Genomic DNA, 70,997 nt, shown 5'->3' on the forward strand with positions numbered 1-70,997 from the left:
TTTTGGGGACCCCCTTCCCCAATCCAGGTATACAGCAGATCCTGTTTGGTCCCTGCTGGAGTTGTTTGTGTCTCTTGGCCAGAAAGTGGGGTGACTCTGGCCTCCCTGATTGCTGTACGCCCACCCAACACCCAGGTAGCCCCTTTTATCTGGGTGGGGGTCCCAAAAGACTGCGATGTTGCCTGGGTCCTCTGTACCCTGGAATGCTGGACTGGGGATGGGGGGACCTAAATTGTTGCGGCGAGACAGGATGAGGCTGGGCTGAGCCCGCAGCCGGGCACGAATTTGCCATTTTTTGCCTTAAAACTTCAGCGAGACCACCTGGCCCTTTAAGAGGTCTCCTACTTCCAGCCGAATGGGGGCGCTGCTCCCCCGCCCGCTCCGGTCCTCCGCCGTCCCGGCATGCACTGCGCCCCCTAACCCTAACCACCCCACCACCCCCCGTCTTTCCCCATCATTTCCCGCCATTGTGCCTAGGCGCGCGCGGTGCCGCGTGACCGGGCGGGGGGAGCGCGAGGCGGCGGGCCCGGTCCTAGAGACGCGCGGCCGGGGTCGTTGAGTAGACATGGTGGGATAGAGCGTACCCCCGCCCCGCCGGCGGCCGCCCCGAGTCCGCCAGGGCCGCCCCGAGCCCGCCGGGCCCGGACAAAGCGCCGCCGCCTCCCGCCCCGCCCCGCCCCGCCTGCAGCCCCGCCGCGGAGCCATGTCGGCTAGCAGCCTTCTGGAGCAGGTAGGAGTCCCCCCCGCCGATACCGGGATGGCCCTGCTGGGCGAGGCCGCGCCTCTCGGCCTGACAGGGGTTGCGCCCCGGGCCGGGCCGGGCCGGGCGGCGGCTGCGGCCTCATTCCTCTCCCGTCCCAGGGCCGCCATCCATTGTGATGCGGCCGGGCCGGGCCTGTCCCCGCAGGGCTCGACCCTGCCAGGCCGGATCTCTACCCAGCCCGTGCCGGGTCTATCCCTGCTGGGCCTTGGCTTCCCCCGCCGCGACGGGTCTGTTTACCCACCCCAGCTCTGTCTTACCCTCATTGGGCCGGGTCTGTTCCTCTGACTCACCGCTTTCCCGTTTTCTTTCCCCACGACGCTGCTGTCGCGCCAGAGACCCAAGGGCCAAGGCAACAAAGGTGAGATCCCGGGGTAGGCCTGGCTGGGAGCGGGAGGATCCCTCCGCCGGGAGAGGGAGGGTCTCTCTAAAACCTGCCGGGAGGGAAATAAACCCTGTCCCACCAGGCCTGGCTGCTGGGCTATGGATAGTTTGCAGGTGATGCCTATGCGGTGGGAAAGTGAAATGTCTGTGTTGTGGGCTGAGCGTGGTGTATTAGAATTGGCAGAAGTTCATTATATTCTAGGGTTTGGCTTTAAATACTTTAAGCTGATAATAATGGGAGTTTATTGCATGGATTTTTCTAACATTACCCATCTCTTCTCAGTGCAAAACGGCTCTGTCCATCAGAAAGATGGGTTGAATGATGATGACTTTGAACCCTACCTGAGTCCCCAGGCCCGCCCGGTGAGTACTTGCTGCAGGCGGGAGCACCAAGAGCAGCAAGGCTTCCTTCTGTTCCAAGGGAGGGAAGTTTGGCCTCCTTGTATGTTCCCCATCTCCATTGATTGCATTTTGATGTTTGCTAGCTGCCTTTACTTATATTCTATCCTATACCTGCATTTCTGCTGGTCTACCAGCATTGACTGCCCTTAGATTGTGGTGGGTGAGGTAGGAAGGTTTTTAGCAACTTTCTGAGGCTGTGAGAACTTCCTAGAGTTGGTGTCCAGCTCTTTTTTTCAATGTGATTGTCTCAAAGTCACCATTTCTGCTCTTTTAGTGTTGTGCCTGTGTTGTTTTCTGGTTCTTTACACCAGAGAAATGTGCTGAGTTGGGTGGTGAAGTTGTTTCACAGAAGACTACTGCTGACATTTGGAGGATCAGATCAATCTTATCTCAGCACTAAGTCAACTGATGATTCAGGGGGATTTCTCTGTTTTTCACCAAAAAAACCAAACCAAAACAAAAAACCCACAAACCCAGAGCCCACATGTGATACGATTGTTGAGACTTTCTGAGAACTTTGGTTACAAATTGAGCCATAGAGTTTTTGAGTTTGTGACCAGATCCTGAAGTCAAACTTGCAGCTACTTTTTCTCTTCACTTTCTCTTAAAACAACACCACTGTTAACTGGTGTTTGTTTGTTTTCCTTAATGGGCTGCAGGGAATGACACAGAACAGATGGAGTTCAGCTGATTGGGTGTACAGGTGTTTATAGATAAATATCTGTAATAGCACTGGAGCAGTCAGATTATTCTGGCTTCTCTTTCCAGTTATGATCAGTAAAAATAAGCTGTTCTGGTTTCCCCTTACTGTATTTTTGCATATTTTTGCTAGTCACTACATTATTTTTTTCATGTAAACATGATGCATATTTTATTGGAACACAGAAACAGATTACTCTCAGTGAAATTTCAGCAAGCATTTTCCTAGTTTGTGCTAAAGATCTGAGGATAAGTATTCATTGTCTGTCAACTGTTCATAACCTTCAGAATTCAGCCTGTCCATCAAGACAACTCACTGCATTCAACCCCCTGAAAAATTACAAGCCTAAATTCAGCCTTCATAGGGTGAGAGAACATTATTGCTTTCTGAAGTCTTGACTAAAAGCAGCTACTTTCCTCGTAGCTGTCGTTTAATGCTGATTTTTTCTGTCTCAGCTAACATCCCTAATTCCCAGCTTCTTTCTGAATATGGACATATTTCATACAAACTGCAGTTTTATTTAAGTTTCCTAAACACAAAATGTTTACTATAATTTTGAAGCAACGCAATATTTTACTCTATTTTACATGTTTTGATGAAGTATTTCTGGATCTTTAATTTCTTTCAGTGTGTCTGAGGCTGGTAAAATTTCATTTTAAAAATAAGGAAGTAGTTGAAATATGCTCCAGGAGGCAGAAACTGAGCTGGAGCAAGGTAAACCACCAAGTTAACTTGGAGTGGAACCTTTGAGTGACTTTCAGTGCCTTGTTGTGCTGTGTAGAGTCCAAAACCTCAAGAGGTCGGTCTGGAGGGAGGCAAAAATACATAGGTATCCAAGGGTACACCTCTTTGTTGGAGATGGGAAAGGGAGTAAGATAAACTGCTCTGAATAATTGAATTAAATGTGTTTTGGAGTTGCTTCCTGAGCTCTCCACATAGCTGTGGGGTAACCATGTTGTAAAGTTTCACTGCTCCTTATTCCCCACCTGCTCTTTCCGGCATGACTCTTAACAGTTCCCACGAGGTTACTGTTTATTTTAAAGCTCAGATACACAGTAAATTATTTTTTTAACCCTTTAAAAATCAAAAGCTCAGTTCTCTTACTGAGAATCTTGGTCTGAGGTGAAGAGGAACAGTGAATTTGAGGAAATAACTGTGTGAAGAGTCTTAGTCATGGAGAGAATGAGAAGCTGGTAGAGTTTTATTTGCATGGTAATCAGCAAGTGTGTCAGTTGTGCGAGGGCAGGGGAGCAATGTTGGAGATGTTCATGTGGAGAACAGCAGTGATTGTGTCCTAAGTCTGCTCTGAGCTTCCTGTGCTCAACTCTTGAACTGTTCTGCTTCCTTCTTATTACATGTATACAGGTGCTTAGTATTTTGCAGGTCATAGCTTAATGCACCTTGTGGTAGATATCTCAAAGTTGAACATAATTGACAAGTGGGAAAATATTTTGAGGTGACAAGAAGAAAGATTTTTTTTTTTTATCTGACAGTGACGTGCTTTGAGTGTTCCTGTGGAGAGAAAATGGCTCTGCCTCAGATTTAGGGATAGGCCAGCATGTTCCTGTTTCTTTAAAACTGAGTCCAGGAGAGAAAATATTACTCTTACCATTGAGGTGATAAGCTTATTAAGTGACTTTGCTGGCTCAAAATAATAATAGGAAGTTTTAAGTTTCATGTGCCTTACAAGTTAGTGTTGGTGTTGCTGCTTTTGGATATATTGAGTCTTGGGTTTAGCAGGATTGAGTTCCTCAGTTAGTAAAAACCTGAATGAGAATGAATTTTTTTTACTGATTTGCTTTTGGGAGACTTGTGAAATCGAAGGTTGAAAAGAGCATCTCTGAGTTTTCAGGCAGTACCACAGAAATCTTGTCTTTGAACACATGGTGCTAAATAATTCCTATTAATTTCTGTGAAGTTGGAGCTTGGTCAGCCCCAAACCTGTTGCTCTCCTGTAAGTAGAAGGTAGAATGGCAAACCAGCTATTTCTGGAGAGTGCCAGAGCCATCTTGAGAGACTCTCTGGATTTCAGTGTGGCATAAAATCCTCTGGGAGCTGTGCTTGGCAAGTGAATATATGATTCAACAAAAATGGAGCAGAGCCTGCTGCAAGCCAAGCTTTTAGCTGGGAACTGCATGTACCTTTGATCTCATCTGTACCAGGCTAGTGTGTTAGGGGCTGGGCAGTGCGAGGCTGCTGCTCACAGATTCAAATTACTCAGGATGATGTCCATTAGCAGGACTGAAACCACTCCCAGAGGGGACCTGGGTTTGAATGGGAAATGACAGATGTTTTTCAAGTAAGCATATCTTGGGGATGTCTGAGACTTCCCTAATTGTCAAATCAGACATTTGTTTTTTGTAACCTAAAGGCTACTTGGATGCTAAAAGGGAGATCAAGGCATGGAGCTGGGTTTTTTTTTCCTCTCTGGATTTGAAACCTGTTTGTGCTGGTGCTGTCACTGTGCTGCAAAAGGCTTCTGTTGATTACTTCCCATTTTCAGTATGTGCCCCCAGCACTGGAGGAGTTTGTGTTTTGAGGAATAGGCCTTAAATCCCTGTTTGTTTGCAATTGCTTGGAATATTGTGAAGTGTGGAACTTTAAATAGTAGGAATAAATCTGTTTTCATGGCTAGTAAGTTTAAAGAAAGCAATCGGGGACACTAGTGATTTTCACAGTGTGTTTCCACTGAATCCATTTCTTTCTTATTCCCCATCTCTCTTGCACTCTTTCCCCAAATCCTCCCTAGAACACCCTAATAAGGATTAAGTATGTTACACAAGCAGGAAAAATCCTTGCTGGAAGTAGTTACTAGCAGAAGATGATATTTGGATGCAAGATACTGGATTTATAGCCTGAGCAGGAGCTCCAGGGCTTCCCAGTGTCCAGTGTATGTCACAAACACCACACACTCCCCTCTTGGCATGGGAAGCTTTGTCTTTAACCTTTCTTAGCCTTTGTCTTTAACCTTTCTGGCAAAGGAACAGATTTTAGAGCCCTTCTAACAAAGGAGGTGTTTAAGGCTGGGCCTATTTATCTGCTCAGCCCTAAAGGAGGGAGGAGTAGGGCATAGGAAGTCTAAGCTGCCTTTACTCCTGGTCTCTTAAAATTGGTTAAACTCCTTCTAACAATTCAGTGCTTATGTTTTTGTGGTTTTCTTTCAGAATAATGCATACACTGCAATGTCTGATTCCTACTTACCAAGCTACTTCAGTCCCTCCATTGGATTCTCCTACTCCTTAGGTGAAGCTGCCTGGTCCACAGGGGGAGACCCCCCCATGCCCTACCTGACCTCATATGGACAGCTGAGCAATGGGGAGCCTCACTTCCTCCCTGATGCCATGTTCGGGCAGCCAGGGGCCCTTGGCAGTACTCCATTCCTTGGGCAGCACGGCTTTAACTTCTTTCCAAGTGGGATTGACTTTTCAGCTTGGGGGAATAACAATTCTCAGGGACAATCCACTCAAAGCTCTGGCTACAGCAGCAGCTATGCCTATGCTCCCAGCTCACTGGGAGGGGCCATGATCGATGGGCAGTCAGCCTTTGCCAACGAGACTCTGAACAAGGCTCCTGGCATGAACACCATTGACCAGGGCATGGCAGCCCTCAAGCTGGGCAGCACAGACGTAGTGAGCAGTGTCCCAAAAGTCGTGGGCTCAGCCGTGGGGAGTGGCTCTGTCACCGGTAACATTGTGACATCAAACAGTTTGCCTCCAGCCACGATTGCACCGCCGAAGCCAACCTCCTGGGCTGACATTGCTAGCAAACCTGCCAAGCAGCAGCCCAAGCTGAAGACCAAGAATGGTGTTGCAGGGCCAAGTCTTCCGCCTCCTCCCATAAAACATAACATGGATATCGGAACTTGGGATAACAAAGGGTCAGTAGCAAAAGTCCCTTCACAGGCCTTGGTCCAGAATCTTGTTCAGCAGCCACCGCAGATGTCTCCGCAGCCTGTGGGCCAGCAGATCAGTAGTAGCCCACCGGTAACCCAGGTTCCGAGTGGGCAGCAGCCGCAGGCACTGCCACCACCAGCCCCACTGCCTGTACCACCAGCACAACCCACCCGCTGGGTCGCCCCTCGGAATCGTGGCAATGGCTTTGGCCAGAATGGAGTGGATGGTAATGGAGTGGGACAGGCTCAGGCCAGTTCTGGTTCTCCTTCTGAGCCACACCCAGTCTTGGAGAAGTTGAGATCTGTCAACAACTACAACCCCAAGGATTTTGACTGGAACCCAAAGCACGGGCGGGTTTTCATCATTAAGAGTTACTCTGAGGATGATATCCATCGTTCCATTAAATACAACATCTGGTGCAGTACAGAGCATGGCAACAAGAGACTGGATGCAGCCTATCGCTCCATGAATGGGAAGGGCCCTGTATACTTACTGTTCAGTGTCAATGGTAGTGGTCACTTCTGCGGCGTAGCAGAAATGAAATCTGCTGTGGACTATAACACCTGTGCAGGTGTGTGGTCCCAGGACAAATGGAAGGGACGTTTTGATGTCAGGTGGATTTTTGTGAAGGATGTTCCCAACAGCCAGCTGCGACACATCCGCCTAGAGAACAACGAGAATAAACCAGTGACCAACTCTAGGGACACTCAGGAGGTGCCTCTGGAAAAGGCTAAGCAGGTGTTGAAAATTATTGCCACCTACAAGCACACCACCTCCATCTTTGATGACTTCTCACACTATGAGAAACGCCAAGAGGAGGAGGAAAATGTTAAAAAGGTAATGTGTTTGTGTGTCTTGTCTGTGTTCTGCAGGGCAAGAGGTGGTGGGTGCTGCCTTGCACTGGACAAACTCTGGGGTGTCCCTAGAGTTGGTCACAAGGGGGAATGGCTTTAAATTGAGAGAATAGGTTTCGATTGGATAGTAGGAGAAAATTGTTTCCTGTGAGGGTAGTGAGGCCCTGGCATAGGTTGCCCAGAGAACCTGTGGCTGCCCCATCCCTGGAAGTGTCCAAGGCCAGGTTAGATGGGGCTTGGAGAAGGTCTAGCGAAGGTGTCCCTGCCCATGGCAGGGAGGTAGAATTAGATGATCTTTAACATCCCTTCCAATCCAAACTCTTCTATGGGTCTATGAAATAGGTGCCAGCACTTGGCAGAGCAGGGGGAGAAGCCTTGCCCAGTCCCTGCCTGTGATTGACTGTGTGTTGGTTATGCTGAATCTCAGCCTTTGCTGAGTGCTGTGACATAAACAAAATGTATTTCTCTGCCATTATCAGCTCCTGGACAGAGCAGTTTGAAGTTGGAGACCAGCAAGGCATTTGGGAAGTTGTTAGAAACCAGAGCTGGGTCTTAGAATGGCTGCTAATCCACCCCCTGGCTGCAGTGGGGCCAGCATGACATATGTCTCCCTCCACTTGTAAAACCTTCAGGAACACCAGTTCCTCTCGCTCTCCAGACAATCTATCCCTCTTCTTAATTATCGTTTTTGTAAGGAGGCTTTGTCTAATGCCCAGCCTAAATCTCCCTCACTGCGATTGAAGTCCTGAGGCTTTGTCTAATGCCCAGCCTAAATCTCCCTCACTGCGATTGAAGTCCTGTGCTTGTCCTGTGGACACAGTCACGATGTTTCTCCTTGCTCTGTCTGGGGCCATGGTGGGCTGTCAGCTGCAATGCACTGCCAGCAGCATGGTACATGAGCTGAGCTCCCAATTTACCTTGCAGCTGCTCTCAAATCTTCCTGTCATCATCTACTCCTTAACAATGTATTAATTGAAAATCCTGCCCCAAATTCAGGAATCAGTGGGCTTTGAATCTTACGTGGGTTCAGCTGTAGTAAAGTCACCAGAGGCTGCCCTTCCTCTAATGTGGGTCTGGTTTATGTTAGATCAAAATGATAATTATAAAAATTAGGATTAGCACAGCTGGCTGGGAGTTTGCCAAGTTTCCTGATGATCTCTTTAGTTTGAGTAATGGGGAATTTTTCACCCAAGACTTGAAGAATAGAATCAGGAGCTGCAGCTGTTCACTGTGACAGTGAATGCAGTTTTAAATTTTTAAAATATATTTTACATGGAGCATCATATAAATTATAACACTTAAGCACAAATGTGGTCACTTGCAGTCCTTGGAGAAAGTCTATAAGGGAGGAATAATAAATGGCAAGGTGTGAAGGTGTAAACTAGTATTTTGTGAGGACCTGATTGTTTTGTGTGATTTCACCTCCTAGAATTGTTTCACTTGTCCAGCCTGTGAGGGTGAGTAGGCTCTGGCACAGGTTGGCCCAGAGAAGCTGTGGCTACCCCGTCTGTGGAAGTGTTCAAGACCAGGTTGGATGGGGCTTGGGCAGCTGCCTGGTCTAGTGGAAGGTGTGCTTGCCCATGGCAAGGGCTGAGCAGGATCATCTCTACGGTGCTTTCCAGCTGAAATCATTATGGGATTCTGTGATACCCTCCAGACCTGACTTCAGGGAGCAATAGTTAGCATTGTTAGAGAGTCAGACCTTGGCACAGTGGGAGAATGCAGGGGAAGGGGGAAAATGCTCCTTAAGGACAGGTTAGGGATGGATGGTTGAAAAGAGTTAATACTGGGTATGGATGGGTAAGCAGAAGGAGGAGGAAAAAAGACTTTGGGAAAAGCAGACAGAATGATGAGCTCTTCTAGAAGGCTGCTATGTTTGCTGTGTAAAGTCTGAAAATCAGGAATATACTAGAAATAAGGCTTAGCAGTTTTCTGCAGTTTTCTTAAAGCTGTAAACTGTCTTTATTCGTCTTCCCAGTTGCATTTTGAAGTCTCCTCCTCTTTCTTCTTGAGACGTGGTGGCGAGGAGAGTTGAAAGTGGCAGTGATAGTCTGAGTACCAGTGCTGCCTTTCTGAACCATGTTCTAGGGGATGCAGCAGCAGTTGATTAGAAAAGTGCTCTTTCTCTGCAAAGGAACTTAGTCATAGGTCTTTGGAATTCACAGAGGAGAAGGGAGTAGTGTAAACACAGTTGGTGTTTGCTATTTACTCACCCTGTATAGGCTCTGGGCCCCTGTAACATCCAGTATGGAGGAGGTGACTCTCTGTGCCTTGGTCATTCTTACAGCAACAGTTTGACCTCCTCGATCACTCACTCACTGACACAGCTGGGAATATGATCAAGGTTTCTGTAACTTCTCTTTCATGGTTTCATTGAGGAACAGTTATTTTTGCAGAAGGAGGGTTTTCTTTTTTCTTGGAGTGATTCCTACCATGGGACTAGAGGTGCCAAAAAGCCCAAACCATGTTTTCTCTGCTTGAAGCATCTCAAGTAATCACCTGAATTAAAAAAAAATATATGAAGAACCAGAACTGAAGCTCTGGAAGGTTAGAATGCTGCTCTGGCAGCAGTACCCTGCCTGCTTTTTTATGCTGGGGAAATTCCATTGCTCCCAGCTCTTTTATTTCTCCTACAGTGTGAGATGTTGATGCTCTGCAGTTGTGTTCCTTGAAGCTTAAGTGTTTCAAGGTTTGGCTCGTTCCGAACTTCTCCCAAGCTGCAATTGTTTCACTTGGCTTCAACTTGCCCAAATCTTTGTCTCATTTGCAGTTTGATTCCGGCATGCTGCCTGAGCAGATGGATGATCTGTTGTGAAAGTCTGAAAAATCCTGAATATTCTTTTATGCTTCACACTGTTAGTCATTTTTTCAGAATCCCCTAAAGCAGGTCCAAGAAATTATATGAAAAATGTATAGTGTTTATGCGGTTTCCATTGTCCAGTGAAGGGAGCGGTGTGGGTAGTTAGTTCAGTGTTGAAAATACTGAAATAATCCTCTTTCTTTTCCTTTTCTGTTGCTTGTAGCCATCCTGTTCCTCTGAAACTAATCTCCATTCCTTTTCCATGTGTTACTTTGCTCTACTAATCAGTTTTTTAAAAGGTTTGAATATTCTCCTGACCCAAAATGGTGGAGCTGACTTGCAGTGCAATCCTGCCCAGAGCATTCTTGAAATCCAGAATGGCTGCTTTTATGGTAGAGCTTGGCACTGACTTCTTCCATGTAAGAATTATTTTATCTTTGCTTTAAACAACCAAAACAACAACACCAATCCCTGCCCCATGGTCATGCACTTGGATTTCTAGGAATGCTGTGGTGACCTTGGTGTAAAGGTCTACCATAATGATCTGCTTGGTGTGAAAGGTTGACAGCTTGTGTTTTGTGGAAACTCAATCAGTGGAAAACTCCAAGGGAAGTTTATTTTGATTCTTTCTGCCTGCCCAGGCTTGAGGTATTTGTCTGTCCCTGGTTCCAGGGATTTTAGGAAGGATATTTCATGAAAATCAGTGCTGTGTAGAGCACAGCACTTAGTGGTCAGGTTTGCAGCTGAAAAGAGACAGTTTGTGCTGGGACTTTGAGTGTTGAGTCAGACTGAGCTGTGCAGAATGGGGAGGGCTTTGCTGGGGTTTGTCATGATGAGGATCAGCCTCAAAGCACAGAGGTGGGATTGGTCAGATTGGCTCTGTTATTTCTGGAATTGTGCTGCTTTATGCCTCAGCTGATGGTGTCTGCTGGTTAAAGGAATACAGGCAAGTGTCACTGCCTCCTTGAAACATGTGATTTAGGGGAAAACTGAGGGGTGTTGTATGAGCCTGTTTGAAATGGGCAGGTTATTTCACAGTCACTGGAATGTGAATGCTTTCTGATGGATTTTACGAAGCTCTTTTTTTCTTCTTACCAGTTTGTAATCTCATAGGGGAGGAGAGAGAATATTCACTATAGGGTGGACCAGCACTCTTTCCTCCTGCTGTTAGAGTTGTCCTAGAGAATGCTGCATTTGCTTTGGCTTTACCATGTTCCACAGGACAGTATTTCTGACTCGAAGATTCAATTCCTGGATATTCCATATCATGGTAAAGCCAACTGTTCTCTCTGGCAGCAAGGGAACACTCCTTCCACTCACACAGTTCCTTTCATTTGGTGATCCCATGACTATTTGCTGTTTTCTGCTCCAAATCATGACCATAATGAATTTAATTGATTGATACACCAAGCCAGAATTTCTGCTGTGCTGTTCAGCAATGCACATGGTTTCAGTTTATTTCCAGGCTGTTTAAATCCTGTAGGATTGTGTCCATGCTTGTATGTTTGCCCAGGAGTAGAGGAAACAAACCATCCTGCTTATTCCAGTGTCTTGGCGCTGACTGTTTGTAAGGAGTATTTTGTGCTTACAATAATTTTAAGCCAGCCTTTAACAACACTTGCAGATACTTTTGCTTGTATTCTAGCTGTGTCTAAAGACAGGAGAAAACTGGAGGGAAGACTTAGATCTGTCTGATGCTCTAATGCTTGTTTTCTGCTGTGAGACAGGGAGCTGTGTTTCCTCATTCCTAAAAGAGGAGCAGCTGGGAGCCTTTTCACTGCAACTGAAATGGAATCAGAGCAGTGGAAGAGCAAACCACTTGCACTTGCCTTGTAGTCCTGTCTCTTACTACTAGTGTTGTGTTAGAAGTCTTTAAAATAATATTTTAATGTAATGTTAATATTATAAAAGAATATTTAAAGTTGACTTGTTGATGTTAGTTTAAGGGCCTGTTGACATGCACTGTTTAAATCCTTTCAGTTTTATTCCTGTTCATGGCGGAGGGTTGGAACTAGAATATTTATAAGGTTCTTTCCAATCCAGGCCATTCTAGGATTCAAGGACTGGGATTGGTGTTGGGCCAGACAGAGAGTGCAGGCCATCTGCAATGGGATTTTTCACCTCTTAAAGGTATGGCCTCAACCAGGGGGAGTTTATTCCACACCCTGTTCTTGTGAACTTGTTCCCAACCTACTTCTTGCCCTCTCACTGTGGGCAAAGCTTCATGTTCCCTCACTTCAGATTTTCTTGGCTGTTTGATTTCAGCTCTGAGCTGCAGAATACCCTGATTGTTGCGGTGTCCTGTGCAGGGCCAGGAGCTGGACTTGATGATCCTTATGAGTCCAGCTCAAGATTTTCTGATGGGGTGTTAGCCTTTTGGGGAATGATACTGGGAGTTTCAGTGCTCCAATGAAGGAATTGCCTGCTGTTTCCTCTGTGGGCAGGCACTGCTTTTTTGCTTGGAGGACTTTCTCAGACTGAACTGAGATTGTGCCTGGCCTGGTCTGCCCAAGGGCTTTTGTCATTTTGTCAGGTACAAACACTTGATCCTTTTGTTGTTGGCTCCCCTGCAGTGTGAATATATAAGGTGATATTCTATTGCTTAGTTACTGTTATCAGGACCTAGCTTGTGACATGGCTGCGGCCCCTAAGGACAGTAGTGATAGGACTGAAGTTGCTTTGAGTGGTATAGTCAGAGAGTGCTCCTGTTTGCATACGTGCTCTATGTGAGGTTGGTGTCAGTACAGGATTTGAACCATGGCACATATCAGCCATTTCCATGCCATGCTGCTCTTGCCCTTCCTGTTCCTGAGGGGTTTGATGGATGGGGATGAGTGTGAGCAGGTGTCCTTCTTGCTTCTCCCATTTGGATCAATAATGTATGACCCAAGTTTAATAAAAGTGCAGCCAAAGGGCATAAAACACTTCCTGATGGAATTCCTTTTGCTCTCCAGGGATTGTATCCCAGAGCAAAGCTCACTGTGCATGTACAGATGCTGCTTTGTCTTCTGGAGCTGTCACATAGCTGGGTGGGCTGTGACACACTGTTACATAGCCTGTGGATTTGGATGAGGATGAGCCAGGAAGGACAAATGTTTGCAATGCGGTTGAGCCTTGCTGTGTGTTCTGGTATATCTGGCTGGTAGTTGAATGCTCACTGTAACACCCCAAGGACAAGATGTCTTGGATCCCTCTGCTCCACTCAGATGACACCTTACATGCAGTGCTGCATCCAGCTCTGGGGTTTCCAGCATCAGAAGGATGTGGAGCTGCTGGAGAAAGTCCAGAGGAGGCCACAGAGATGCTTCGAGGGCTGGAGCCAGGCTGGGAGAGCTGTGGGTGTTCACCTGGAGAAGAGAAGGCTCTAGAGGGACCTCAGAGGCCCTCTTAATGCCCAAAGAGACTCCAAGACAGCTGAAGAGGGACTTTGGACAAGGAATGGAGGGACAGAACATAGGGATGGGATATTGGGAAGGGATTGTTCCCTCGGAGAGGGGTGAGGCTCTGGCACAGGGTGCCCAGAGAAACTGTGGCAGGCCCTATCCAGATTAGACAGGGCCTGGAAGAACCTGGTCTAGTGGGAAGTGTGCCTGCCCATGGCAAGATGAGATTTCAGCTCTCTTCTAATCCAAACCAGTTGGATTCTATGGTTTTGGATCAGGGATCCACCTCCTTCCATATCCAGCCACCTTTCCTCCATTCCTCTCTGTCTTGTTCCTTGAGGCAACCTCTTGACTGAAGGGGAATGGAGACCTTTGTGGATCCCCTTCCCCAGTCCTGGTTTACAGCAGGTCTGAAGCAAAGATGTTAGTTTTGGTCCCCTCTCTAGCTTGGTGACATGGGGGACATCCGCTCTAGCTTCTGTTCTGACTCATTAGTATTTAAGGGGGGATTTTCCCTGGGGTTGGCTCCTTATTAGCTGCACACAAGCTTTGGGAGTGCCATCATCTTCTCAGCAGGAAGAGGTGATTGCTTGGGGTCCAGCTGCTGGGGTGATGTGTGCAGCAGGAGCCTTGGCCACTGTCACAGCCCAGGACCTGGCCCTGGAGATGCCCAGGGCATGATTGAACATGGCAACCAGTTTATCCTGTGTCTGCGTTTGGGAAGTGGTGACATTAGCTTAGGCAGTTGCAGATGGTTCCTAAAGGGATGTGTGACATTGCCATCTGTCCCTGTGTAATGTAACATGCTGGCTGCTGAACCAGGAACAGGGCTTGGCACCTTCCTTTGGATTTGCAGCTCTCCCTGTGGTGCTTCTTGTGCTCTGTGTTCAGGCCTGGCTCTGCTTCCCACCTGGCAGTTGGATTTTGCTGTGATGTAGTGGTGTTTTGGCAATGAAAGCACCTGCAACAGACTTCGGCAGAGTTACAGGAAAAGGGGAAATACATTGACTTATTTGGGTAACTGTTCTTGATGAGAATATGTGCCTTCGTCTGATCCCTGTACCCAGAAGATAGCAGAGGATCATGCTGGCCTTGCTCTGCATCTTGCAGAGGAACTGGAGGTGAAGTTTCCTTGGGTTTGTGGCTGAGAGGCCAAAGCCAGTGGTAGTGTTCTGAGCTGGAGGCCAGACCTCCCTTTTTGGGAAGGTTTCTAAGGATAGATGGCTGCACATGCTGTTGTCCCAGGATTTAAGCTGTTTGGGGATGGGCTCTCCCTGCAATCAGCAGTGGCAAAGGAAGGGGTTTCCTGTAGCAGCCTGCTGCAACCTCTGCTTGTTGCAGAAAAACCTGCTGTACCTGTGGGTACCTGCTGCAGGTATGGCTTTAGTGAAAGTGGGATGGACTTGGCATCTCTCTGACTAGCTGGGTGGTGATGGACTCACTCTGCAGGAGCCAGAGCCCCAGAGTACACATCATGCCTAGACTACAAGGGATCTGCCTGTCTTCAGGGAAGAGGCAGAGCCAGGAAGAAGCATCAGCTCAGGGCCCTCTGGCTGCTTGACAGGTTTCATTACTGAGGTGGTGTCTTAGGATCTGGGAATGACACTTTAAACACCTCATAACCCTTTGGGGAAGCCTGGACCCCCTTCTGTGAGAGCTTCTCCGTTAAACCCAAACAGAACTCAGAAGAGATGGGCGCGGAGTGCTGAGAACAGCAGAGAGGGGTGGCAGCCTTTGGTGTCTGGGGGTATTTGGTGCTGTGCTGTCTCTTTGTTCTGGTGTTTGGACAGGGTGTTTCTGCACTGCTGGAGGAATACCTGGGGTGTTAGCAGCAGTTAGTAGGAACTTCCTGTCAAGTTCTTGTTTTTTGAGTGAGATACCATCAAGTTGTGTCAGGGGTATCTGGGAAGTTTTATGCTGGGGGCTGGGACTGTTTCAGTACCTGCAGACCAAGGCTGATGGCAGTGCTGCTGGGGTTTGAGCTCCAGCCTACTTTGATGCCTACATGAGAGTTCAGGTCATGTTTTTCCATAAAATCACAGAATGGTTTGGGTTGGAAAGGACCTTAAAGACCCTCATTCCAATGCAGATACACTTTCTTCTAGACTAGGCTGCTCCAAGCCCTGTCCAACCTGGCCTTGGACACTTAAAAGGATAAGGCAGCCACAGCTTCTTTGGTCACCCTGTGCCAGGGCCTCACAGGGAAGAATTTCTTCCCAAGATCCCACCTAACCCTGCCCTCTGGCAGTGGGAAGCCATTCCTTCATGTTCTGTCCCTCCAGGCTCTTGTCCAAAGTCCCTCTCTACCTTTCTTGAGCCCCATTAGGCACCAGAAAGGGCCTCAGAGGTCTCCTTGGATGAAGACGCCCAGCCTACCTCCACCAGAGCAGTGGGGTTCCAGCCCTCAGATTTCTGTTGCTGTGGTCTCCTCTGGACTTCCTCCAGCAGCTCCACATCCTTCTGATAGTGGAATCCCCAGAGCTGGATGTAGCTCTGCAGGCGGTGAATCACCTGAGATGAGAAAAAAAGGAGAATGAGGAGCTGTTTGACCTCAGAAATGTCACATCTCTGCAATGACTGGATGCAGTAGCAGCACTTCTTTTGACAAGACCAATAATGCTCTTTTCCTGACTTTGCTGGCTATGGGACAGGCTCCATGGGAGAGCCATATCTTGGAATGCTGATGTGTAACAGTGGTGAATAAAACTGCTCTCAGTTAATAAGATCTCTGTTTTTTTGTTTGTTTTTTTTTTACAGGAACGCCAAGGCCGTGTCAAGTAAAAGGCTATTCCTGTGGCACAGATTGCAACAGAGATTGCATCCCAGCTGTCTTTCAGAGAGAGAAAGGAGCAAGAGTATCCCAGAGAGAATTAGGACTTCTTTTTCTTAATTCCTTTGACTTCAAAAAGACTTTTGCAAACTTCCAATTAAAAAAAATTGGAATATCACAAGGACTAAAAAAACCAAAACCAAAAACAACAAAAAAAAAATCCCTTCTAGGTAGAGTAGAGGTAAAACCTGTCCCCTTTCTTTTGGTTTTGGTTGTGATTTCAGAGCATACGCTTTGGTTTTGTCTTTTTACTATGGTTTTGAATTTTCAAGTCCATAAGTGACATATGCATTTTTTTTCTCTAAGTTTTAAATTCCACTGTTTCTCCTCCTTCCACCCTGTTGGGCCTCCTTTTCCAGGTTTTGATATTTGCACTTGGAACACTGAATTGTAACATCCACCATGCAAAGTGGAGTAACTTTTTTTTTTTGTTTTCCCTGGACTGGAAGAGGAGGAATTCTGTGAGGAAGTTGGGGTTTTGGCCTAAGAAGAATTGAAAAGAGAAGTGTCCACGAGGTTATGTCTTAAAGGTGGTTCATTTTTCTCTGACCCTTTGTTACTTAAAAGTCATGTACTAGGAGTCCTGAGAAACGTTCTGTTCTTGTGCATTATACGGATTTAAAGATTAGGTCTGGATGAATTTGATTTTTTGAAAGCTGAGAACAGTGGTAAAAACTTGTCTTGTTTACAGGAAAATGAATTTTGGACAATAAAAAACCCAAAACAAACCAAGGAAGAAATATTGTAAAGTGTGTAGTGACTATGTTTCAGTTTCTTGTTAAGCGAATGAGGACTGGGCGTTGCCTTTCTTTTCACCATTAATCACTTCTCAATAATAAATGTGAGATCCTGTTGAGCATCATTGTTGTCTCCTGCTCCCTTCTCCATGCTGTCAGCTCCTTGGATAACAGCTATTGGAAAAATACCTGAAAATAAGGAGTGCAGAGGTGAATTTCTTCTTGAGTTTGAAGTAGGGTGCTCTCACCTTGGCATCCTCAGCTCAATCCTGGGGCTGTTCCAAGTCCTCTGGGATTGTTGTGACTCCCTAGTATCACCTGGCTCCAGATGTGAGGGGCAGCATCCACCTGGCCTTGCTCCCAGGATTCCTTCCCTTGTCATGGGTAAGTTGGGGATGATCCAAGCTCCTTCCAGGTGTGGGAAATGCAGACATGTCACAGCCCAAATCATCTTCCCTGGGAAAAACACTCATCATGAAGAAAAAAATAAAAAAACCTCCCACTCCTTCTCTAATCATGGACCCTGCTGCTCAAGTTTGGTGGACTCCACCTCTGTCCAGCAGCCCGTTGCTCCAGGAGCTGACCAGTCTGACAAGCATTGCTGTGGAACAATGTCAGGTGTCCTGAGGGTTCGGCCAGTGTCAGGGCCCCCAAGTGCCAACAGACTTGATGAAGGAACTGTTTACATGAGTGATGGAATAAACCCTTACTTGCCACCTTTCCCCTCCCTTTGCACTGGGAAAGGAGCTATGAGGGAGCCTGGGATAGGAGGTGATGCAGAGATGGTCATTTGGGGCAGCCTAATGCCACTGGGAGAGTGCAGATGCAGTGGAGGAGAAGGTGAGTAGATTTTAAGAGCGGTTTAGGTGGGGTCCTCCCAAAAAAGGGAGGTCACAGCCCTTTTGGGGCTGTAAACCCCAAATTTGCCTTGAAGTTTAGGAGGTGTTTGTGCAAAAAATACAAAAAACGGTAGCATTTCTTTTTATGTATGTAAAAATGATTGTTAAAATCGATTTCAAAATACAACCTTGTATCTACAGTATTATGTACAGGATCTTGGAGTATAAGAAATTCTAAATAGAAATATATAAGGTTTAAAAAAATGCAAGTACAACTTTTGTGTATATAAATTAAATAATAAAGGGCTTGAAAATGGAAGAAAATATCTCTATGAAGGCAATAGAAATAGCTCTGACTATTCAGAGGTTTTTTCTGTCTTGGTGTAAAACAGTCAGATCTTGGCTGGGACCGAAGTCACTGCTGCCACCCGGTGCTAAGTATCACGTATAGCAACTGCCCCTTACGGAAATGCCACACTCAAAATGGCATTTAAATTTTAATTTAAATTAGAGACCCCTGGAAAAGCAAAGGTGAGGTGGGATTACCTGGAACCTCAAGACACTGAGGTGAAGGGGATGTAGAAGCAGACAGCAAACAGATCCCACTGCTTCTCACTCCAGCAAGGGGAATTGCTCTAGAATTTCATGTCCAGTGTCACTTCCAAACCCCACAGGCGAACAAACACCCCAAGACTGATCTCCTTTGTACTTTAAAATAGCGCAGACCCAGCAGGAGGCCCTGCAATTCACTGATACGTGTCAGCAACTGTCTTCTCACTTGCTGCTCTCTCCACCTTTTCCCTGTCCAGTGGGATGCAGGTGCCACCACCCAGAGGCAGGAAAACTGCATTGCAGTCCAGTACAAAACGTGCCTGGCAAGCCCAGGACACCAGGAGCCAGCAGCCATATCTCCTGGATTTCCTGCTCACAGGCAGGCATTTTAAGCTTGCTTTGCCTCACAGGTGCTTTTCTGCCAAGGGCATTCCCATCTCTTTTTAGCTTCATTCAAGTTTTGGAGAGTTAAGTTTCATGAGAACTTTTTCATACTTTGTGACAGTTGGCAGCATCCATGCACTCTCACTCTTCCATTCAGGAGAAAGACAGCACAACCCTTAGACACCTAGTGTGTAATCCATCAATGGATAACCACCTCACTCTGGGAAGAAATGTAATGCCCAGTTTTGACCAAGACTGAAAAAATGCAAATAGCAGTACTGGAAACATTTCCAGGTATGGAGCCTTCCAGCTCCCAAAATGCAGCTCACAGACCTCTTTCCACAGAAACCACAAAAATGCCCCTGACTGGGCTCAGGGATAAAACCATGCCTGTTCCACCAGCCTGGCATAGAACATATTCCATGGACACCCCAGGAAGGTGTCCCTGACCGTGATAGATCCTTTCCAACCCAGACCATTCCAGGAATTTAAGGTCAATTTGGGCTACTTTTCATCTCACAATTCCTTCCCAAGCCTCATCCTTTAGGCTGTCTTTCCCATACCTTGCTGGAAAGGGAAGCAGTGACTCCTCTCCCTGATCATGCCCACTGCAAATTGCTGAGCCCTGCCCAAAAACCACCAGGTAACATAAATGAGTGATACACTGTCTTGTCTGTTTTCCATAATCCAATGCTTCAATGATGTCAGAATCAAACAATCAGGATCAGTCTCAGGTTATAGGTACAGTTACGATTAAATAATCCCCAACACTCACTGCCAAGTGCTGCTGGAGGAAAAAAAAAAAACTGCCCACTTCAGATGATATTTAGGAGGTCCCTATCTAGTTTCCCGGGATGTATGGGAAGCTGCTACTGACAGATTGGCACTCAGGAGCACTTAAGTAGTTTACTGAAAACTTCTAAAACAGGGACTTCTTCCCAACTCCAAGGCAGCTCAAATGCTATGGCTCCCCAGGCTTCCTAATGAAGTGCTGCATAAGTGTGTCTGTGTGTGGGAACCTTCCTTTAACCCAATTTCAGGGAAGAGTTGCCTAAAATTTCAGTTAAAATTTAAATCAGCTTGTAAGACATAAGACAGAATAAAAATACCCAGACGCTCCCTTTTCCCAGCTGAAATTTACTGGGATATTGAGAGCTTATTTGGAAAGAAACCCCTCTGAAGGATAGTATATCAAATATAATGGAAATTCTGAGGGATGGAAAAGCAAATACTTTCAGAGTCATTTCCAGCACAGTAATCACAAACATCCTCAGAGGTGTCATTTGGTAGCTCAAATCCTGTATGGCCAGACCTGACACTTTGGCTCATGTGGGAAACAAATGGGAAGTGGCAGAACAAAGTTCAGTCCTTCCTTAAAGCAATTCCCAGGGAGCTGATGACCCTCCAATGAAACTCTGGCTTGGGATAAGGCCTTTCTGCCTGTGTCATTGATATGGTTGAGCACAAGTGCTCTGGCTGGAAGTGACAGTGTCGCTGAAATTATGGGAAAAGCAAAAATTCTCCAACAATATTTTTTAGTGTTAAAGAATTAAGGAATCGCTTTATTTTGTCCAGGATGTTGTTCTGGCCAGGATGTGCAACAGAAATAATTTCTTTCATGTATTGCCTGGGTTGTGCAGAGAAAATCCTTTCATCACACATGATTTTTACTAGATTTTTCACATACAGTCAAAATTCAGATAAATTCATTGGTTCAATGTTCATTGGTCCCAAGTTACACAGTTCTTAGACTTTGGTTTCCTATTGGTTATTGATCCCTTTGCCTTTGATGCTAATTAGGTTTTCATTCTTTGTTCTCTTACCTACATTTTCTCTGATCAGGTGTCTCTAACAATGCCAGGGGTGAAGTTTGGAGTTGATGTTTGTTAATGGTCATTATCTTTTGTGTATCTTCTGTGCTTCTCCCAGTCTGCTGAGATGTTAAACTTGTCAGGCCTTGAGTGCTGAAATGGTCCTTTAAAAAGAAATTCAATTTCTTTTGTCCTGGGCAAAGATGAACAGAGCTCCAGACTGAAGCTATATTAAAAAAAAACTAAACTTTGTATAATTTCCAACAAATGGAATCCTGGAGGTTTGGTATGGCTGCAGCTTGTCGCAATTTCAGAGATAGACAAGCAACCAAAACACACTGATATCGTGCAGCAACAACCAAAGTTTATTGCTGGTCAGCCCCTTTTATAGAGGCTTCAAATTTCCCACACTTATCTGATTGGATAAGGGTCTCTACTCTGCCCAGCTCACTGGGTGCATTCATACTTCAAACGATTGGCCGGGCTCCCCTGTTGGAGTTTGAATCTGACCCATCAGTAACATGCCTGGGGACTTGTTTCCTTCTATTTTTCTAACAAGCTCGGCTGGTCGAGTAAGTGTCTGTCATGACCGAGATATCTGTGCAGCTATAGACCAGCCACAGTTGTCACAGTTTCCCCTTTTCTGTATAAAAATTTAAAGTATTCTTTGTCATCTTCTGCAGAGCTCCTTGCAGATCAAATCACAAAGACAGCTTGACGATACAGATGATTCTCCCTAGCTCAACAACCCTAGCTTCTCTCAGCTAGTGATGCATCCCATGTATCACTGAAGTTGTGACATTTATTCCCAGAAGCTGTCAGATGGGATTACCAACAATACAAGTTCTCAAAATGGCATGCCGCAGGCTCATTACTTGGAAGTTACAAACTTACAACTTAACTCTCTGAACAGGAAACATTTCAACTTTTAGAACCGTGGGAAAGCCAACCAACAGGGAAAAATCAATGTTTTTTACTTCAACAGTCTGCCTTAGTTCAGGTCTGTGATCCATACCTTTAAACAGATAAAAACTTCAAGTCCTCATATATTTAAATATATAAAATCCTTCTAATAATGTCAAGTGATTTAGGGTATAGATAGCACCAGGCATTCCCCCTTTTTCTGTTTAAAAAGAATACATTTTAAAGTGCCATGTAGAAGGTAGCAGTGGTGTAACACACTCCACAGCTGTAGGAACCATTCTGTGTTTAGTGATGTATACAACTGCTTTGGAAAGTAGCATTTATCAAACCAATTTGAAATTATTAAAGGAAACATCTTAGTTAGGTTTTACAGGTGACATCCTGGTATACGATTAAAAATGACACATCCTTGTGTTTGTATTGTAATTACATTCTTGTGTTAAAATGTAATTCTCAAGGTATTTTCTGGAAGTTAGAAGAATTGATATTGATTTAACACAATCTTTGCTATTTGCATAGGTGGTGAGCACATTGTTGGCTTAATTAAATAAGGACAATAATATCTGGTAGTTAAGGGTTTCCAATCTCAGTTTTGGTTTACCTTAATTGATGGTAACTCATTAGATAAGTGACTATGAAGTGTCCATTTTGGTTTGGGTCTCTGTTTCATCTTGAATGCTGCGGTACATAAGCTTGGCAAATCAGCACTTTCATGAGCATCCATTTTGCAAAAGTCAGTATTATGGATTAAACAAATTATATTCTTTTATATAAATTAATTCACATTTTGAAGAAAGGAGTTTTAAGAGTTATGTACAAAAGAATCCAACAAGCATTCTTGAAAGGAACTGTAAAATGTCATTGAAATGCAAAATATTTCTGCTAGTACTGCTGTTTGAACTACTTGTGAAGTATATTTAACACAACCTTTAAAACGTTTACAAGCCAAGTTTCGGAAAAATCAAATCACGTCAAAGAAAATTCTATAAAACAATGAAAAGCATATAAGGAAAAAGTTTGGAAATGTTAAGGTCAGGATGCCACTGTGGGCCAGTGCAAGTGGCCACAATTGGAGGCCATTTTCCATGGGAAAAAGAAGTAATTTCTCCAGGCTCTGGGTATCTGCTTAGAGGTGGTATTTGGGGATCTAAGATCACACAGGTTCCTAGTTGCTGACATCTGTAGTTTTGGAGAAATCCTGCGAAGTTTGGAAATGTTGAGGTCCGGACATGTCACGATCCACTTGTAGCAGTGTGTCATGATGGTTCGTTAACTGATCCCAAAAGTGCAAAAGACAAACAGTAGGGGACTATCAGTTTAATCACAACAAATGCACCTTTATTAGGGGCCAAAACAATAAATGTGGTAGTGGGGTCAGAAAAGAAATAGAAGGATAGAGAGTGAGAGGGAAAGAGGTGGATGGGAATAGCTACCAACACAGGTTAGATCCTCACTGGTCTGGACGATGGGGATCCGTCTTGTGTCAGGGAGAGTCTCCAAAGTCCTACCCAACCCAGGGGTCCAGTTATAGTCCACCAAGGAGAAAGAGGGGAGCATGCAGAACAATGAGAGTCTATTGAAAATTTCTGTGGGGGAACTGGTGAGTCAACTGAAACCACCAAGGCAGAACAAACACAATGAAGAATAAGTCCATTGAAGTTACTGGAGGAGAACAGGTCATGTCATTAGTGGTTACACCACCATTTCCCCCACTCCCTGTGGTAGGGGTCTCAGTCTCAGTCCTTGGAAGAGGGTTCTGGATCTCCGTCTGTCACGGTGGTAATGAGGCAGGTGAGGGGTCTTCAGTGAGAGACCACCAGGGTCACCCCAACAGTTCATTAGGCTTAAAGGTGGAGAATTAAGCAGGCATTGCAGCAGGCCGCCCCGTGCTGAGTCCATGCCAGGTCTTCACCAAGTCTTTGCCAAGTTCTTGTGAAGCCTTGTTCAGAACAGCTAGTGTAACGGTGCAGTGGCTGCGCCTGCACTGTTGCCTTCTCCAAGTCGGAACTGCAGGTGGGAAAGGGGTTCCTCCTCATGGCAATTGGAAGGCAAATGGGGAATGAGGGGGCTTCAGATGGCCTCTTAACAGCCCCTCCTCGTGCGGGATCTCCGGGGCTTTTCCTTCCCTGTCGTTTTCTTGTGCCTTGGCGCCGCTTAAAATGGCCTCTTCCAGAGGTTCTGCCACGGGGATTTGTCCTCTCCAGTCTCCATCCTCAGCTCCTGACTGTCTGGGGGAGAAAGGACAAGGAGAGGATGGGATTTGCCTCTGTGCCAGAGGGAAGGAGATCCCCCTAGTGCATCCCCGGCAGGATGGTGTCATCAGGGGGGTTATCCTGCAGCCGGGGGCCATGCTGGGCTGGGAGATGGAGCAGGAGAGAGGGGGGAAAGGGCAGTGACTTCCTTCTCACCTGCCTGGGTGTCCCGGGGCATCTTCCTCTTCCTTGAAGCCTCCAAGGGCTTGGGAATGGGAAATCCTGGTTTGGGGAAAAGAAGGGATGAGCACATTGACTTTGAAGGCCCCTCTGCCCAAGTCCATCTCTAGAAGTCACCGGCCATCTGGGGTCCACTAAACCTCCCCAATACCAAGATTCAGCCCTGGAAAAGCATCTCCTGAGTTCTCAGTTCCTGGTCCCTCCCCTTTGGTGTTTGGGTTTCCCCCCTACCCCAGCTGCTGGGGGTCACGCTTATACACAGGGTCCCCCTGCTCCCTGATCCCTGCCCTCCCCAGGCTGCTGGAAGTCCCAGGAATGTGAAAAGCTCCCCCCCTTGGGTCTCCCTGTTTATAGACGCCGGGAATTTTTGGGCTCCCGGCTTCCCTTCTCCCCTTCTTCTCTGCTTTGGGGCGCAGGGACTCCAAGGAGCCCCCCTTCCCTTCTCCAGGCTTTTGAGGGTTCCGCTACTGGCAGTGCTCTGCCCTCTCTGGGATCCCCATTTTTGGGCTCCTGAGGGACACTGGGATCTGCTCCTCTAGGCTGCCTCTGTGGGCAGCTGCCACCAGGCGCCATAGAAGCAGACTTGCCCACAAGGGCTGCAGTCAGGCCCGGGAGAGAGAGGGTTAATCAAGAGGTCACCCACAGGTGTCGTTCACACGCGGCGCCAACAGATGTCGCTATTGGACAAGAAATGAGTACACAGAAGCTTGGGACGTTCCAAAGAGAAAAAGAGCCTGTTTTCTTCCAACATCTGGTGAGGTATTTCGAGAATGCCAAAGGTGACCGTGGATTGGAGGATGGAATTACTACCTCTCCAACCACACTGCTCCAAAGACCAAGCAATCATTTCTCTCCACCCACAGAGAAAGATGTTAATGATTCTATTTCCACCTGAAATGCTGTGGGACCTCTGTCTCTCAAAGATTAAAACGTTCTCAGAAGGCTAAAGAAGTTTAATGAGAACTTGAAAACTTTCCAAAGAACTCTAAAAGAAAACTTAACACTTTTAAAAAACAGAGCAACAACTGGGCTCATACTTTGGGCTACTTGGAGCTACTAAGAGAAATTGGGATCATGCTGCAAGCCAATTGCAGGATCTGGGCATGACTGGATGCATGCTGGAGGCAACTGGGATATTCTGACCATGACTGGAGGATCATACCGGGAAAACTAACACCTTATGGGGCCACTGCTAGTGCCTGGAACTGATTACAGATGTGCTGGGGGATATTGGAATCTACTGGCAGTATCTGTAACCATACCGGGGAGACTGGAAGCATATTGGGAACGATTGGGACCATGCAGCAGAGAACTGGGACCGAACTGGAGGCAACTGGTAATGAGTGGGAACATGGTGAGAGGGACTGGGTTCCTTCCATTATTCCAGCCTCTCCTTAAAAGCAACTTTTTCCATAGGTGGAGCAAAGATGCTGAAAAGCAGCAAAGGTGAAGAGCCTGGCTCAGCTTCAGAAGTGTGCCATTCACAGAAGGTGAAGAACGAAGCAGCAGAGCACTGGCCTTCTGTGCACAGTGAAGGCAATTGCAAAAATCCAGCTGCAGCTCATTCCCAAGCACAGGAAGCTATCTATCTTCTTGCTTGTAAACAAACTCAGCGCAGCCCTTCTTTCCTGCAGCTGCCATCACGTTCTCTGCATCTCGGAGCCTCAGGGGACAAGCAAGACTTTCCAAGTAGGGTTGCATCAGGACTAAGTCAAAACCCAGGAAAGTTGTCCTGGAACACCTTCCTTCCATATGCATGCTACCAGTGAATTGAACAGGCACAAGAGTGGCAGCCACCATCGTCTAGCAGTCCAAAGGCTGCACACACAAGCCTGCTTCTTTGCAGCTTCATTCTTCACCTCTTACCTGCTACCACTCTCTCTGGCTCCCAGAGGCGAAGAAACGACTACTTCGTGCACAGCTCACTGGAGCGGCAGCCGTGTGCTGCAGAGCGCGGCTTCTGCTGGAAGCCGCTGGGGAGCGGCACTTCCCTTCAGACAGCTCTGGAGCCCCCTGTTCTGCATCTCTAGTCGGCTAAACCTCAGCGAATAGCTTTTCCACTACTTTTCAAAGGGAGAAACTGTACCAGCACTGCACACGTATCCTCATCTTGCCCCAGTTGTGTAGGCTCTTATGAGTTTGTCACTGATTAAATAATACATAATTCTTGCTGGAAACTTGCAGGATATATCTTATTGTCACTGTTAATTTTTGTTTTCTTGCTCTTTTTAGATCTTTCCCTGTGTTCCTACACACACTCTGGGTAAGCAATTTCTTATTTTCTTACCTATATGGCTTTTCCAATCTTTCTCTGAGTTGGATGTTTTTGAATTAAGTCCTGTGAAGTTAAAGAATTGTGACTGCAGGAGTGCTAAATTCAGAAATCTTAACTATTTGAGGGGTTTTACTCACTGAAGAGCTAAAAAATGTGTCTTCATATCTTCCTATGTGAAGAATATCTTGTGAATATCTCTAAAAATATCTCTGTGCAGGTAGTTTGCACACATGTAATGCTTCAGTCATTGCTTTGGCAAATTTTACAGAACTGCAGCATTGTGTGTTTTGCAACTTCTAGGGAGTTGTTTCTAGGCATTGAGAGTGGGTTTTTTTCGCCTAACTTTAGACATCTGCAATTCATCTAGCTCTCCTAAATAGTCAATAGAAATACAAATACATGCACAGATCAGGAGGTGAGATTCATCTTCCCACATGTCTTTCAAAGGGCTATCAATGTGCACAACAGCTTCTAGTCAGAATTGTGCTCAGTACACTCAATAAAGTTGAGAGAGTTGATAATTTTATTCTGTAGTATATATCCCCAGAGGCTGAGGGGCTCTCCATGCTCCAGTGCCTACCAGTCTTCTCAATTATTCAAATCCTTGAGTTGAATCCCAGCAGAAAACAGTTTTTTCCAGGTGACCTTTACCAAAAGAATCAATGTTAGGTGGAATAAATGAAGTCCTTTTCTGTCCATTTAATAGAAAGGGGTCTTACAGATTAAATGTATTTGCTCAGGTGAGAGAAATCATACTCTTTATCAATGGCATGGATTGCCTGGTATTGAAAGCAGAAAGAAGCAAAAAACCAAGCCAATAAATGTGCAATGCAGTCAGCAGAACATCGAGCAAACCAGTAAAAATATAATTGCTTGATATGTCAGATGAATCTGAGATCTACGTCTAGAATCCATAATAATGTTTTTCTTTCACATTTAAAATATGAAAGAGGATGAAATGATGATATAAAGAATTCATGGCTTTCAGTTACAGTATTTCTTTAGCGACATGTACACCTCTTAGCATTCCATCAGCAATTTTTTCGTTTTTAATAGCCTTTATAATTTTTAATATTTCTTGGGTCAATTTGGGTTTTTTTGGCTAGTATTTGCATAAACTTTTTTTTGGAAGACTGGGAAAAATTTTCAAAAGTGATTCAATTGGCGGCTCTGCCATTTAATATTAGAAAGCATTGTTTCTAGAAAGTGTTGTTTCTAGAAGACAAACACACTAAATCAAAGAGTATTTCCATTATACTTCACCACTATTTTTCCCACCATCTGTCACAGTGAGCTCATTGGCACTCTGTGCCGCCTTCCCCGGGACCCTGTGACTCTGATCAGATAACCCTGGACCCTCCTTCCTGCCCTAATGGGGTTGGGGAGAGCCAGGGAAGCCCACCCTGCCCAAAGTCTGCACAGACCCCTGACATTTCCTGTTCGTGCTCTTTTGTCCCGCTCTCCCCTTGGACACCACAGAATAAAGAGAGCTGAACCAACGTGTTCGGAAGGATGGATAAATAGAATTATTCATAAGTAATACAGCCAGGATGAGAACAGTCCTCCCTGCTAGCCGGACAATGCCCTTGCCTACGGATGGGTCCAGGGGTCAAATGGACTGTTCCATCTCACCCCCTAAAAGATGTACGGTTCACCCCACGCCTGTAACCCTCCCCTGAAACATCAAGTGCCTGTAACCCCATTGGCCCAAGCCTTGTTCCAGCCCACCTTGAAGCCCCCTGATGAGAGGCCCCCCGAGGGGGCAGACGCCCTCTTGGAACTTCCACTCCTCTTGGATATTTAGGGGGCTGTGTGAGGGGGGAACGTCAGTTGGCTCCCAACGTGTGCTGCCATAAGCCCACGCAGAAGCTGGAGACTCCATTTCAGAGGATCTCAATAGCTTTTTGGGACAGTCAACTGCCCTATTACTCTAGCTGCCTTTAAAGGCTTTGAGTGACTGGGAAAGGTCGGGGACCTCGCCTGAGTACCCCAGGTGAGCTGGCTGGAGAGGGACCCCAGGCGAGTTCACAGACGAACCCCGCAGCTCATAGGCTTGGTAAGTCCTCCGATCACATCACCCCGGGATCGCGCCTGGCTGGGAGGGTTATTACCACAGTGACTGCGGGAGCTGCTCGAGACGGTAAAGCCAGGAACCCTGCGCGGGAGAAATCCCCTGTCCCAGAGTTAGGGCAGGAGCCGCTCCAGCAGTGGCGGGACGAGAACCCGTCCCCCCGCCCGGATCCCGCGATACGGCAGGAATTCAAACAATTCTTACTGTGTTACAAAGTCTGGTGGAGAATAGACCAGCGATACGATTAAAATAATGGGTGCAAAAGTATCGGTGGAACAAAAGAGCACACTAAAAGACCTTAGCAACATTTTAAACAATGTATCGTTCTCAAATAAGCTCCTCCTGCATTTTGCATGCTGGCTATTAGCAGAAATACCAAATTTTACTGTGCAAGAACTGAATTCGCTTTCTTTTTGGGACCAAATTGGACAGATATTAACTTTAAAAGTCGAAAATGGTGAACATAAAGCTTCTCGATTTATTCCGATATTTTTACAAGCCTGAAAAAAGATTTTTTAGAAGCAGAAAAGAGCATACAAACACAGAATCACAGTCCGAATAACCCCTTTCCCCCCACCTACCCACCTCCTCAATATCCCAGCCCTGATATCCCTTCACCCACCCTGTATCCTCTTCTAACACCTGTTTCTTCTGAGAAATATAGTCCGTATTTCTCCGAAACTGAGGAATTCTCTTCCCAGCACCCAGCAATGCCGCTGAAACACACGCGGCACCATAATGGCAGTGACCACGTGCTCCAACCCCCTCCCCTTCACAATCCTTTCCTGCCCCCACGCACCCGCCCCTCGTTCAATCCCTTCCGATCTCCGACAGCCCCCCAACACCCTGCTTATCAGAGCCAGCCCCCGCGCTGCCCCGGGAACGGGAATGGGGCCGGGGCCGCCCCTGCACAGCTCCCAGCCCCGGCGCGGGGGGAAGTCAGGGCAGCCCAGAATTTCCACCGCAGCACCGGCACCCTGGCGCTGCCTCTTACCGGGACTCAGGGGGTGGCGGGGGTACACAACCCTGCCTCTACCGACATTAGAGATGAATCTATACCATCTCTAGCAACGGTTGTTTATTTAGGAAGGAGAAACGGTACCAGAACATACCAGCCACTGTAAGAGAAGGGTGACCTTTTTGTTCGATGCAGCTGCAGATAGTAATTTGTTTCAAGGAAGTTTGTTTTTTTACAGCGGTAATAGGCAACAGGCTGTGAATTGCTGATAACACGCATTCCTAAGCTTTTACAGCGGTAGTAGGCAATAGGCTTTGCATTGCTTAACTGATAACACGCATTTCTAAGATAACACGTATACTTGAGACTGTGAGAATCCCCAGATCAAAGGACACCTGTGAGGAAGACAACCAGTCTTCATCCCACGACCACCAGAAGGCAGAAAACGACCACCTAGCAACAGAATGCGATTGCGCAGAAGAAACGAGTGAACTAAGGAAGAAGATAAAAACAGTGAGCTAGGGGATCACAGGCGCGGCAGTTTGGCGGAGCGGTTGCTCCCCTCTGTCGCCGCAGCGCTGCTTTTTGCTTTGCTCTCATATACTCTATTAAATGAATTAAATAAATTCTGTTAATCGGATCAGATGGCCTCTTGTGCTCACTCATAACAGCCACTACCATATAGAGACAAAACAGAGATCTGTAAAATACAGAGAGAATTTGGGAGGTCCAGTGAGATTTTTAAAGGTATGATTAGGGCAACGTTTAATTCAAATGAAATGGTACCTAATGATATCACTGATTTATTTAAATGTTTACTAACACCTTCTGAATATGAGATATAGGAAAGTAAGTGGAAGTTAGCTTTGACAGTAGTTTTACAAGAAATACAACACACACCCAGTGAGGCCATTGACAGTGATGGCAATCCTATTACAATGCATCATTTATGTGGTACAGGAGACATACAATGCCCAGAAAAACAAACCAGACTGTTATCTAGGTCAGTTTTGGAAAAAATCTGTAATGCTGCAGAAAAAACATTGTATTAGTTACCAGTAACGGAGGCTAAAGGCAGCTATATTAACATTAAACATTAAAGTTTCCTTCCAAGAGTTTTTTACAGTTTGTGGGTTGTTTGAGAACCCAAGTTGAAAGATAGGTGCAACACCCCGGGGTACAAACAGAGCTGATTTAAAAAATGGCTCAGAGGAATGCAAATGAGACCTGTCATAGAATTATTCTCAGTCTTCCTCTCGACCCAGCACCTAGTCTTGCTCAGATGCTTGATGCCTGCGTCAGGAGAGCAGGGCTGCTCGATACCCCTGACAGCCATACAACATCTGCAGAACTACAGCCTGTTGCCACTGCTGCACCAAGTCCAAGGAGACAACCAATGTCATCACAACAGCTGCAGCACATCATCTGCCTGCGTTGCAAGAAACCAGGACACTTTGCCAGAAACTGTCCTCAAAACCAGAACCAGAGACAGATCAACAAACAAAAACTAAGTGTACAGTGCGTGCACACTGCTAAGACAGCTACACGCAAAGACATAAATATAGCAGAACCCACACAGGACAAGGCCTCTCTCTTAACGAATAAGGGGGAGGGTAGGACTCATGGTGGCGGGGGGGAGAGAAAAATAAAAATGTCAAATGTACAACTAACAAGGTCGAGCAGCTGCTAGGCAGACCTCGCCTAGGGACTGCCAAAGGATCTCATTTCAGATCCACTGATTGGGAAGTCATTATAGTGGACCTGTAAAACAGCTCACAAGACCTACAGGTGTACAATATGGAACTGGACAGTGAGTATTTTGTTACTGGGGACACAGCACACACACCTCCAGAGATTGAAATAGTTCCCATGACTATTAAGGGAAAAATATCCAGTCTTATGCTATTGGCATGCTGTTTACACCCTCCATTCTATCTAGAAAAGGGGCAAATTCTGGCACAAGCCATCCCCATCCCAGTAGAAATAACAGTAGAAGGAAAATCACCAGAGATCTACTGGGCAGAGGTAGTAGGAGAGGATAGACCCTCAATGGCATGCAAACTAACACATGGGTCAGAGCACCTTCAGGTTGAAGGGGTTCTGGACACAGGTGCAGACATCACGGTAATACCTAAAACCATGTGACCACCACACTAGGAATTGCAACCTGTGGCAGGCAAACTTCAGGGCATAGGAGGAACCACATTGGCAAAAATTTCAAAAAATGTTGTGCAAATTGAGGGACCTGATGGGAAATTGGCAAGTGTTTGCCCATTTGTGGCAGACTATAAGGCTCCTCTGTGGGGGAGAGACACCATGTCCCAGTGGGGAGTCCAGTTGAGCATTCCTGAAACACCCCAGGATTTTTGGAAGTAGCGACTGTGGGGTGCCCTGCCCACAAGTTAAAGTGGTTGGATAACACCCCAAGGTGGGTAGCTCAGTGGCCTTTGGGTAGTGAGAAACTTAAGGCGCTTGAGAAACTTGTGAAGGAGCAGTTAGCTCAAGGATACCTGCAAGAAACTGACAGCCCTTGGAATTTCCCAGTCTTTGTAATAAAGAAGCCCGGGAAGGACAAGTGGAGATTGCTCCACGATCTCAGAGAAATAAACAAAGTTGTAGAAGACATGGGACCTCCCCAACCCGGGATGTTGCCATCATGCTGGCATGGTAGTGTGGAGGAAGGTTTTAGAAAGGCCTTGGGAATGGTAAACTGAGGAAAGGGATACATTCATGTATGCCCCGTTGTTTTAGAAAGGCCTTGGGAATGGTAAACTGAGGTAAAAGATACATTTATGTATGCTCCACTGTTTCGGGAAAGTCCCGCTTCAGCATTCCTCTGTAGACCCCCTTCTCCCCACCCCTGAGCAGTTCCCATTGGACCCGGCCCCTGGGGTGGTTCTGATGTGCCTTAGCTGAACACTGTCTCTATTGTTTAGTCCTTATCTCTTAATTTTGCTGTATAAAACTGTATCTGGGCAGTGGCCCGGGGCCTTTGGTCCCTGCTATGGTTCAGGCAATACAATCTCTCTGGACAAGCATACCATTGGTCTCTCTTGGTCTCTTTATCTCGAATCCTAGCGGTGACTGAGGCAGCGCCGCAGCTCGGACCGTGCTAACCCAGACGGTGCCTGGTGAGCCCAGGGCAGCGGGACCACGGAAAACCCCGGCCCCGAGAGGGGACAGCTAGCCGGAGGGTCCCGGGGGGCCGGGGAGGGGTGGGGGAAAGCCGCAAGTGACCCCCGAAAGCCGCACCTGGATACCTAGTCCAGCTATGCTCCCCCAGAATTGGAAATTAGCTGTATTAGATATAAAGGACTGTTTCTTCCAAATTCCATTGCACCCTGAAGATGCCCCGAGGTTTGCATTCTCGGTTCCTACCATCAATCAGGAAGCCCCAATGAAACGCTATCACTGGAAAATTTTGCCCCAAGGTCCAAAATCCAGTCCTTTCATATGCCAATAGTACATAGCCTTGCTACTGTCTCCGGTACGTGCAGAGAGAAAGGATCCTTCACTACATGGATGATGTGCTTGTGTGTGCTCCCAATGACTCTATACTCCAATACACGCTTGACCTAGTGGTTGAAGTTTTAATGTCTGTTGGATTTCAATTGCAGAAAAACAAAGTTTAAAGAATGCCACCTTGGAGATACCTGGGCCTGGAAATCTCTGCAAGGACTATTGTCCTGCAGAAATTGGAGATCAATTGCAACCCCAGAACACTAGCAGACCTCCAGTCACTGTGTGGGTCTTTAAATTGGGTAAGGCCTTGGCTAGGCCTCACAAATGAGGACCTAGAACCTCTCTTCAATTTATTGAAGGGGGAGAGGGAGCTAGCCTCCCCAAGGGAGCTGACCCCAGAGGCAAAGACAGCAATTGAAAAGGTACAGAAGGCCTTGTCAGAAAGGCAGGCACACCGGTGTGACCCAAATGTGCATTTCCAGTTCATTGTTCTAGGAAAGCTGCCACACCTGCATGGGTTGATTTTCCAATGGATCGAGGGGCAGAAGGATCCACTCTTAATCATAGAATGGGTTTTCCAATTGCTCCAAAGATCCAAAACCATCACTAGGCCACAAGAGCTAATAGCAAAGCTGATTCAGAAGGCCAGGGTGAGGTTGTGCGAATTAGCAGGGTGTGACTTTGCATGTATCCACCTCCCAGTCAGGCTTTCTGAGGAGGGAAGGAACTCTCCTGAGAGATTGACCAAAGCATTTGCTCCAGATCAGTGCCAGTCTTCAGCTATCTCTGGACAGCTACAGGGGACAAATATCAGTCCATGCCTCATCTCACAAGTTGTTCAATGAGGAATTCCACCTTATTCCTCAAGAGAAAAGGAGCCGGAGGGTACTCAAGGCTCTCACAGTGTTCACGGATGTTTCTGGGGCTTCCTACAAGTCGGTGATGACATGGAGAAATCCACAGACTCAGCATTGGGAAGCTGATGTTGAGCTTATGGAGGGATCCCCCCCAGGTGGCTGAACAGGCTGCAGTGGTGAGAGCTTTTGAGAAGTTTTCTGAGCCAATCAACTTGGTGACAGACTCTGCCTTTGTAGCAGGAGTAGTGTCCAGGGCGGAGCAGGCTGTGCTCAAAGAAATAGAGAATGAACATCTCTTCAGATTGCTCTCAAGGCTGATTTATTTGATCTCTCACCGAGAGCATCCATTCTTTGTGATGCATGTGAGGTCACACACTGATTTTCCAGGTGACATTGCAGAGGGGAATCGCAAGGCAGACTCCCTTGCTGCACCAGTCAAAAAAGCACGTCTCCCTGATGTTTTCCAACAGGAAAAGCTGAGTCACCAGCACTACCATCAGAATGTGCCAGGTCTGATTCAACAGTTCCAGATAACATGGAGTCAGGCTCGAGCCATTGTGACCAACTGTCCTAATTGCCAGCTCCAGGCTGTGCCATCATTGGGCATGGGGGTAAACCCCAGAGGCCTTAGCAGCTGTGAGGTATGGCAGACAGACATCCCACACATTCAGAGTTTTGATCGCCTTGAATGCGTCCATGGAAGTGTGGACACATTCTCAGGTGCAGTGTATGCCTCTGCTCATATAGGACAAAAGGCTGCACGTGTCAAGCAACACCTAGTACAAGCATTTTCAGTATTGGGGGTTCCAAAAATGATCAAAACAGATAATGGCCCAGCATATATATCCAAGGAGTTTCTGAAATTTCTCCAACAGTGGGGAGTGGAACATAAAACTGGCATTGCCCACTCCCCCACAGGTCAAGCTGTAGTCGAGTGTGCCCACCAGATGCTCAAACAGGTATTGAAAAAACAAAACTGTTCAGCTCCGTGGATGTCTCCACAAGAAAGGCTCTGTAAAGACATGTTTACCATCAATTTTCTGAACTGCTCATTTGAAAACATGAGTCCACCTGTTGTATGTCACTTTAACAGTGGCAACCAGTTCAAATTGTCTCAGGATCCCCCGGTCTTTATTAGCGATCCAGAAACTTGGGAGACCAAGGGTCCCTATGAACTTGTAACCTGGGGTCGTGGCCATGTATGTGTAGCTACTCCCTCAGGCCCTCGGTGGATTCTCCAGAAGTGGGTGAAACCTTTTGTCCCCAAGAATCCAGGTCAGACAAAAGGGGACAGGAAGCAAGTAGCTGATGCTTCAAAGAGAAGACGCCACTGGATGGAAGAAGAAGAATGTTCCCAAGCATGAATTCCTTCTGGCAGAAACAGAAACTTTAATATTTTCTTAAAATGTTTGTTTTTCCTTTTTAGAGAAAACCTACCTCCCACGCAACCCTGTGATGAACCCCGTCCAAGTTGTCATCCTGTGAATGCTGAAAAGAATGTTTAAGGGCTGGGATTCACGGGGTGGTGGACATCTATTGTTAGATCAATTTTGTAACTCCTTATTTTGTTCCTTGTTACCTTGGCGTTTGGGATCCTGCATCACTTGATTTTCAAGGCTATCAAGGGTCTCATACCTTCTACCTCAGAAGTCAACCACATAGAGTTGGCAAACCTGAGGAGGCTTGAGTATGTCACCAACTGTAGGTGGTGGGAAACCCATACTCAGGGTTGAATCGAGCCCAGTGAATTCCTGTAACCTTGTTTAACAAATAAGGATGAGGTGTTACAGTGAGCTCATGGGCACTCTATTTCCCCTTCCCCAGGTCCCTGTGACTCTGATCAGATAACCCTGGACCCTCCTTTCTGCCCTAACGGGGTTGGTGGAGAGCCAGGGAAGCCCACCCTGTCCAAAGTCTGTACAGACCCCTGACATTTCCTGTCCGTTCTCTTTTGCCCCACTCTCCCCTTGGACACCACAGAATAAAGAGAGCTGAACCAACATATATTGGGGTAAGAGCCTCTTTTGGAAATCTTTGCCATCTCCTGATATTCCTCCCCTCACAGCCTTGGATCTCTGGGCTAGCCTGATATTCAGGGGGCTGTGTGAGGGGGGCAATGTCAGTCAATTAAAGATAATTTTATATTCTTTCCAGAATCCCAGAACACGCCCATAATTTATTAAACAGAGCTTTTCATCCAGCTTTTAAGAGCAACATGCTCCTATGTTTATTTCTGCCATCTTGCTTGAAGGGGACTTACCCCACTATTAGAATCTAGATTTGAAAGAAAAAAAAGCATCTCCTCTAGTTCTTTTTTTAGTGAATCTACCATCTAGTTCTTTTTCCTGGTGAATTAATTTGTTGTTTTGATATTGATTGTTGCAGGTTTTGGTTTCCAGTCTTGGTCAGGAAAGTCAAAATATTTAGGAAAAAAAAAAACAAACAACACATTCACAAAGCAATGCAAAGAATTCTGCTGGAAATAAATAGTTAGTCCCAAGTATCTAGAACCAAAGGTGTACAATTACTTGGTTCCATCTGAAGAGTTGTTTTATGTTGCATTCTAGGCATGAACTTCTATCAAAGCTGTTGTACATTTGATTTACTCCCCAAATCAAAACCTATCTCCTGATAGGGTTAATTAACATTCTACGTAAAAAATAGATCTTGTGTTAGAAACAATAGCAAACCAAGGGAAAAGCCCCCAAATCCACAAATCCCAAAAAACAAAACCTAAAAGCTCAAACTCATAAACAACTACCAAAGAAACAGTTTCTTTGGTTGCCACTTTTTCACTTCTCTTCCACAATGCAAAGATAGCTCTTGGCAGTTGAAGATGTAGAAAGTAGCCAAGTCTATTTGAAACCATGTTGCTTCTGAAAATATTTTGGCCTGAATATTGTTTCTAATATGATTTTTTTTTTCTAAGTCAGTAGCAGCGCTTTCTTCTATGAGTTATAATGGAAAACATTACTTGTCATTATTCCTATGGTTTTAAGCAACTTAAGATGGTTTGGTTACAGGAATAAAATACTCATTTTTATTGATGTGTACATATATGTGTCTGCACATGATTGTACAAATCAGGTCCACTTCTTTTCATTTGTTTAGTTTGTTTAATAGACTTTATCTACGCTCCAAATTTCACTGGTCTATTTTGACAATCACTTTTAAAACATATTGCTGAAGAAGCAATCCTCCCAATCAATTCCTAACCATTTACTTTTGAAAAGTAGACTTTCATAGAGTCTAAATACCCAAGATTAAAGAACCACATTTTCCCCCTGAAAGTCAAGTTTTCAAAGGGTAAAAGAAGGACATTCTGGAGAACAATATTTATTCTAGATCATTCATATTGGATGTTGTGATAGACTATTTGACTGTCTCTGATGAAAAGGATTTCAATTTTCCAAAGGAGAAGGGAAGAAGGATAGTGGGAAAACACATTTACTTTCCTTGAAGCAATTGATAGGCAAGTTCCTTTAGTCACTACTTGGTGCCTCTGCAGTCTGTAGCATAAGTTCTTCATATTGTAAAAGAAATATTTAGAAGAAATTGAAAGATCTGGAGAATGTAATTTCAAGACGTGTGCTCTTAGTCACTACTTAAATGAAGGTTCAAATGAGCTTCCAGATCAAATGATTTCTGCCAGATGAGAGCAAAGAATTGTAGGGATGTGCAGCAACTCAGCCTCTGTTCTGTTCTCTTCAGTTATCAGCCTTTTAAGAAATTGTCATTTCTAGCTGAATTTCTAGTGCACACTTTCCATAGATGTTGCATATGCTGTAGTTGCAGATTTAGAAGAATGGCTATTTTCTTCTTTTACAAGCTAAAAATGATGGACAAGACACCATATATGCTCAACATGTTCTTTCACACCAAATGACTTGAAATGATACTATGGTTCATCTATTTGAGAAACTTGCAAGTACTAATCCAGAAGTACCTTGCTAGGAACTTGGATACACTGCTGGTTCTTTAAGTGTTTCCTGTGAAAACTGCTGCAGTTCAACTAAGTGCAATGAAAGTGCACTTTCAGCTTTTCCAATAGTATTTTTACTTGGCAGAAGCACTGCAATAGGATATTTAAAAAATAGACGTGACCTAGTTGCACAATTACCTTTTAATTAATAACAGCTTGAAATTTCACTTATTGCTGATAGAATTTCTATTCTGATTGATGTCTTGCTTTTCCAGAGGGTGAATTTAGGACTTATCTGTTCAAAAGTATGTGTCTTTAATTGAATTCAGTGCCTTTTTATGACATACCTCTTACAAACAAAGCCTCTCTTTGACATTTGGATGGGTCTGAGTAATCAATAGTTTTTTCTTCACTGTATTTGTAGTGATTCTGTTTCCAGTTTCAACCTCCAGAAATTCAAGAAATTAAAAACCAATCCAGTTCTTTCTTCAGTTAACCTCTGTTTAATCAAGGAATGTTTTTCATTAATAACACTTTAGAATTTTCTCCATTGATCCAGTCAAGTCATGGAAGGTATTCAGTTGGTAGGTTTGGAATGGGTTTCTCACCACCGTGTTGCCTACATTCCACTTCTCACATTCCTCTTGTAAAGCAAATGAGCTTTGGTAAATTTTCAGAGTAGATTTCTTATCTTATTAGCAGTCTAAAAACTATTCTTATTGTCTTAAATTGAATTCTGTTTCTATAGGAATGATAGTTGTAAAAATATAGACTGTGATAAGAGAAAATATCTTTTCAAGGTGATACCTACAATTTCCCTCTACTGATTAGTATTATCTAGACAACCCAAATAGAATTGTGGTAGCTGATATTTGGAAAGCAAGGTGTTGCTTTTAATGAGAGTTTTTTTAATATTTGAAAAAATCCAGAGTTAAAGAATTGGAACAACTAAACGTGGAGAGATTTCTTGAAAAAGTCCTTTAATAAAAAAGGTATGTTGTAGATGTGTGCTAAACATGCCATAGATGTCTTCCTGTAAAACATGATCTGTTATCTAGGTATTTATTCCTTAATTGCCATAATACTTGGCAAAAAAAATTGCATGCAAGCAACCTAAGTTAGACTGAATGGTTTACATGAAGATGTAGTTAGGACAGTTTTTACCAAATATTTCATGACTTTTCTTACCTTCTAGGCAATAAATCCAGGTAATAGATCCAGGAAGAATAGGCCTTGACTTTGAAAACCAAAGCCTGTTGAACAGAAAAAAGATAGTTCCTTCTTTCAGACCCAAAATCACACATATGTTTGCAGGGGGAAAAGGTGTATCTGTGTGTGTGAATGGGAAGTATCCTCACCCACGAAACAGATCCAATATTTAGTAACCAACATCTAGTAAGTGTGGATGCCTAGAATTTTCTGCACTTTATTTCTCTTTTTTTTTTTTTTTTTTAAATTCTCATCAGTTGAAAAATTCTTCCGTGTTTGTGTGAGAATAGAAATGTCCATAAAGCTTAGCAAGGTAAGGGTTATCCTTTGTACTAAATGATGAAAATTTAGAAGATTGTCTTTTCATCCGCATCAATCCAATTTCTTCTTTTGGAACTAATTTTGTTAACTATAGTAGTAACTTCAAGATGTATTTTTAGAAGACGTAAAAATGGATATCATCATTTGTATCAGACAAATAGAAAGAAAATCCCTTCAAACCATCCATTCCACCATTTCAATGTTGTATTTTTTAATTTTCAATATCTAACCCTAATTCGTATCTTACAATTACTTTTGTATGCTCTTTCTTCAGAGAATTTTATTCTTCATTCATTTTTAAGTTTTAAAATTATATTTAGGGAAGAGTAATTTACTGTAACTACTTCACAGTTTGCAGGGAGAGAGGGAGGGAGGGAGGGAGGGAGGGAGGGAGGGAGGGAGGGAGGAAGGAAGGAAGGAAGGAAGGAAGGAAGGAAGGAAGGAAGGAAGGAAGGAAGGAAGGAAGGAAGGAAGGAAGGAAGGAAGGAAGGAAGGGCAGAATAGTACTTTTGTTCTTAAATAGTAAAAACTACTTCACTTCCATAGGGAAAAAAAAAAAAATCCCTAGGACTCATCTGTGCATTAACTGGTCTTAATAACTCAAGCTTTAAGTTCCCTGATGGTCCCTTCCAAACCTCTGAGAATCTATGCAATTATTTGCTTCTTTTCCTTCTTCCTTTGGCAGTTTTCTAGAGTTCAAAACCACATGTTGAGTAAGTGATGTTGAACAACAGAATTAACTAATTTAATTGCAATTCATTATTTCTTTTTCCTAAATTATGGAGAAAATATCACTATGTCAAAAATTGACAATTCAGTTTTAATTTTGGTATTTATTTTCCTATAAGACATTTTTGACATCACTATTATTGATGGAATTTAAAAATATAAATATTTATTTCTTGTGGGAATGCACAACAGATGCATGTATGAAAATATAGTGAGAAGCATAATAATAATTAATCATTATATTTCATAAATAACTGGCAGCTGGATGGAAAGTATGATAAAAATATCAGCTGTTCCCAATTAAACATTTAATATGGGTCAAATTTCTGTTGATTTATTTATTCTGTAATTCACTTTTTTTCTCAAAGTTTTGCAGTAACAGGAGCTGTAGTCCAACATGAGGAGCAAGGTCTGATTCTGCAATGCAAGGCTTCTTTTATGGCTCTGAACCAGGTAGACAGTATGGCTCATAATAGCTATCATCCTGATTAAATTTTAATCCTCCAGCCAGGATCATACCTGAGGGTTTGGAATCTTTTCATAGTGTAGAGATATATTTGGAGATTTGATAGCCTAAGGACTTTTTCCAAGTGGGTCATATTTTAGTGGCTGCTGAACCCCCAACATTTCAGAGAAAGTAATGCTGTAAATACATTCTTATTTAATTAAACAATTTAATTCGCCGTCTCTGCAAAACATTAGAAAAATTCTTGAAAGTATTTTTTTATTTTGATCTTTCTGGTGGTTTATTAGTTTGTTTTGGGGTTTGGTTTTTTTGTTTGTTTGTTTGGGTTTTTTGGTTTTGTTTTTGATTTTTAAGGTCAGTGAAAATACATAACTATCTATATAATTTAGAATTTAAAGTATCCCTGACTTAATTTTCAATGGAGTTAATGTACAAATCTTCTAGAACAAGTTAATTGCATATCTCTTGGGACTGAAAAATAATGTATGGGTATATCTTTGCAACTAAGGGAATGCTCAAAGTAACCTATAATGCTTGGTGGGAAACCATCTCCTTCCCCTCCCAAAAAAAGATAAACATCAAGTAGGAGAAGTTAAGAAATAAATAAAAGCAAGTAATGACAAGAATGAGATTCTGTATTTTAAGATTTATTTTGCAAATTAGGAAAACAAATTTTATTTTAGAATACAGAAAAATTAATTCTGCAGTTTTGTATCACATCTGTAATCCATTCAAATTCCTCACACAGGAATTAAATGAAATAAAAATTTAAAATTATTTTAAAAATGCATTTCTGGTGTATGTATACTATGTACAGTCAAGACTAGTTTAAAGCATTGTAAAAATGCTTGACATTAAGATTACCTTCCACGGCCTAACTTGGTTATAAAGCAAAACAGTTTTTTAATAACAATACCATCTTCTTGACTAAAATTCTAGAAGATTTTTATATTGGATTAATGCTAAATGTATAAGTATATTTCATTCATCAGCCAAGTTCCAGGCAGCTAATTCAACATTAGCTGTGTAATAGAATGTCACATACTGTTACTCTGCAGAGCCCTCTGCATTTCCAGTAGCGTAAATCATTTATACATGCTGGCAACACAGTTGGTCAACTAACCGAGGCCCAGGTTCTTATTTTCAGGTTATGTCCTGATGTCTTTTGTGTTTAAACATCAAGTTCTGAGCAGAGCATATGGTGAGAAACTACCGCCAGCTTGAGTTTCAACTGCTTAATTTATAAGTTTTGGTTTTCTATTCTTAATTATATTAATATCCCTTCAGAACTCTCGTCAAGAATAAAAATCCTGTGTGCTATCCAAGGTTCAGATATTTCGTGTGCTTGGTGGATAATGCTTCATGCATTTGAATTGAAATTAGAATAGTTTTGTGTTAAGTGCAACTTTTTCTGAATCCATTTCATCTTGTATGAAAATTACTGAATTTTATCTCCTTTTCTAAAGCACACTGAGGCCTATGAATAAAAACATTTTCCAAGCCTTATAATGACAGTTGTCATTCTTGGTAAAAAAGAGTGGAATGGATATAATCTAGGGATGAATGCAATGTGTCCATACTCACACACTTGCTCATTGGCAGAAAAGAGACAATTTTACCTTGCTCCTGGATTAATTTACAATCAAAAACACTGCATTTTTTCTAGATATAGAGCCTTCTCAGAGTATGTCAAGAGTTTTATTGTACATCCATCAGTAATGCTTCAGAAAATACTTCTGAAATAGTAAAAAAGTGGTTTTTACTTCCTAATAAAAACAAGGATGGCTATTTAGAACTGAAATGCTCTTCATATTTTGCAGTATTTGAACTTTGCGTCTTTCCAGCATGAGTATCTTCTTTCAGTGATATTTTCAAAGAGAGGCAATATTCTGTCTCATTTTTGTGGGATTCCTTAAAATCAGAGGGTTTTGGGCACGTTGCAAAAGGCAGGCCTCAGAGACGGCAGGATGGTGATTAGAACTAAGCAGTAGCTATAAGATTCATCAGCAGAAAAATTATACAAGTAGAAAGAAAGGACAAATAGAACAATGGTCTGTGCATTAACACTTGGGTAGAATAACTCCCTAAGTTGCAGAAAAATATCTCTAGTGAGATAGTAGGAAGTTCTAAGCTTAATAATGGAGCTCTGTGCATTGTATCTTAAGGCTTACAAGCAGGTATTGTATTTGAAATAAGCAAGCATTGTTTTAACCAAAGGCACGTGTATTTATAGTGATTGGATAGAACTACTGTCAATATGCTTTTGCTTTGTATGATTGGTCAAAAAGCTTATAAAGTAAGTTGTAACATTAAGTTCTTGGTCTGTTGCCTGGGATGTGATCTTCTGGCATCTTCCCATTGTCATCACCGTGTAATGAGATTGATGCTAAAAAATAAACAGCTCGAGACACGTTCCACAGCAGTCCCATCCCGTTCGTGACTTGTACATAGCCCCCAACCAGCGATACATTTTCTGGTGTCTTTTTGTTAGGGCATTGCTTCCCTAAAAAGCACTGAACCAGCACATCTATTGTCCTACAGCTCTAGGTCTGCTCCTCGCACTGTCAAGTCAGGCCACAGATCCTCACAGTTTAGTGAGTACTTTATTGCAACAGAACATAGCAGCTTTATCCAAGTCCTTTAATAATTCTGAATTCAGAATAGTATAAACTCCAGAAGATTTGTAGGCATGACAGGGTAGTCTTCAAGTATTTGATTTTTATGTAAGAAGATGATTTTCTCTGGAAGGGCATTTTAACTTTCCATGTCTAGCATAAGGTTCAGGAGCCCAGTAAATACAAAATTTCACATCTGATGAAATAGCTCTTTCTACCTGTCATGTCCACACACTTTTCCAGTGTATTTAAATCTTTAGATATTTAATTTTTTTCCCCCTTATTTACTATGTTCCTATTCCCAGTTTAAGGTCTTAAAGGTGACCTTTTTTCCAATAAATGGCTGATTCTTTAAGCCATTTTTAAAGTCTTTTTTTGAATGTAAACACAAAAAAAGACCAGGTATCCTCCCTTGCTTCCTGAATGGACAATTTCATTTGAAATGGATGTTTATATAGATGAGTGATACTGAACTGTAAATTTCAGGTTAAGTGACCATTTATTTTGTTTTTCCGTCTACTTCTATTCCTCCATCCATTAAATATAATGCAGCTGCACTTGTTACATATAATTTATAAATGCAGTTTTATTTGTTTGGTAGTGGCCTTGCTATGATATTGTCTCTTAGGAGTTTTCACTGCATTTGCAAACTGATTAAAAATTATAAGGAATATGAAGGTGCATGGATTTATTTTCTACTTAAAATTTAAATTTGGAAATAGAGAAGATGTTTTTCATGCTTTGCTAAGAAAATAGTCTAAAAGCTACTTAAACCCTTGTCCATATTTGTTGTCAACCAAAATGTACCAATCAAAATTGTATTTTTACCCTAAATACATATACAGGTTTAAGCTAAGCAAAAACTAATACAAGCATAGAAACAACCTATTTAAGGAAGAAATAGGATACAAATATTTTTTTCTTCTAGTTGTTTTGCTAAATTAAAAAAAAATGAACTATATTTTATACAAAGTGTATTCAAGTACCAATTAGTTCACTCCTAGACTGAAATAATGTTTGTCAAAAAACTGTTTCATTCAAGAAATTGCAATTGGCTTTTTTTTTTAATCAATAGTGATGCCTTAATGCACAAGCAGCTCATTGACTGCACTGTCATTTTTTGTGGAATAAGACATTCTAATACAAAGCTTCAGGCTGAGCCAAAATTTCTCACAATAAAAAAAGCTTTTATAGTCATTACAGAGTGTCAAGAAATTCAGTCAATGACTAAGTGATAGACCATCAAGGAGTAATAACATTAAATTGGAGGGCTTATCAAGTACCTATTTTTAACTTCATTTTTTATTACAATAAAAACTATTGCTTTGCTCTGGTTGTCTCATGGTGTCACATACTATCTCTGATTCTCTTGCATTTCAAGCAAGGAGATCAGAAAGGACTTTTTGGACAGATGGTGATGTTGTCTCTGAGCTGTGATTCATATGCAGTCTCTGTCTAGAATTACATTTGTGCTGAATGTACTGACTTTTAGTTCCCCTTTGGAAATGGTTTTAAGAACAGGAACAGCAAGATCTCAAAATATGTAATTTCTCTTCCCCTATGCTTATACTAAATGCACTTCTGCAAGGTGCTAATGGACAAGGTGTCTCAAGCCTCACATCACATCTCCATAAGGGTGAGACCAGCCTCAGCTGCTGAGGACAGGTTTCCTAGAATAACTAGTTTTGCAAAAGATGGAAATTAATTTATAGTGAAACATTAAGTTGAAATTAATTATTTAAACTTCAGCAATAGTTTGGAGTCAGAAACACTGTATCAATTGTCTTCCAAAAACTCTGTCCCCTCTCAAAAATAGAATTGAACAGAAGGAGGAACACTTTCCTATTTATAAGCAGTAATATAAGACTGCTTTCTGTACCTTTAAGTAACATGGAATGTGGTAGTCCTGCTTATAGCAACTCATTATAAACAAAAATACAGAAGGGAAATAGGCAAAATACTATATTCAAATAGTGCATGTGTAGTGCAGTTTACATTGAAAGGGTAAAGGGTAGGGTTCTAGTATAACAGCAAAACCAACCAAAGGTAGGGCAGAAAAGTTAAATTCGTTATTGTAAAGATAAAAACAGGCTACAGAATACAAGGCATTTACTAAATGATGTAATCAGGAAGAAGGTTCTTTTGTGCAGATAATGTCAATGTTTGATTAAGATGATGTTTCAGTTTCTGTGAAGCTCAACTGAAGAAGTAAAACCAGGCAGACAAGACTATCAGGTGAGACCTAACCTTACCCATATTTCCAAAATAGCACCAGTAGTTTAGAAGCAAGGTGCCATTTGTTAAATTTCTTTAATTTTTTTTAATTTAAAAGATTTAAAAATGTAATGGTTTATGGGTCCAGTCCTTGATCCTTAAAAGAGGATTAGACTGTTCAATGGTGACAGCTTTACAGGTCATTCAAGGATTTCCCTGCTGCACATAAGCTTCACATGTTAAAACTTAACTGCTCTCTTTTTCACCACCTTTTTTTCAATAATGTCTCTCATAGCAGAAATATGGTTATAGCATCTCAGGGAGAATTAGCCAAGAATAATCTGTTGGAATTTATTGTTGCACAAAATACCTTATTCATTTTCCAGTCAGAAAATTGCAATGCTATATTTTTTACTGTTAGGAGAGTTGAAATTAAATTACCTGAGAGACACCCTTAGGTGTCTGCTTTGAAAGTCCTAAGTTTTACTCTCTTCTAGAGCAAAAAAGATCATGCATTGGAGGACAGACAATTTGATCAGTGTCCAGATAGTTCTATATTATGCAACCTATTATCTGGTAGATCTAGACACAGGAAAATGTTAAGTCTTTTCTTTGGGCTTCCAGTAACATGCCAATGCACTGTAAGCTGCAAAAGATACCAAAAGGTTGTGACAGAATGTTAATGTTTTCTTGATAATTCATCCTGTGCATTTGGAGACCTTTAGCAGACTTCCAATACCAAAAAGGGATATACAGGAAGGGCATGCAGAGATAGGACAAGGGGAAATGGCTTCCAATGGAAAGAGGGTAGATTTAGATTAGATATTAAGAATAAATTAATTATTGTGAAGGTGGCGAGGCACAGAAAGAGGTTGTCCAGAAAAACTCTAAGTGTTTCAGGCCAGGCTGAATGGAGCTCTGAGCAACCTAGCCTAGTGGAAGGTGTCTCTGTCCCTGTCAGAAAAGCTGGAATTAGGTGATCTTCACAATTCCTCCCAACCTAAACCATTTTGATTTTCAAAAGGAAGAAAATGTGTATATTAATCTGAAGTTTAGTGCAGTATTATGTACTTGAGACAATGATTTAAAGCTTCTAGAAGAAAAATAAGTGTGTTAAGCACAAACAGATTAATATTAAATAATGCTTTCCTGTCTTAAAAAAAGAAAAAAAAATAACTTATTTTTGTCTTTTCTTTCCCCCACACATGGATTTTAATTGCCTCTGAAAACAGCAGATCAATATAAAGGAGAATACCATTTCCTTTCTTTGAATATTGTAGGGTTGAACAATGCTATTTGCAATGTCTTTTATGATGCTTTCTATCACTTCAAAACATAAAACAATTTAATTATCATGTGATAAAACATCAGGGCCTATATCATCCTGGATTCATCTAGCAACATTTTTTTCTGGTATTCAGATTAAATGTTTCTTTCAAGGTCTTGTTGAACAGAAACTTTTCTATATGCATAGCAGGAGAAAAAGAAATGAAACTCATATAAATAAATAATCTCTATTTATGTGATAGGAAATATATCCCATAAAAACTGCCAGACTATAGTTTATACTATATGTTTTTTTCCTTGAGTGCAGTGAGAAAGCTGAAACCTCTGTGTGCTAAATACCTTTTGGGTGGCAAGGGCATTCAATAAACCAATGGGAAGTCTCTAATAAGCACAAATGGTAAAGTTTTATCAGATTTTGAATCCTATTACAGCAATTTCCTTTATTGCATTTTAATAATGATCAGGATCTCTGAGGATTGGCATTTTTTTTTTTCATTTATGGTCACATGTTTTTTGGGGGTTATATATTTATTATATATTTGTTTTTCTTATTTGTTTGTGGGGTTTTTGCACAAAACCCAGCACTAAGGACCTAATCTCACCCTGGCTAGTCTAATTGAATCTGATTTTCTCTCTCATTGAGTTGATCTGTTTGAACTATTGCCAAGCCAACTTGATCTTTACTTATTCTGGATAGCAATGCTAGCATTATCCTGATTAGGCATTTTGGGAGGAGAGATTGTATGTATATGTTATATTTAAATTACTTAAAATAAATGAAAACAAATATTTGCAAAGTCCATGGCATTTACAATAAACTTAATAACAAAAGATGACTGGCTGGAAGTAATGTCATATTGCTTTATCCCTTATTTGTTTCTTTCTTTATTGATTTTGGCAGCTTGTATTATTAAGAATATGTTTTCTTTTCATTGCAGTCAGGTCCCAGATCATGGCCAGGGGGCCCTGGCACATAACCTGGCCCTTTAATCTGGGAAAGAAAACTCACCAGTCCAGGTTCCTGATGTCAGTTTGTCGGGCTACCTTGGATCTACCAGGGCATCAGAAGCTTGAGGTGGGGACAACTTTGGTCTGGGGTACATCCTTCGATGTACTGACTTTCTGCCGTCAGGTCCGAGCCCAGGGCCAGGGGACCCTGGGCACATCCTTTGGCCATTTCCCCTGGGAAAGAAAACTCACCAGTCCAGGTACCTGATGTCAGTTTGTAGGGGTCCCTTGGGACTATCAGGGCAGCACAAGTTTGACATGGGGACAACTTCAGTCTGGGGTCCATCCTTCTATATAAGGATTTTATGCAGTCAGGGCCCAGCCCAGTTCCAGGGGCCCCTGGGCACATACTTTGGCCATTTTCCCTGGGAAAGAAAACTCACCAGTCCAGGTTCCTGATGTCACTTTGTAGGGCTCCCTTGGGTCTATCAGGGCAGCACAAGTTTGAGGTGGGGGCATCTTTGGTCTGGGATACATCCTTTGACGCATTGACTTTTTGCCGTCAGGGCCCAGCCCAGGGCCAGGGAACGCTCTGCACATACTTTGGCCATTTTCCCTGGGAAAGAAAACTCACCAGTCCAGGTTCCTGATGCCAGTTTGTAGAGCTCACTTGGGACTGTCTCGGAAGAAAAAGTATGAGGTGGGGACAACTTCGGTGTGGGGTCCATCCTTCGATGTATTGACTTTTTGCAGTCAGGATGCCAGCCTTGGGCCAGGGGTCCCTGGGCACATATTTTGGCCATTTCTCCTCGGAAAAGGAAACTAACGAGTCCAGGTTCCTGATGTCAGTTTGTAGGGGTGTATTAGGACTGTTTGGGCAGCACAAGTATGATGTGGGGACAACTTCGGGCTGGGTTACATCCTTCGATGAATTGAGTTTTTGCATTCCGGAGCCAGCCCAGGGGCCAGGGTCCCCAGGGCAAATACTTTGGCCATTTTCCCTGGGAAAGAAAACTCACCAGTCCAGGTTCCTGATGTTAGTTTGTACGGCTCCCTTGGGACTGTCTGGAAAGCAAAATTTTGAGGTGGGGACAACTTCGGTCTGGGGTCCATCCTTCGATATAAGGATTTTTTGCAATCAGGGCCTAGCCCAGGGCCAGGGGCCCCTGGGCACATCCTTTGGCCATTTCTCCTGGGAAAGAAAACTCACCAGTCCAGGTTCCTGATGTCAGTTTGTAGGGCTCCCTTGGGACTTTCTGGACAGCACAGGTTTGAGGAGGGGACAACTTCGGTCTGGGGTACATCCTTCGATGTATGGACTTTTTGAAGTCAGGTTCCAGCAGATGGCCAGGGCTCCCTGGGCACATACTTTGGCCATTTTCCGTGGGAAAGAAAAATCACCAGTCCAGGTTGCTGATGTCAGTTTGTAGGGCTCCCTTGGGTCTATCAGGGCAGCACACGTTTGAGGAGGGGACAACTTCGGTCTGGGGTCCATCCTTCGATGAATTGAGTTTTTATAGTCAGGCCCAGCCCAGGGCCAGGGGCCCCTGGGCACATATTTTCTCCCTATTCCCTGGGAAAGAAAACTCACCAGTCCAGGTTGCTGATGTCAGTTTGTAGGCCTCCCTTGGGACTGTCTGGGCAGCACAAGTTTGAGGTGGGGACAACTTCGATCTGGGGTCCATCCTTCGATATAAGGATACATTGCAGTCAGGTCCGAGCCCAGTGCCGGGGGCCCCTGGGCACATCCTTTGGCCATTTTCCCTGGGAAAGAAAACTCACCAGTCCAGGTTGCTGATGTCAGTTTGTAGGGCTCCCTTGGGTCTATCAGGGCAGCACAACTTTGAGGAGGGGACAACTTCGGTTGGGGGTCCAAACTTCGATATAAGGATTCTCTGCAGTCAGGTCCCAGCCGTGTGCTTGGGGCCCCTGGGCACATGCTTTGGCCATTTTCCCTGGGAAAGAAAACTCACCAGTCCAGGTTGCTGATGTCAGTTTGTAGGGCTCCCTTGGGTCTATCTGGGAAGCAGAAATTTGAGAAAGGGACAACTTTGGTCTGCGAACAATCCTTCGATATAGGTATTCTTTGCAGTCAGGCTCCAGCCCAGTGCCACGGGTCACTGGGCACATCCTTTGGCCATTTTCCCTGGGAAAGAAAATTCACCAGTCCAGGTTCCTGATGTCAGTTTGTAGGGCTCCCTTGGGTCTATCAGGGCAGCACAACGTTGAGGAGGGGACAACTTTGGTCTGCGAACCATCTTTCGATATACGGATTCTTTGCAGTCAGGGCCCAGCCCTGGGCTTGGGGCCCCTGGGCACATGCTTTGGCCATTTTCCCTGGGATAGAAAACTCACCAGTCCAGGTTGCTGATGTCAGTTTGTAGGTCTCCCTTGGGTCTATCAGGGCAGCACAACGTTGAGGAGGGCACAACTTTGGTCTGAGAACCATCCTTCGATATACGGATTCTTTGCAGTCAGGCCCCAGCCCAGTGCCAGGGGCACCATGGCACATCCTTTGGCCATTTTCCCGGCGAAAGAAAACTCACCAGTCCAGGTTGCTGATGTCAGTTTGTAGGGCTCCCTTGGGTCTATCTGGGAAGCAGAAATTTTAGGAGGGGACAACTTCGGTCTGCGAACCATTCTTCAATATAAGGATTATTTGCAATCAGGCCCCAACCCAGTGCCACTGGCCACTGGGCACATCCTTTGGCCATTTTCCCTGGGAAAGAAAATTCACCAGTCCAGGTTGCTGATGTCAGTTGGTAGGGCTCCCTTGGGTCTATCAGGGCAGCATAACTTTGAGGAGGGGACAACTTCGGTCTGGGGTCCATCCTTCGATATAAGGATTTTTTGCATTCAGGTCCGAGCCAAGTGCCTTGGGCCCCTGGGCACATCCTTTGGCCATTTTCCCTGGGAAAGAAAACTCACCAGTCCAGGTTGCTGATGTCAGTTTGTAGGGCTCCCTTGGGTCTATCAGGGCAGCACAAGTATGAGATGGGGACAACTTCAGTCTGCGATCCATCCTTCGATATAAGGATTATTTGCATTCAGGCCCCAGCCCAGTGCCAGGGGCACCATGGCACATCCTTTGGCCATTTTCCCTGGGAAAGAAAACTCACCAGTCCAGGTTGCTGATGTCAGTTTGTAGGGCTCCCTTGGGTCTATCTGGGAAGCAGAAATTTTAGGAGGGGACAACTTCGGTCTGCGAACTATTCTTCAATATAAGGATTATTTGCAGTCAGGCCCCAGCCCAGTGCCACTGGCCACTGGGCACATCCTTTGGCCATTTTCCCTGGGAAAGAAAATTCACCAGTCCAGGTTGCTGATGTCAGTTTGTAGGGCTCCCTTGGGTCTATCAGGGCAGCATAACTTTGAGGAGGGGACAACTTCGGTCTGAGATCCATCCTTCGATATAAGGATTTTTTGCATTCAGGTCCGAGCCAAATGCCTTGGGCCCCTGGGCACATCCTTTGGCCATTTTCCCTGGGAAAGAAAACTCACCAGTCCAGGTTGCTGATGTCACTTTGTAGGGCTCCCTTGGGTCTATCAGGGCAGCACAAGTATGAGATGGGGACAACTTCAGTCTGCGATCCATCCTTCGATATAAGGATTATTTGCATTCAGGCCCCAGCCCAGTGCCAGGGGCACCATGGCACATCCTTTGGCCATTTTCCCTGGGAAAGAAAATTCACCAGTCCAGGTTGCTGATGTCAGTTTGTAGGGCTCCCTTGGGTCTATCTGGGAAGCAGAAATTCGAGGAGGGGACAACTTCGGTCTGGGGTCCATCCTTCGATATAAGGAATTTTTGCATTCAGGTCCGAGCCCAGTGCCAGGGCCCCCTGGGCACATCCTTTGGCCATTTCCCCTGGGAAAGAAAATTCACCAGTCCAGGTTGCTGATGTCAGTTTGTAGGGCTCCCTTGGGTCTATCAGGGCAGCACAACTTTGAGGAGGGGACAACTTCGGTCCGGGGTCCATCCTTGGATATAAGGGTACTTTGCAGTTAGGTCCGAACCCAGTGCCAGGGGCCCCTGGGCACATCCTTTGGCCATTTTCCCTGGGAAAGAAAATTCACCAGTCCAGGTTGCTGATGTCAGTTTGTAGGGCTCCCTTGGGTCTATCTGGGAAGCAGAAATTTGAGGAGGGGACAACTTCAGTCTGCGATCCATCCTTCGATATAAGGATTTTTTGCATTCAGGCCCCAGCCCAGTGCCAGGGGCCCCTGGGCACATGCTTTGGCCATTTTCCCTGGGAAAGAAAACTCACCAGTCCAGGTTCCTGATGTCAGTTTGTAGGGCTCCCTTGGGTCTATCAGGGCAGCACAACTTTGAGGAGGGGACAACTTCGGTCTGCGATCCATCCTTCGATATAAGGATTCTTTGCAGTCAGGGCCCAGCCTGCCGACAGGGGCCCCTGGGCACATCCTTTGGCCATTTTCCCTGGGAAAGAAAACTCACCAGTCCAGGTTGCTGATGTCAGTTTGTAGGGCTCCCTTGGGTCTATCAGGGCAGCACAACTTTGAGGAGGGGACAACTTCGGTTGGGGGTCCAAACTTCGATATAAGGATTCTCTGCAGTCAGGTCCCAGCCGTGTGCTTGGGGCCCCTGGGCACATGCTTTGGCCATTTTCCCTGGGAAAGAAAACTCACCAGTCCAGGTTGCTGATGTCAGTTTGTAGGGCTCCCTTGGGTCTATCTGGGAAGCAGAAATTTGAGAAAGGGACAACTTTGGTCTGCGAACAATCCTTCGATATAGGTATTCTTTGCAGTCAGGCCCCAGCCCAGTGCCACGGGTCACTGGGCACATCCTTTGGCCATTTTCCCTGGGAAAGAAAATTCACCAGTCCAGGTTCCTGATGTCACTTCGTAGGGCTCCCTTGGGTCTATCAGGGCAGCACAACGTTGAGGAGGGGACAACTTTGGTCTGCGAACCATCTTTCGATATACGGATTCTTTGCAGTCAGGGCCCAGCCCTGGGCTTGGGGCCCCTGGGCACATGCTTTGGCCATTTTCCCTGGGATAGAAAACTCACCAGTCCAGGTTGCTGATGTCAGTTTGTAGGTCTCCCTTGGGTCTATCAGGGCAGCACAACGTTGAGGAGGGCACAACTTTGGTCTGAGAACCATCCTTCGATATACGGATTCTTTGCAGTCAGGCCTCAGCCCAGTGCCACGGGCCACTGGGCACATACTTTGGCCATTTTCCCGGCGAAAGAAAACTCACCAGTCCAGGTTGCTGATGTCAGTTTGTAGGGCTCCCTTGGGTCTATCTAGGAAGCAGAAATTTGAGGTGGGGACAACTTTGGTCTGCGATCCGTCCTTCGATATAGGGATTCTTTGCAGTCAGGCCCCAGCCCATTTCCAGGGGCCCCTGGGCACATCCTTTGGTCATTTTCCCTGGAACAAAAAATTCACCAGTCCAGGTTGCTGATGTCAGTTTGTAGGGCTCCCTTGGGTCTATCTGGGAAGCAGAAATTTGAGGAGGGGACAACTTCGGTCTGTGATCCATTCTTCGATATATGGATTCTTTGCAGTCAGGCCCCAGCCCGGGGTCAGGGGCCCCTGGGCACATCCTTTGGCCATTTTCCCTGGGAAAGAAAACTCACCAGTCCAGGTTGCTGATGTCAGTTTGTAGGGCTCCCTTGGGTCTATCAGGGCAGCACAAGTATGAGATGGGGACAATTTTGGTCTGCGATCCATCCTTCGATATAAGGATTATTTGCATTCAGGCCCCAGCCCAGTGCCAGGGGCCCTTGGGGCATCCTTTGGCCATTTTCTCTGGGAAAGAAAACTCACCAGTCCAGGTTGCTGATGTCACTTTGTACGGCTCCCTTGGGTCTATCTAGGAAGCAGAAATTTGAGGAGGGGACAACTTCGGTCTGGGGTCCATCCTTCGATATAAGGATTCTTTGCAGTCAGGCCCCAGCCCAGAGCCAGGGTCCCCTGGGCACATCCTTTGGCCATTTTCCCTGGGAAAGAAAACTCACCAGTCCAGGTTGCTGATGTCACTTTGTAGGGCTCCCTTGGGTCTATCAGGGCAGCACAAGTATGAGATGGGGACAACTTCAGTCTGCGATCCATCCTTCGATATAAGGATTATTTGCATTCAGGCCCCAGCCCAGTGCCAGGGGCACCATGGCACATCCTTTGGCCATTTTCCCTGGGAAAGAAAATTCACCAGTCCAGGTTGCTGATGTCAGTTTGTAGGGCTCCCTTGGGTCTATCTGGGAAGCAGAAATTCGAGGAGGGGACAACTTCGGTCTGGGGTCCATCCTTCGATATAAGGAATTTTTGCATTCAGGTCCGAGCCCAGTGCCAGGGCCCCCTGGGCACATCCTTTGGCCATTTTCCCTTGGAAAGAAAATTCACCAGTCCAGGTTGCTGATGTCAGTTTGTAGGGCTCCCTTGGGTCTATCAGGGCAGCACAACTTTGAGGAGGGGACAACTTCGGTCCGGGGTCCATCCTTGGATATAAGGGTACTTTGCAGTTAGGTCCGAACCCAGTGCCAGGGGCCCCTGGGCACATCCTTTGGCCATTTTCCCTGGGAAAGAAAATTCACCAGTCCAGGTTGCTGATGTCAGTTTGTAGGGCTCCCTTGGGTCTATCTGGGAAGCAGAAATTTGAGGAGGGGACAACTTCAGTCTGCGATCCATCCTTCGATATAAGGATTTTTTGCATTCAGGCCCCAGCCCAGTGCCAGGGGCCCCTGGGCACATGCTTTGGCCATTTTCCCTGGGAAAGAAAACTCACCAGTCCAGGTTCCTGATGTCAGTTTGTAGGGCTCCCTTGGGTCTATCAGGGCAGCACAACTTTGAGGAGGGGACAACTTCGGTCTGCGATCCATCCTTCGATATAAGGATTCTTTGCAGTCAGGGCCCAGCCTGCCGACAGGGGCCCCTGGGCACATCCTTTGGCCATTTTCCCTGGGAAAGAAAACTCACCAGTCCAGGTTGCTGATGTCAGTTTGTAGGGCTCCCTTGGGTCTATCAGGGCAGCACAACTTTGAGGAGGGGACAACTTCGGTTGGGGGTCCAAACTTCGATATAAGGATTCTCTGCAGTCAGGTCCCAGCCGTGTGCTTGGGGCCCCTGGGCACATGCTTTGGCCATTTTCCCTGGGAAAGAAAACTCACCAGTCCAGGTTGCTGATGTCAGTTTGTAGGGCTCCCTTGGGTCTATCTGGGAAGCAGAAATTTGAGAAAGGGACAACTTTGGTCTGCGAACAATCCTTCGATATAGGTATTCTTTGCAGTCAGGCCCCAGCCCAGTGCCACGGGTCACTGGGCACATCCTTTGGCCATTTTCCCTGGGAAAGAAAATTCACCAGTCCAGGTTCCTGATGTCAGTTTGTAGGGCTCCCTTGGGTCTATCAGGGCAGCACAACGTTGAGGAGGGGACAACTTTGGTCTGCGAACCATCTTTCGATATACGGATTCTTTGCAGTCAGGGCCCAGCCCTGGGCTTGGGGCCCCTGGGCACATGCTTTGGCCATTTTCCCTGGGATAGAAAACTCACCAGTCCAGGTTGCTGATGTCAGTTTGTAGGTCTCCCTTGGGTCTATCAGGGCAGCACAACGTTGAGGAGGGCACAACTTTGGTCTGAGAACCATCCTTCGATATACGGACTCTTTGCAGTCAGGCCCCAGCCCAGTGCCACGGGCCACTGGGCACATCCTTTGGCCATTTTCCCGGCGAAAGAAAACTCACCAGTCCAGGTTGCTGATGTCAGTTTGTAGGGCTCCCTTGGTTCTATCTAGGAAGCAGAAATTTGAGGTGGGGACAACTTTGGTCTGCGATCCGTCCTTCGATATAGGGATTCTTTGCAGTCAGGCCCCAGCCCATTTCCAGGGGCCCCTGGGCACATCCTTTGGTCATTTTCCCTGGAACAAAAAATTCACCAGTCCAGGTTGCTGATGTCAGTTTGTAGGGCTCCCTTGGGTCTATCTGGGAAGCAGAAATTTGAGGAGGGGACAACTTCGGTCTGTGATCCATTCTTCGATATATGGATTCTTTGCAGTCAGGCCCCAGCCCGGGGTCAGGGGCCCCTGGGCACATCCTTTGGCCATTTTCCCTGGGAAAGAAAACTCACCAGTCCAGGTTGCTGATGTCAGTTTGTAGGGCTCCCTTGGGTCTATCAGGGCAGCACAAGTATGAGATGGGGACAATTTTGGTCTGCGATCCATCCTTCGATATAAGGATTATTTGCATTCAGGCCCCAGCCCAGTGCCAGGGGCCCTTGGGGCATCCTTTGGCCATTTTCTCTGGGAAAGAAAACTCACCAGTCCAGGTTGCTGATGTCACTTTGTACGGCTCCCTTGGGTCTATCTAGGAAGCAGAAATTTGAGGAGGGGACAACTTCGGTCTGGGGTCCATCCTTCGATATAAGGATTCTTTGCAGTCAGGCCCCAGCCCAGAGCCAGGGTCCCCTGGGCACATCCTTTGGCCATTTTCCCTGGGAAAGAAAACTCACCAGTCCAGGTTGCTGATGTCAGTTTGTAGGGCTCCCTTGGGTCTATCAGGGCAGCACAAGTATGAGATGGGGACAACTTCAGTCTGCGATCCATCCTTCGATATAAGGATTATTTGCATTCAGGCCCCAGCCCAGTGCCAGGGGCACCATGGCACATCCTTTGGCCATTTTCCCTGGGAAAGAAAATTCACCAGTCCAGGTTGCTGATGTCAGTTTGTAGGGCTCCCTTGGGTCTATCTGGGAAGCAGAAATTCGAGGAGGGGACAACTTCGGTCTGGGGTCCATCCTTCGATATAAGGAATTTTTGCATTCAGGTCCGAGCCCAGTGCCAGGGCCCCCTGGGCACATCCTTTGGCCATTTTCCCTGGGAAAGAAAATTCACCAGTCCAGGTTGCTGATGTCAGTTTGTAGGGCTCCCTTGGGTCTATCAGGGCAGCTCAACTTTGAGGAGGGGACAACTTCGGTCCGGGGTCCATCCTTGGATATAAGGGTACTTTGCAGTTAGGTCCGAACCCAGTGCCAGGGGCCCCTGGGCACATCCTTTGGCCATTTTCCCTGGGAAAGAAAATTCACCAGTCCAGGTTGCTGATGTCAGTTTGTAGGGCTCCCTTGGGTCTATCTGGGAAGCAGAAATTTGAGGAGGGGACAACTTCAGTCTGCGATCCATCCTTCGATATAAGGATTTTTTGCATTCAGGCCCCAGCCCAGTGCCAGGGGCCCCTGGGCACATGCTTTGGCCATTTTCCCTGGGAAAGAAAACTCACCAGTCCAGGTTCCTGATGTCAGTTTGTAGGGCTCCCTTGGGTCTATCAGGGCAGCACAACTTTGAGGAGGGGACAACTTCGGTCTGCGATCCATCCTTCGATATAAGGATTCTTTGCAGTCAGGGCCCAGCCTGCCGACACGGGCCCCTGGGCACATCCTTTGGCCATTTTCCCTGGGAAAGAAAACTCACCAGTCCAGGTTGCTGATGTCAGTTTGTAGGGCTCCCTTGGGTCTATCAGGGCAGCACAACTTTGAGGAGGGGACAACTTTGGTTGGGGGTCCAAACTTCGATATAAGGATTCTCTGCAGTCAGGTCCCAGCCGTGTGCTTGGGGCCCCTGGGCACATGCTTTGGCCATTTTCCCTGGGAAAGAAAACTCACCAGTCCAGGTTCCTGATGTCAGTTTGTAGGGCTCCCTTGGGTCTATCAGGGCAGCACAACGTTGAGGAGGGGACAACTTTGGTCTGCGAACCATCTTTCGATATACGGATTCTTTGCAGTCAGGGCCCAGCCCTGGGCTTGGGGCCCCTCGGCACATGCTTTGGCCATTTTCCCTGGGATAGAAAACTCACCAGTCCAGGTTGCTGATGTCAGTTTGTAGGTCTCCCTTGGGTCTATCAGGGCAGCACAACGTTGAGGAGGGCACAACTTTGGTCTGAGAACCATCCTTCGATATACGGACTCTTTGCAGTCAGGCCCCAGCCCAGTGCCACGGGCCACTGGGCACATCCTTTGGCCATTTTCCCGGCGAAAGAAAACTCACCAGTCCAGGTTGCTGATGTCAGTTTGTAGGGCTCCCTTGGGTCTATCTAGGAAGCAGAAATTTGAGGTGGGGACAACTTTGGTCTGCGATCCGTCCTTCGATATAGGGATTCTTTGCAGTCAGGCCCCAGCCCATTTCCAGGGGCCCCTGGGCACATCCTTTGGTCATTTTCCCTGGAACAAAAAATTCACCAGTCCAGGTTGCTGATGTCAGTTTGTAGGGCTCCCTTGGGTCTATCTGGGAAGCAGAAATTTGAGGAGGGGACAACTTCGGTCTGTGATCCATTCTTCGATATATGGATTCTTTGCAGTCAGGCCCCAGCCCGGGGTCAGGGGCCCCTGGGCACATCCTTTGGCCATTTTCCCTGGGAAAGAAAACTCACCAGTCCAGGTTGCTGATGTCAGTTTGTAGGGCTCCCTTGGGTCTATCAGGGCAGCACAAGTATGAGATGGGGACAATTTTGGTCTGCGATCCATCCTTCGATATAAGGATTATTTGCATTCAGGCCCCAGCCCAGTGCCACGGGCCACTGGGCACATCCTTTGGCCATTTTCCCGGCGAAAGAAAACTCACCAGTCCAGGTTGCTGATGTCAGTTTGTAGGGCTCCCTTGGGTCTATCTAGGAAGCAGAAATTTGAGGTGGGGACAACTTTGGTCTGCGATCCGTCCTTCGATATAGGGATTCTTTGCAGTCAGGCCCCAGCCCATTTCCAGGGGCCCCTGGGCACATCCTTTGGTCATTTTCCCTGGAACAAAAAATTCACCAGTCCAGGTTGCTGATGTCAGTTTGTAGGGCTCCCTTGGGTCTATCTGGGAAGCAGAAATTTGAGGAGGGGACAACTTCGGTCTGTGATCCATTCTTCGATATATGGATTCTTTGCAGTCAGGCCCCAGCCCGGGGTCAGGGGCCCCTGGGCACATCCTTTGGCCATTTTCCCTGGGAAAGAAAACTCACCAGTCCAGGTTGCTGATGTCAGTTTGTAGGGCTCCCTTGGGTCTATCAGGGCAGCACAAGTATGAGATGGGGACAATTTTGGTCTGCGATCCATCCTTCGATATAAGGATTATTTGCATTCAGGCCCCAGCCCAGTGCCAGGGGCCCTTGGGGCATCCTTTGGCCATTTTCTCTGGGAAAGAAAACTCACCAGTCCAGGTTGCTGATGTCACTTTGTACGGCTCCCTTGGGTCTATCTAGGAAGCAGAAATTTGAGGAGGGGACAACTTCGGTCTGGGGTCCATCCTTCGATATAAGGATTCTTTGCAGTCAGGCCCCAGCCCAGAGCCAGGGTCCCCTGGGCACATCCTTTGGCCATTTTCCCTGGGAAAGAAAACTCACCAGTCCAGGTTGCTGATGTCAGTTTGTAGGGCTCCCTTGGGTCTATCAGGGCAGCACAACTTTGAGGAGGGGACAACTTCGGTTGGGGGTCCAAACTTCGATATAAGGATTCTCTGCAGTCAGGTCCGAGCCCAGGGCCAGGGGCCCCTGGGCACATGCTTTGGCCATTTTCCCTGGGAAAGAAAACTCACCAGTCCAGGTTGCTGATGTCAGTTTGTAGGGCTCCCTTGGGTCTATCAGGGCAGCACAACTTTGAGGAGGGGACAACTTCGGTCTGGGGTCCATCCTTCGATATAAGGATTTTTTGCAGTCAGGGCCAAGCCCAGTGCCAGGGGACCCTAGGCACATGCTTTTGCCATTTTCCCTGGGAAATAAAACTCACCAGTCCAGGTTCCTGATGTCACTTTGTAGGGCTCCCTTGGGTCTATCTGGGAAGCAGAAATTTGAGGAGGAGACAACTTCGGTCTGCGATCCATCCTTCGATATAGGGAATATTTGCATTCAGGTCCGAGCCCAGTGCCAGGGGCCCCTGGGCACATCCTTTGGCCATTTTCCCTGGGAAAGAAAACTCACCGGTCCAGGTTCCTGATGTCAGTTTGTAGGGCTCCCTTGGGTCTATCAGGGCAGCACAAGTATGAGATGGGGACAACTTCAGTCTGCGATCCATCCTTCGATATAAGGATTTTTTGCATTCAGGTCCGAGCCAAGTGCCTTGGGCCCCTGGGCACATCCTTTGGCCATTTTCCCTGGGAAAGAAAACTCACCAGTCCAGGTTCCTGATGTTAGTTTGTAGGGCTCCCTTGGGTCTATCAGGGCAGCACAACTTTGAGGAGGGGACAAATTCGGTCTGCGATCCATTCTTCGATATAAGGATTCTTTGCATTCAGGCCCCAGCCCGGGTTCAGGGGCCCCTGGGCACATCCTTTGGCCATTTTCCCTGGGAAAGAAAACTCACCAGTCCAGGTTCCTGATGTCAGTTTGTAGGGCTCCCTTGGGTCTATCAGGGCAGCACAACTTTGAGGAGGGGACAACTTCGATCTGGGGTCCATCCTTCGATATAAGGATACATTGCAGTCAGGTCCGAGCCCAGTGCCGGGGGCCCCTGGGCACATCCTTTGGCCATTTTCCCTGGGAAAGAAAACTCACCAGTCCAGGTTGCTGATGTCAGTTTGTAGGGCTCCCTTGGGTCTATCAGGGCAGCACAACTTTGAGGAGGGGACAACTTCGGTTGGGGGTCCAAACTTCGATATAAGGATTCTCTGCAGTCAGGTCCCAGCCGTGTGCTTGGGGCCCCTGGGCACATGCTTTGGCCATTTTCCCTGGGAAAGAAAACTCACCAGTCCAGGTTGCTGATGTCAGTTTGTAGGGCTCCCTTGGGTCTATCTGGGAAGCAGAAATTTGAGGAGGGGACAACTTCAGTCTGCGATCCATCCTTCGATATAGGTATTCTTTGCAGTCAGGCCCCAGCCCAGTGCCACGGGTCACTGGGCACATCCTTTGGCCATTTTCCCTGGGAAAGAAAATTCACCAGTCCAGGTTCCTGATGTCAGTTTGTAGGGCTCCCTTGGGTCTATCAGGGCAGCACAACGTTGAGGAGGGGACAACTTTGGTCTGCGAACCATCTTTCGATATACGGATTCTTTGCAGTCAGGGCCCAGCCCTGGGCTTGGGGCCCCTGGGCACATGCTTTGGCCATTTTCCCTGGGATAGAAAACTCACCAGTCCAGGTTGCTGATGTCAGTTTGTAGGTCTCCCTTGGGTCTATCAGGGCAGCACAACGTTGAGGAGGGCACAACTTTGGTCTGAGAACCATCCTTCGATATACGGATTCTTTGCAGTCAGGCCCCAGCCCAGTGCCAGGGGCACCATGGCACATCCTTTGGCCATTTTCCCGGCGAAAGAAAACTCACCAGTCCAGGTTGCTGATGTCAGTTTGTAGGGCTCCCTTGGGTCTATCTGGGAAGCAGAAATTTTAGGAGGGGACAACTTCGGTCTGTGAACCATTCTTCAATATAAGGATTATTTGCAATCAGGCCCCAGCCCAGTGCCACTGGCCACTGGGCACATCCTTTGGCCATTTTCCCTGGGAAAGAAAATTCACCAGTCCAGGTTGCTGATGTCAGTTGGTAGGGCTCCCTTGGGTCTATCAGGGCAGCATAACTTTGAGGAGGGGACAACTTCGGTCTGGGGTCCATCCTTCGATATAAGGATTTTTTGCATTCAGGTCCGAGCCAAGTGCCTTGGGCCCCTGGGCACATCCTTTGGCCATTTTCCCTGGGAAAGAAAACTCACCAGTCCAGGTTGCTGATGTCAGTTTGTAGGGCTCCCTTGGGTCTATCAGGGCAGCACAAGTATGAGATGGGGACAACTTCAGTCTGCGATCCATCCTTCGATATAAGGATTATTTGCATTCAGGCCCCAGCCCAGTGCCAGGGGCACCATGGCACATCCTTTGGCCATTTTCCCTGGGAAAGAAAACTCACCAGTCCAGGTTGCTGATGTCAGTTTGTAGGGCTCCCTTGGGTCTATCTGGGAAGCAGAAATTTTAGGAGGGGACAACTTCGGTCTGCGAACCATTCTTCAATATAAGGATTATTTGCAGTCAGGCCCCAGCCCAGTGCCACTGGCCACTGGGCACATCCTTTGGCCATTTTCCCTGGGAAAGAAAATTCACCAGTCCAGGTTGCTGATGTCAGTTTGTAGGGCTCCCTTGGGTCTATCAGGGCAGCATAACTTTGAGGAGGGGACAACTTCGGTCTGAGATCCATCCTTCGATATAAGGATTTTTTGCATTCAGGTCCGAGCCAAATGCCTTGGGCCCCTGGGCACATCCTTTGGCCATTTTCCCTGGGAAAGAAAACTCACCAGTCCAGGTTGCTGATGTCACTTTGTAGGGCTCCCTTGGGTCTATCAGGGCAGCACAAGTATGAGATGGGGACAACTTCAGTCTGCGATCCATCCTTCGATATAAGGATTATTTGCATTCAGGCCCCAGCCCAGTGCCAGGGGCACCATGGCACATCCTTTGGCCATTTTCCCTGGGAAAGAAAATTCACCAGTCCAGGTTGCTGATGTCAGTTTGTAGGGCTCCCTTGGGTTAATCTGGGAAGCTGAAATTCGAGGAGGGGACAACTTCGGTCTGGGGTCCATCCTTCGATATAAGGAATTTTTGCATTCAGGTCCGAGCCCAGTGCCAGGGCCCCCTGGGCACATCCTTTGGCCATTTTCCCTGGGAAAGAAAATTCACCAGTCCAGGTTGCTGATGTCAGTTTGTAGGGCTCCCTTGGGTCTATCAGGGCAGCACAACTTTGAGGAGGGGACAACTTCGGTCCGGGGTCCATCCTTGGATATAAGGGTACTTTGCAGTTAGGTCCGAACCCAGTGCCAGGGGCCCCTGGGCACATCCTTTGGCCATTTTCCCTGGGAAAGAAAATTCACCAGTCCAGGTTGCTGATGTCAGTTTGTAGGGCTCCCTTGGGTCTATCTGGGAAGCAGAAATTTGAGGAGGGGACAACTTCAGTCTGCGATCCATCCTTCGATATAAGGATTTTTTGCATTCAGGCCCCAGCCCAGTGCCAGGGGCCCCTGGGCACATGCTTTGGCCATTTTCCCTGGGAAAGAAAACTCACCAGTCCAGGTTCCTGATGTCAGTTTGTAGGGCTCCCTTGGGTCTATCAGGGCAGCACAACTTTGAGGAGGGGACAACTTCGGTCTGCGATCCATCCTTCGATATAAGGATTCTTTGCAGTCAGGCCCCAGCCTGCCGACAGGGGCCCCTGGGCACATCCTTTGGCCATTTTCCCTGGGAAAGAAAACTCACCAGTCCAGGTTCCTGATGTCAGTTTGTAGGGCTCCCTTGGGTCTATCAGGGCAGCACAACTTTGAGGAGGGGACAACTTCGGTTGGGGGTCCAAACTTTGATATAAGGATTCTCTGCAGTCAGGTCCGAGCCCAGGGCCAGGGGCCCCTGGGCACATCCTTTGGCCATTTTCCCTGGGAAAGAAAACTCACCAGTCCAGGTTGCTGATGTCAGTTTGTAGGGCTCCCTTGGGTATATCAGGGCAGCACAACTTTGAGGAGGGGACAACTTCGGTCTGGGGTCCATCCTTCGATATAAGGATTTTTTGCAGTCAGGGCCAAGCCCAGTGCCAGGGGACCCTAGGCACATGCTTTGGCCATTTTCCCTGGGAAAGAAAACTCACCAGTCCAGGTTCCTGATGTCACTTTGTAGGGCTCCCTTGGGTCTATCTGGGAAGCAGAAATTTGAGGAGGAGACAACTTCGGTCTGCGATCCATCCTTCGATATAGGGAATATTTGCATTCAGGTCCGAGCCCAGTGCCAGGGGCCCCTGGGCACATCCTTTGGCCATTTTCCCTGGGAAAGAAAACTCACCGGTCCAGGTTCCTGATGTCAGTTTGTAGGGCTCCCTTGGGTCTATCAGGGCAGCACAAGTATGAGATGGGGACAACTTCAGTCTGGGGTCCATCCTTCGATATAAGGATTTTTTGCAGTCAGGGCCAAGCCCAGTGCCAGGGGACCCTAGGCACATGCTTTGGCCATTTTCCCTGGGAAATAAAACTCACCAGTCCAGGTTCCTGATGTCAGTTTGTAGGGCTCCCTTGGGTCTATCTGGGAAGCAGAAATTTGAGGAGGAGACAACTTCGGTCTGCGATCCATCCTTCGATATAGGGAATATTTGCATTCAGGTCCGAGCCCAGTGCCAGGGGCCCCTGGGCACATCCTTTGGCCATTTTCCCTGGGAAAGAAAACTCACCGGTCCAGGTTCCTGATGTCAGTTTGTAGGGCTCCCTTGGGTCTATCAGGGCAGCACAAGTATGAGATGGGGACAACTTCAGTCTGCGATCCATCCTTCGATATAAGGATTTTTTGCATTCAGGTCCGAGCCAAGTGCCTTGGGCCCCTGGGCACATCCTTTGGCCATTTTCCCTGGGAAAGAAAACTCACCAGTCCAGGTTCCTGATGTCAGTTTGTAGGGCTCCCTTGGGTCTATCAGGGCAGCACAACTTTGAGGAGGGGACAAATTCGGTCTGCGATCCATTCTTCGATATAAGGATTCTTTGCATTCAGGCCCCAGCCCGGGTTCAGGGGCCCCTGGGCACATCCTTTGGCCATTTTCCCTGGGAAAGAAAACTCACCAGTCCAGGTTCCTGATGTCAGTTTGTAGGGCTCCCTTGGGTCTATCAGGGCAGCACAACTTTGAGGAGGGGACAACTTCGATCTGGGGTCCATCCTTCGATATAAGGATACATTGCAGTCAGGTCCGAGCCCAGTGCCGGGGGCCCCTGGGCACATGCTTTGGCCATTTTCCCTGGGAAAGAAAACTCACCAGTCCAGGTTCCTGATGTCAGTTTGTAGGGCTCCCTTGGGTCTATCAGGGCAGCACAACTTTGAGGAGGGGACAACTTCGGTTGGGGGTCCAAACTTCGATATAAGGATTCTCTGCAGTCAGGTCCCAGCCGTGTGCTTGGGGCCCCTGGGCACATGCTTTGGCCATTTTCCCTGGGAAAGAAAACTCACCAGTCCAGGTTGCTGATGTCAGTTTGTAGGGCTCCCTTGGGTCTATCTGGGAAGCAGAAATTTGAGAAAGGGACAACTTTGGTCTGCGAACAATCCTTCGATATAGGTATTCTTTGCAGTCAGGCCCCAGCCCAGTGCCACGGGTCACTGGGCACATCCTTTGGCCATTTTCCCTGGGAAAGAAAATTCACCAGTCCAGGTTCCTGATGTCAGTTTGTAGGGCTCCCTTGGGTCTATCAGGGCAGCACAACGTTGAGGAGGGGACAACTTTGGTCTGCGAACCATCTTTCGATATACGGATTCTTTGCAGTCAGGGCCCAGCCCTGGGCTTGGGGCCCCTGGGCACATGCTTTGGCCATTTTCCCTGGGATAGAAAACTCACCAGTCCAGGTTGCTGATGTCAGTTTGTAGGTCTCCCTTGGGTCTATCAGGGCAGCACAACGTTGAGGAGGGCACAACTTTGGTCTGAGAACCATCCTTCGATATACGGATTCTTTGCAGTCAGGCCCCAGCCCAGTGCCAGGGGCACCATGGCACATCCTTTGGCCATTTTCCCGGCGAAAGAAAACTCACCAGTCCAGGTTGCTGATGTCAGTTTGTAGGGCTCCCTTGGGTCTATCTGGGAAGCAGAAATTTTAGGAGGGGACAACTTCGGTCTGTGAACCATTCTTCAATATAAGGATTATTTGCAATCAGGCCCCAGCCCAGTGCCACTGGCCACTGGGCACATCCTTTGGCCATTTTCCCTGGGAAAGAAAATTCACCAGTCCAGGTTGCTGATGTCAGTTGGTAGGGCTCCCTTGGGTCTATCAGGGCAGCATAACTTTGAGGAGGGGACAACTTCGGTCTGGGGTCCATCCTTCGATATAAGGATTTTTTGCATTCAGGTCCAAGCCAAGTGCCTTGGGCCCCTGGGCACATCCTTTGGCCATTTTCCCTGGGAAAGAAAACTCACCAGTCCAGGTTGCTGATGTCAGTTTGTAGGGCTCCCTTGGGTCTATCAGGGCAGCACAAGTATGAGATGGGGACAACTTCAGTCTGCGATCCATCCTTCGATATAAGGATTATTTGCATTCAGGCCCCAGCCCAGTGCCAGGGGCACCATGGCACATCCTTTGGCCATTTTCCCTGGGAAAGAAAACTCACCAGTCCAGGTTGCTGATGTCAGTTTGTAGGGCTCCCTTGGGTCTATCTGGGAAGCAGAAATTCGAGGAGGGGACAACTTCGGTCTGGGGTCCATCCTTCGATATAAGGAATTTTTGCATTCAGGTCCGAGCCCAGTGCCAGGGCCCCCTGGGCACATCCTTTGGCCATTTTCCCTGGGAAAGAAAATTCACCAGTCCAGGTTGCTGATGTCAGTTTGTAGGGCTCCCTTGGGTCTATCAGGGCAGCACAACTTTGAGGAGGGGACAACTTCGGTCCGGGGTCCATCCTTGGATATAAGGGTACTTTGCAGTTAGGTCCGAACCCAGTGCCAGGGGCCCCTGGGCACATCCTTTGGCCATTTTCCCTGGGAAAGAAAATTCACCAGTCCAGGTTGCTGATGTCAGTTTGTAGGGCTCCCTTGGGTCTATCTGGGAAGCAGAAATTTGAGGAGGGGACAACTTCAGTCTGCGATCCATCCTTCGATATAAGGATTTTTTGCATTCAGGCCCCAGCCCAGTGCCAGGGGCCCCTGGGCACATGCTTTGGCCATTTTCCCTGGGAAAGAAAACTCACCAGTCCAGGTTCCTGATGTCAGTTTGTAGGGCTCCCTTGGGTCTATCAGGGCAGCACAACTTTGAGGAGGGGACAACTTCGGTCTGCGATCCATCCTTCGATATAAGGATTCTTTGCAGTCAGGCCCCAGCCTGCCGACAGGGGCCCCTGGGCACATCCTTTGGCCATTTTCCCTGGGAAAGAAAACTCACCAGTTCAGGTTCCTGATGTCAGTTTGTAGGGCTCCCTTGGGTCTATCAGGGCAGCACAACTTTGAGGAGGGGACAACTTCGGTTGGGGGTCCAAACTTTGATATAAGGATTCTCTGCAGTCAGGTCCGAGCCCAGGGCCAGGGGCCCCTGGGCACATCCTTTGGCCATTTTCCCTGGGAAAGAAAACTCACCAGTCCAGGTTGCTGATGTCAGTTTGTAGGGCTCCCTTGGGTATATCAGGGCAGCACAACTTTGAGGAGGGGACAACTTCGGTCTGGGGTCCATCCTTCGATATAAGGATTTTTTGCAGTCAGGGCCAAGCCCAGTGCCAGGGGACCCTAGGCACATGCTTTGGCCATTTTCCCTGGGAAAGAAAACTCACCAGTCCAGGTTCCTGATGTCACTTTGTAGGGCTCCCTTGGGTCTATCTGGGAAGCAGAAATTTGAGGAGGAGACAACTTCGGTCTGCGATCCATCCTTCGATATAGGGAATATTTGCATTCAGGTCCGAGCCCAGTGCCAGGGGCCCCTGGGCACATCCTTTGGCCATTTTCCCTGGGAAAGAAAACTCACCGGTCCAGGTTCCTGATGTCAGTTTGTAGGGCTCCCTTGGGTCTATCAGGGCAGCACAAGTATGAGATGGGGACAACTTCAGTCTGCGATCCATCCTTCGATATAAGGATTTTTTGCATTCAGGTCCGAGCCAAGTGCCTTGGGCCCCTGGGCACATCTTTTGGCCATTTTCCCTGGGAAAGAAAACTCACCAGTCCAGGTTCCTGATGTCAGTTTGTAGGGCTCCCTTGGGTCTATCAGGGCAGCACAACTTTGAGGAGGGGACAACTTCGATCTGGGGTCCATCCTTCGATATAAGGATACATTGCAGTCAGGTCCGAGCCCAGTGCCGGGGGCCCCTGGGCACATGCTTTGGCCATTTTCCCTGGGAAAGAAAACTCACCAGTCCAGGTTGCTGATGTCAGTTTGTAGGGCTCCCTTGGGTCTATCAGGGCAGCACAACTTTGAGGAGGGGACAACTTCGGTTGGGGGTCCAAACTTCGATATAAGGATTCTCTGCAGTCAGGTCCCAGCCGTGTGCTTGGGGCCCCTGGGCACATGCTTTGGTTATTTTCCCTGGGAAAGAAAACTTACCAGTCCAGGTTGCTGATGTCAGTTTGTAGGGCTCCCTTGGGTCTATCTGGGAAGCAGAAATTTGAGAAAGGGACAACTTTGGTCTGCGAACAATCCTTCGATATAGGTATTCTTTGCAGTCAGGCCCCAGCCCAGTGCCACGGGTCACTGGGCACATCCTTTGGCCATTTTCCCTGGGAAAGAAAATTCACCAGTCCAGGTTCCTGATGTCACTTCTTAGGGCTCCCTTGGGTCTATCAGGGCAGCACAACGTTGAGGAGGGGACAACTTTGGTCTGCGAACCATTCTTCAATATAAGGATTATTTGCAGTCAGGGCCCAGCCCTGGGCTTGGGGCCCCTGGGCACATGCTTTGGCCATTTTCCCTGGGATAGAAAACTCACCAGTCCAGGTTGCTGATGTCAGTTTGTAGGTCTCCCTTGGGTCTATCAGGGCAGCACAACGTTGAGGAGGGCACAACTTTGGTCTGAGAACCATCCTTCGATATACGGATTCTTTGCAGTCAGGCCTCAGCCCAGTGCCACGGGCCACTGGGCACATCCTTTGGCCATTTTCCCGGCGAAAGAAAACTCACCAGTCCTGGTTGCTGATGTCAGTTTGTAGGGTTCCCTTGGGTCTATCTAGGAAGCAGAAATTTGAGGTGGGGACAACTTTGGTCTGCGATCCGTCCTTCGATATAGGGATTCTTTGCAGTCAGGCCCCAGCCCATTTCCAGGGGCCCCTGGGCACATCCTTTGGTCATTTTCCCTGGAACAAAAAATTCACCAGTCCAGGTTGCTGATGTCAGTTGGTAGGGCTCCCTTGGGTCTATCTGGGAAGCAGAAATTTGAGGAGGGGACAACTTCGGTCTGTGATCCATTCTTCGATATATGGATTCTTTGCAGTCAGGCCCCAGCCCGGGGTCAGGGGCCCCTGGGCACATCCTTTGGCCATTTTCCCTGGGAAAGAAAACTCACCAGTCCAGGTTGCTGATGTCAGTTTGTAGGGCTCCCTTGGGTCTATCAGGGCAGCACAAGTATGAGATGGGGACAATTTTGGTCTGCGATCCATCCTTCGATATAAGGATTATTTGCATTCAGGCCCCAGCCCAGTGCCAGGGGCCCTTGGGGCATCCTTTGGCCATTTTCTCTGGGAAAGAAAACTCACCAGTCCAGGTTGCTGATGTCAATTTGTACGGCTCCCTTGGGTCTATCTAGGAAGCAGAAATTTGAGGAGGGGACAACTTCGGTCTGGGGTCCATCCTTCGATATCAGGATTCTTTGCAGTCAGGCCCCAGCCCATTTCCAGGGGCCCCTGGGCACATCCTTTGGCCATTTTCCCTGGGAAAGAAAACTCACCAGTCCAGGTTGCTGATGTCACTTTGTAGGGCTCCCTTGGGTCTATTAGGGCAGCACAACTTTGAGGAGGGGACAACTTCGGTCTGGGGTCCATCCTTCGATATAAGGATTTTTTGCAGTCAGGGCCAAGCCCAGTGCCAGGGGACCCTAGGCACATGCTTTGGCCATTTTCCCTGGGAAATAAAACTCACCAGTCCAGGTTCCTGATGTCACTTTGTAGGGCTCCCTTGGGTCTATCTGGGAAGCAGAAATTTGAGGAGGAGACAACTTCGGTCTGCGATCCATCCTTCGATATAGGGAATATTTGCATTCAGGTCCGAGCCCAGTGCCAGGGGCCCCTGGGCACATCCTTTGGCCATTTTCCCTGGGAAAGAAAACTCACCGGTCCAGGTTCCTGATGTCAGTTTGTAGGGCTCCCTTGGGTCTATCAGGGCAGCACAAGTATGAGATGGGGACAACTTCAGTCTGCGATCCATCCTTCGATATAAGGATTTTTTGCATTCAGGTCCGAGCCAAGTGCCTTGGGCCCCTGGGCACATCCTTTGGCCATTTTCCCTGGGAAAGAAAACTCACCAGTCCAGGTTCCTGATGTCAGTTTGTAGGGCTCCCTTGGGTCTATCAGGGCAGCACAACTTTGAGGAGGGGACAACTTCGATCTGGGGTCCATCCTTCGATATAAGGATACATTGCAGTCAGGTCCGAGCCCAGTGCCGGGGGCCCCTGGGCACATCCTTTGGCCATTTTCCCTGGGAAAGAAAACTCACCAGTCCAGGTTGCTGATGTCAGTTTGTAGGGCTCCCTTGGGTCTATCAGGGCAGCACAACTTTGAGGAGGGGACAACTTCGGTTGGGGGTCCAAACTTCGATATAAGGATTCTCTGCAGTCAGGTCCCAGCCGTGTGCTTGGGGCCCCTGGGCACATGCTTTGGCCATTTTCCCTGGGAAAGAAAACTCACCAGTCCAGGTTGCTGATGTCAGTTTGTAGGGCTCCCTTGGGTCTATCTGGGAAGCAGAAATTTGAGAAAGGGACAACTTTGGTCTGCGAACAATCCTTCGATATAGGTATTCTTTGCAGTCAGGCCCCAGCCCAGTGCCACGGGTCACTGGGCACATCCTTTGGCCATTTTCCCTGGGAAAGAAAATTCACCAGTCCAGGTTCCTGATGTCACTTTGTAGGGCTCCCTTGGGTCTATCAGGGCAGCACAACGTTGAGGAGGGGACAACTTTGGTCTGCGAACCATCTTTCGATATACGGATTCTTTGCAGTCAGGGCCCAGCCCTGGGCTTGGGGCCCCTGGGCACATGCTTTGGCCATTTTCCCTGGGATAGAAAACTCACCAGTCCAGGTTGCTGATGTCAGTTTGTAGGTCTCCCTTGGGTCTATCAGGGCAGCACAACGTTGAGGAGGGCACAACTTTGGTCTGAGAACCATCCTTCAATATACGGATTCTTTGCAGTCAGGCCCCAGCCCAGTGCCAGGGGCACCATGGCACATCCTTTGGCCATTTTCCCTGGGAAAGAAAACTCACCAGTCCAGGTTGCTGATGTCAGTTTGTAGGGCTCCCTTGGGTCTATCAGGGCAGCACAAGTATGAGATGGGGACAACTTCAGTCTGCGATCCATCCTTCGATATAAGGATTATTTGCATTCAGGCCCCAGCCCAGTGCCAGGGGCACCATGGCACATCCTTTGGCCATTTTCCCTGGGAAAGAAAACTCACCAGTCCAGGTTGCTGATGTCAGTTTGTAGGGCTCCCTTGGGTCTATCTGGGAAGCAGAAATTTTAGGAGGGGACAACTTCGGTCTGCGAACCATTCTTCAATATAAGGATTATTTGCAGTCAGGCCCCAGCCCAGTGCCACTGGCCACTGGGCACATCCTTTGGCCATTTTCCCTGGGAAAGAAAATTCACCAGTCCAGGTTGCTGATGTCAGTTTGTAGGGCTCCCTTGGGTCTATCAGGGCAGCATAACTTTGAGGAGGGGACAACTTCGGTCTGAGATCCATCCTTCGATATAAGGATTTTTTGCATTCAGGTCCAAGCCAAGTGCCTTGGGCCCCTGGGCACATCCTTTGGCCATTTTCCCTGGGAAAGAAAACTCACCAGTCCAGGTTGCTGATGTCAGTTTGTAGGGCTCCCTTGGGTCTATCAGGGCAGCACAAGTATGAGATGGGGACAACTTCAGTCTGCGATCCATCCTTCGATATAAGGATTATTTGCATTCAGGCCCCAGCCCAGTGCCAGGGGCACCATGGCACATCCTTTGGCCATTTTCCCTGGGAAAGAAAACTCACCAGTCCAGGTTGCTGATGTCAGTTTGTAGGGCTCCCTTGGGTCTATCTGGGAAGCAGAAATTCGAGGAGGGGACAACTTCGGTCTGGGGTCCATCCTTCGATATAAGGAATTTTTGCATTCAGGTCCGAGCCCAGTGCCAGGGCCCCCTGGGCACATCCTTTGGCCATTTTCCCTGGGAAAGAAAATTCACCAGTCCAGGTTGCTGATGTCAGTTTGTAGGGCTCCCTTGGGTCTATCAGGGCAGCACAACTTTGAGGAGGGGACAACTTCGGTCCGGGGTCCATCCTTGGATATAAGGGTACTTTGCAGTTAGGTCCGAACCCAGTGCCAGGGGCCCCTGGGCACATCCTTTGGCCATTTTCCCTGGGAAAGAAAATTCACCAGTCCAGGTTGCTGATGTCAGTTTGTAGGGCTCCCTTGGGTCT

General features: G+C 46.5%; 1 protein-coding gene and 1 long non-coding RNA gene across 3 annotated transcripts; one reads left to right on the forward strand and one right to left on the reverse strand.

Moving 5' to 3' along the window:
- The first annotated feature begins 453 nt into the window (after positions 1-453).
- On the forward strand, positions 454-16,868 carry YTHDF2 (YTH N6-methyladenosine RNA binding protein F2). Of its 2 annotated transcripts, none has more exons than XM_077788507.1 (5): positions 454-730; positions 1,097-1,121; positions 1,428-1,507; positions 5,411-6,976; positions 11,439-11,648. In XM_077788507.1, exons 1-5 carry the CDS (start codon positions 704-706, stop codon positions 11,646-11,648), a joined length of 1,908 nt encoding a protein of 635 aa, XP_077644633.1. In that variant the 5' UTR covers positions 454-703. The 2 variants fall into 2 exon arrangements, with proteins under 2 accessions (XP_077644633.1, XP_021383981.1); XM_021528306.2 differs by lacking the exon at positions 11,439-11,648 and adding an exon at positions 15,934-16,868 and having other exon boundaries at positions 455-730.
- Positions 16,869-23,342: 6,474 nt separating this feature from the next.
- Positions 23,343-28,770, reverse strand: LOC110469540 (uncharacterized). Its single transcript, XR_002465261.2, has 3 exons — positions 28,654-28,770; positions 23,662-23,727; positions 23,343-23,481 (listed from the first exon to the last, which is right to left on the reverse strand). It is a non-coding gene; the product is annotated as an uncharacterized LOC110469540 (long non-coding RNA).
- Positions 28,771-70,997: the final 42,227 nt, after the last annotated feature.

Source organism: Lonchura striata, chromosome 26 (assembly GCF_046129695.1).
Source record: "Lonchura striata isolate bLonStr1 chromosome 26, bLonStr1.mat, whole genome shotgun sequence".
NCBI lineage: Eukaryota > Metazoa > Chordata > Aves > Passeriformes > Estrildidae > Lonchura > Lonchura striata.

Coding starts and splice junctions, on each gene's coding strand:
- YTHDF2 (XM_077788507.1), top strand. CDS start 704: ATGTCGGCTAGCAGCCTTCTGGAGCAG. Junction 1,122..1,427: donor CAAGGGCCAAGGCAACAAAG/GTGAGATCCCGG, acceptor ATCTCTTCTCAG/TGCAAAACGGCTCTGTCCAT. Junction 1,508..5,410: donor TGAGTCCCCAGGCCCGCCCG/GTGAGTACTTGC, acceptor GTTTTCTTTCAG/AATAATGCATACACTGCAAT.